This window comes from Vipera ursinii (genome assembly GCF_947247035.1).
Source record: "Vipera ursinii genome assembly, chromosome: 2".
Taxonomy (NCBI): domain Eukaryota; kingdom Metazoa; phylum Chordata; class Lepidosauria; order Squamata; family Viperidae; genus Vipera; species Vipera ursinii.
Genome location: NC_139513.1, coordinates 121,217,508 through 121,289,596, shown reverse-complemented (window position 1 = coordinate 121,289,596; position 72,089 = coordinate 121,217,508). Strand labels below are relative to the sequence as shown.

At 40.8% G+C, this 72,089-nt stretch overlaps 2 protein-coding genes and 1 long non-coding RNA gene across 3 annotated transcripts in view; 1 reads left to right on the top strand and 2 right to left on the bottom strand.

The window, feature by feature from the left end:
- Window positions 1-13,393: 13,393 nt before the first annotated feature.
- Window positions 13,394-45,780, bottom strand: FDXR (ferredoxin reductase). The gene is made up of 12 exons (XM_083352384.1): window positions 45,674-45,780; window positions 37,694-37,791; window positions 30,207-30,302; window positions 29,138-29,260; window positions 26,935-27,048; window positions 25,718-25,819; window positions 24,551-24,658; window positions 22,026-22,110; window positions 17,936-18,135; window positions 17,228-17,399; window positions 16,698-16,871; window positions 13,394-14,477 (listed from the first exon to the last, which is right to left on the bottom strand). Exons 1-12 carry the CDS (start codon window positions 45,750-45,752, stop codon window positions 14,350-14,352), a joined length of 1,479 nt encoding a protein of 492 aa, XP_083208510.1. The 5' UTR covers window positions 45,753-45,780; the 3' UTR covers window positions 13,394-14,349.
- A 186-nt stretch (window positions 45,781-45,966) lies between these two features.
- On the top strand, window positions 45,967-54,591 carry LOC310634637. The gene is made up of 3 exons (XR_014491282.1): window positions 45,967-46,013; window positions 48,394-48,515; window positions 54,372-54,591. It is a non-coding gene; the product is annotated as an uncharacterized lncRNA (long non-coding RNA).
- Window positions 54,592-61,735: 7,144 nt separating this feature from the next.
- The window catches only part of FADS6 (fatty acid desaturase 6), an 18,450-nt gene continuing 8,096 nt past the window's right edge, over window positions 61,736-72,089 (bottom strand). Inside the window, exons 2-6 of the mRNA XM_083352389.1 lie at window positions 72,027-72,089; window positions 66,417-66,597; window positions 64,710-64,897; window positions 63,153-63,332; window positions 61,736-62,311 (exon numbers count right to left, since the gene is read on the bottom strand). The exon at window positions 72,027-72,089 is cut by the window's right edge and continues 104 nt beyond it. Of these exons, the coding sequence (XP_083208515.1) occupies window positions 62,162-62,311; window positions 63,153-63,332; window positions 64,710-64,897; window positions 66,417-66,597; window positions 72,027-72,089 (762 nt within the window). The 3' untranslated portion in view covers window positions 61,736-62,161. The remainder of the gene's footprint in view (window positions 62,312-63,152; window positions 63,333-64,709; window positions 64,898-66,416; window positions 66,598-72,026) is intronic.

Here is a 72,089-nt window from a genome sequence, read left to right as displayed (position 1 = left end):
AGCTCAAGGCCATGTAGATTGAAAACATCTGGAAGAGGCCTTCATCCTGGAGTAGATAGACAATGGCTAAAATGAGGATTCTTGCATTACTGTCTGAAACCTAAACTCACCATAATAGGGTTATTTTTATTTTTATTTTATTTTAATTCCATTTATATCCCGCCCTTCTCCGAAGACTCAGGGCGGCTTACAAGCTTAGCAGTAGGGTTATAACAGCATGAACAGCTCATAGGATCACAGAATGATCTAAGAAAGCAGATCACAGGGAATCTGTCTTGAAACAGTCTGAAGCCTTTGTAAAATCATTTTCAGAACTGAGTCCATCTGCTGCTCAGCCAGTCTCTTGAGCAGATTGCTGTAGACACCAGCTGCCGGCATGAGTTTTGACAAGCTTTTAAATGGGCACACTTTCAGACTGAGAAGTACTCTCCCAAAGTGTATCTTGTGAAGTTCAAATCCTCTGACAGTAGAGTAGGAAATAACCCATAATTGAGAGATAAGCTGTTTAAATATGAAAAAAATAAAATAAACAGCCTCACGTGAACTGAGTTTCACACAGATAAATTTACTCAACAGCTATCGCAGATATGTGGTTCTGGTTGTTCTGGTCCTCTTTTAGCTTTTTAAGAACCTGTTGATATGCTCTGGCTGTGCCAAAGCAATGTACACTCAAAGAAAGGCCAAAAGACCCCCACTCTACACATATACAGTAATTTGAATTTAGAGAATGTGAGTAAGTGAAAAAAGACAAACAGAAAACAAAGAGGGAAAAGAGGATTGCAGCAAACAACTCTGAAGAATGAGAAATCTTAAAAGTCTATGGGATTTGACTAGAGCAGGGCACAAGGGTACATGGATTCTGGTCTCAGAAAACATGAGAGAGAGAGAGAGAGAGAGAGAGAGAGAGAGAGAGACAGAGAGAGAGAGACAGAGAGAGACAGAGACAGAGACAGAGACAGAGAGAGGGAGGGAGGGAGAGGAGATACACAGAGATCAATAAGGATTGGCTTGATGCTATTTGCTCAAGTCAGAGCAGAAATAAAAAGACAGCAGCAATCAACCGTGAAGAGAGAGATAAAGTATTTTGCATTCAGATACCTGCTATCATTGGTGCTTGCAGATGGTGGTGCTCCCAAACAATCCTTTAAGTTACCATGCCGTTTGCTGCAGAAGAAAGATTGGGAGATCAACCTGTATTTGTGTTGTGAACAAGAAGGAAATGAGGTTAGAAGAAAGTTCAAGGGGCTATGTATCTTAAGTCCCATTCTTATGTATCTTAAGTCCCATCTGGGTTCCATCATTATAAAAACAAAAGGGTTTCAAAAAAAGAACATGTGTAGGTTTCCAGATAGTTATTATATTTATAAGTTCTAAAGACTTAAAGCTCCAGTGATTACCCTACATCTCATCCAGTTGAGTACCACCTCTGATAAAACAGGCCACCTATTGAGAACTCTTGCCATGCCTATTAGTGGAAGCTCATTTTGTTGCTGTCAGGCACTTTGGAAGTGACATCAAAGCTAAAAACCTGCTCCTTTGTTTTATATATTTGTGCCAAGATAAAGAAATGGCTTCTTAATAGCAAGAAAAGAGAACATAATTTGCAATTTATTGTCTAGATCTCTCCAGGATATAATAGGTTTAAGCAATGTGTGTGTCCTCTGTTTTTCTCCCTGCAGAATTCCACACCTCACAGTTAAACCATTGGTAGTTTTCCCATGAATTATTCACAATTATAGCTACAGTTGGTTGGTCTGGCAACATGTCGGGCCATAAATCTGACAAACCAAATGGATCTGCCCATTACAATTTGCTAAACCTGAACCAAACAGGTTTAGCCTTGGTTTCAAATGTGAACCCAAACCATGAATTCCTTGACTTGTTAAATAGCAGAAACGAGGTCTAAGCAATGCTCTTTCTTCCAACCCTACTCGCTTTTCCAAGAGCCTTGGCAGGTCTTGCACACAGGCCAACTTGGCAGTGGAATGGCGCCTCTGGAGCCAGCAGCCTACAAAGCCATCTGCTCCTCGGATGAAGGGCCATTAAACAAAGGACCATGAAGCCATGCACCAACCGGCTGCTGGCTTGATGATTCATGGAAGTTAATGTCAGGGAACTTTTTAAGTGGGATGTCACCCCAGCAGATGAGGGTAATCTAGCAAATTTGTTTCTGCAATTTAATTAAACAGATCTCTTTTGAAAGAAAGGGCTTGCTGCTTCCCTTTTTCTGCTTACATCTAAGCCACCCTGATGCACATCCTGGTCCAAAATGGAGATTGTAACCTCCATTCTTCCAGCTCTCCTAAGCATTAAAATAGCCAAGAAGCCAAGCAGCCTGACTCCTGGGATAACACCAGGCATGCATTCATGAGGAATGCCAACAGTAAAGAGGTTAGGAGTTAAGCCGGCAGGGAGCACCAACCATTTACTGCTTCCACACGGAGCAACACGTTTAGAAACACAGTGGGAAGGAAATGGCAGACTTTGGAGTCAGCTAATAAAATGGGCATCTGCTTTGGAGAATGGGCAATTTTGGCACTAAAGGTTGCTTTGGGATCTAATGTATTTTTAATCCCTTCCCCTCTCTATTAAGCTGTATACCGTACTATAGGAAATGACCGCTACACTGTTGTTGTTGTTGTTGTTGTTGTTTAATCAGTTTCAGTTAACTGGGTGTTATTAACTGACTTAAGCATGTGCTTGGTATTACACTTGTATTATGCAATGCTTCATGCCAAATATTGTTGAACTAGACTGTCAAGTGCACTTTGGGATCTTTCTTATCCTATTTCTTTTCTCTTCTTACTGATGATAACAAAGATCGACCCTGAGACTTCCTATCCTATCCTATCCTATCCTATCCTATTCTATCCTATCCTATCCTATCCTATCCTATCCTATCCTATCCTATCCTATCCTATCCTATCCTATTCTTCCATCCTACTTTACTCCACCCAAAATACAGGTTCTTCAGCTTATCTGAGGCCTCTATAAAAGACAATGGCTGGCTAAGGACCATAAGGGAGATGAATAAATGAATGAACAGATACAACCACCCTTGTCTAGATGGGATTTCACAATTTCTGGCTAGTGCTATTCTAGTGCTTTAGCCATGAAGCCACCAAAGTCTGACTGTGATCATTGTCCTATGTACACCTTCAAGGTAACTGTAGGTTGCTGACTGTGTTGTATTAAAATAGGCTGGGGCTATCCAAACAGGATTTCCCAGCCAAAGCCTGATTAAACAAACAAACCAAGCCAGGTCTATGTTATCTTTTGAAACCATTTGACTTGTCAGCTCCTGGCTCAAAGAAAACTCTGCAATATTGAGGCAGAAACATTTGACATCTGATGGATGAAAAAGGCTGATGAAAGCAATCCTCTCTCCTCTCTCCTGGCATGGTAAAGATAAATATACATAGGAGAAGCCTTTAAGGGATCCACCAGGAAACTTCCTTTGCCCTTCTTTCCCACAAAAGAAGAGCAGGTAATTTCAGGAACTCAAGTACAGAAAAAGAAAACATGGCCAATACTTTCTATTAAAAGCTTAGAAATATTGTGTGGTAGCTGAAATGTAGTTTGGAGGGATCATGGTTGCCCATGGATTTCTACCTTAATCCCAGACTTAAGTATCTTAATCCCAAGCTTTAACTCTAGGCAAGGCTAGATTTCTCAGTTAATAACAACTGGTTGGGTTGCCTCTTCCCAAAAGAGTTGGTCAATACTTCTGATTTTTATTTTATTTTATTTGAATGCAGTAAGGCAGAGCCAATTAAATTTGGTCCACGTCTGTTTTCAGAGAACTATTCTACCGAGGAACTGAGTTCATTGGTTTGGAAAACAAAATAAGGGAGAGAAACAAAATTCCAATTCTTTCCAACATTTTTACCAGCAGTGGCTAGAGGAGACATCTCTATGAAGCAAAGATGCATATAGTAATTGTGTGTCTTTTTGTATTTCTGCTTTCCCTCAGGTTGTACCTGTGTGTATTTGTGATATTGTGGGCACTGGGAAATATAGGTTGCATATGCTCTGCTCTGGGTCACGTATGGAATTTCAAGCTGTTTAATAGTTGCTTTCTCAAAATCTTATAGGAAGACAGAATTATAGCAAAGAAATGGAACTCGTGACAACAGTCTGATATTAAAACTGAAATCTCATATGTCATATTGTTAAGGAAGGTACAGAGTGAGGCAGCAAGAAGATGAAATATTGGTTTGGGAAGATCTTGTGTAAGGATTTTGACCAACATAAATAGAAATGGTTCTGTAGCCTTAGTACAATGCTTTGATACAGTGGAATTAATCAAGAAAGAGTAACAAATATGGTCAAAGACTTAGGACCTGACTTTTTTTTTCTTCCACGCTGGATTTACAGAACAATTCATGGACAAAATCAAGGTCTTATAATTTTGCAAATTTAAAAGCCTATTTCGAAGTTCAATCTTCCTCCAGAATGGAAAAGATGTGCCCATCTCGAGGAATTTTTGAGGTTTTAAGAAATGCTAGTCAGTGGTATCTCACTGAGCCAATTCTGGCTCACTCTATGGCTGCCAAAACTCAGGTTCTTCTCCCTTGTTGCTGGAAAAATACACATTAAATGTTTGTCTTTTGCCCTTGGTTTCCAGTGGGAATAAAAGTACCGGAAGGCCAATCCTCCACCATGCCCTCTGCCTTCCAAGAAGCACCAGGGTTAAAAACAGGAGATAACCACCATGTGTTAGATTAGCAAGTAGGGTCTACTTTCTGCTGGGCGTGGTTTGCACTCACAATAGGTGGCAGAATGGTAACCCTCAGAGCTGATTGGAACTGCCTTCCATCTATCCTTGAGTCAGAAGGACAGACATGAAACGCCCTGTCACCATTGTTGATCCTCTATTATTGTCTCCATTGTCAAGCCTCTGTAGCCACCTCCCACCAAGGTAACAAAAACTAAAGAGGTTTACCTTGAAGTTGTCCTTGGGCAGTGGGGAAAAAACACTACTTTTAGCACGGCTGCAGCCAAAAATGACTCCAAGCTGTCTCAATTATGAGCTGAGAATGAGAAGAGGTCAGTATCACTGGAGGGACTGTTTACTGATTGGCGGGAGTGAGTCCCTCCTCCTGAGATGTGGCCCTTGGGCTCAGATGGGCTTGTTGCTCACATACCTGGTGCCCAGCTGTGTGGCAACAGCTCTGCCCGAGCTGCTCGACACCCTCTCAGGGTTGGCGGTGGAGTTCCCCAGGCTTATACTGTAGTGCTGGGTGACTTCAACCTACCTTCCCTGGGAGAGTCGTCGGAGTTAGCCCGGGAGTTCATGGCTTCCATGATGGCCATGGACCTGACCCAGGTAATTCAAGGCCCGACTCACACTCTCGACCTGGTGTTCCTGTCTGGACAGTGGTTGGATGATTTGGGAAGGGGTTCACCGGCCGTTGTTCCCGTCATGGTCCGACCATCATCTCCTACGGCTGGACTTCCATTATGCCACCCCCCGTTGCTGGGCTGCGGAACTGACCAGATGGTTCCACCCCAGGCGCCTAATGGACCCTGAATGGTTCCAGATGGCGCTTGGGTCTATACCCATCACCCTCACTCACAGCCCAGTTGATGCCTTGGTTGATGCCTGGAAAAAGGCGGCCACTGAGGCACTCAACTGTGTTGTACCCTTGCGACCTCTGACCCGGCGCAGATCCCGTTGGGCTCCATGGTTTTCTGAGGAGCTCTGGGAGATGAAGCGTCGGAGACGAGGTCTAGAGAGCGGTTGGAGGTCCAGCCATTCCGAATCCGACCGATTGAAGTTAAGAACCTTTATAAGGTCTTATCTTGCTGCAATGAGGATGGCGAGGGCTAATTATTTTGCTGCCCTCATCGCGTCCGCAGATAATCGCCCGGCCGCACTGTTTAGGGTGACTCGCTCCCTCCTTAATCAGGAGGTGAGGGAGGATCCCTTGCAGGGGCGGGCCGAGGAATTTAGTCATTATCTGACGGACAAAATCGCTCAGAACCGGGCCGGTTTGGACTCTGACTGGGCAGTCTGACGTGGAGGAATCGGACGATCTTGAGCATGCTATCTTCTGCTGAGTTCGATCCTGTTTCCCCTGATGATGTGGACAGGATGATGAGGAAGCTGAGCTCCACCACCTGTTTGTTGGACCCGTGCCCCTCCTGGCTGGTTTATGTGGCCCGGGAGGAGACACGAGGCTGGTTCCAGGCAGTAATAACTGCTTCCTTGAAGGAGGGTATCTTCCCCGCCACCCTCAAGGAGGCGGTGGTGAGACCCCTCCTCAAGAAGCCTGCCCTGGACCTGGCTGTTTTAAATAACTATCGTCCGGTCTCCAACCTTCGCTTTTTGGCGAAGGTTGTTGAGAGTGTGGTGGCGCATCAGCTTCCTCTGTTCCTGGAGGAAACTGATTATCTGGACCCGTACCAATCAGGCTTCAGGCCCGGGCACAGCACGGAGACGGCATTGGTCGCACTGGTGAATGATCTCTGGCGGGCTCGGGACAGGGGTTGTTCCTCTGTCCTAGTCCTATTAGATCTCTCAGCGGCTTTTGATACCATCGACCATGGTATCCTACTGCGGTGTCTCAGGGGGTTGGGAGTGGGAGGCACTGTTTTACGGTGGTTCTCCTCCTATCTCCTGGGCTGCTCTCATTCGGTGTTGACGGGAGGGCAGAGATCCGCCCCGAGGCCTCTTGTTTGTGGAGTCCCTCAGGGGTCGGTTCTCTCTCCCCTCCTGTTCAACATCTACATGAAGCCACTGGGTGAGATCATTTGTGGTTTCGGGGTGGGGTATCATCAGTACGCTGATGATACCCAACTTTTTTTCTCTACCCCGAACCAACCCAGTGATGCCCTCGCCGTGATGTCCCGTTGCCTGGAGGCGGTCCGGGTCTGGATGGGGAGAAACAGGCTTTGTCTCAATCCTGCCAAGACTGAGTGGCTGTGCATATCGGCATCTCGGGTTAACCAGACTATTCCATCTTTAACAATGGGGGGTGAGGTGTTACCCCCTGTTGATAGGGCACGCAACTTGGGCGTCCTCCTGGATTCACGGCTCAATTTTTAAGATCACATAGGAGCCGTGACCAGCGGGGCTTTTGCCCAGGTTCGCCTGGTGCGCCAGTTGCGACCCTACCTGGACCGAGATGCTCTACGCACAATCACTCATGCGCTCGTGACCTCCCGCTTAGACTACTGCAACGCTCTCTACATGGGGCTGCCCTTGAGGACCACTCGGAGGCTTCAGCTGGTGCAGAATGCGGCCGCGCGAGTTGTGATGGGGGTTTCCCAACACTCCCATGTAACACCTCTACTCCGCGAGCTGCATTGGCTTCTGGTTGCCCTCCGGATGAGATTCAAGGTGCTGGTGATGACCTATAAAGCCCTTAATGGCTTGGGTCCGGGATATCTGAGGGAACACCTGCTGCCGGCATCAAGTTCCCTTCGTCCAGTGCGCTCTCACAGGGAGGGCCTTCTCAGGGTGCCGCCGGTTAAAGATTGCCGGCGGGTAACACCCAGGGGGAGAGCCTTCTCTGTGGGTGCGCCTGCCCTCTGGAACCAGCTGCCCGTGGAACCTAGGACTGCCCCCGACCTTCGTTCATTTCGGCAGGACCTGAAGACCTGGCTCTTCAAGCTTCCCGGCCCAGGCTGAGTTTTTAGTTTTTAATTGGGGTTTTATTTTCAGGGATTAAATTTAATTGTTTTTAATTGTTTTTAATTTTTGTATCACTGTTTTAATTACCCTGTAAACCACCCTGAGTCCTTCGGGAAAGGGCGGTATATAAATCCAATAAAATAAAATAAAATAAATAAAATAAGTTCCTCCATTTATAGCTTCTCCATTCTTTTCTGCTTTCAAACTACCTGCTGAGACAGATGCGGATATTAGTTCCCTTGAGATCTACAGTATTTAACCCACCTGGGACTTTATAGAGGTGGCTAAAGCTTAGGAGAGCACAAATTTTGTAAAAGAAGACATCCGGGGCCTTTTAACTCCAGTTTTACATTATTGCATGTTTTTTTTAAAAGAGTTTTTCTTTTACACTGTTTAATACAGTAAAGGGCGAAAGGCAGCATACTGTACACTTAAATAATACATTCTTAGAGCATTCAACCAAATTTAAGAAATACAAGCATGCATTGGTGCTGATGCTTTTAAGCAGTAAAAACTTTATCTCAGTTGGGAAATGTAGACTTTTTAAAGAAGAGTATTCTAATGTCTCACACATCCATTTTTCTTAATCTCTGTTCTCAAGGCAATGTAATTCTTTATGGGGCAGCTGCGTATCACCAAAGTGCACCAAATGAGTGCAAGGAGAAATTCATAGCAGTAAATTACACTTTTAGCTGTTGCTCTTGGCCTTCATGTGTCTGAGAAAGTATCTAAAACAACATTTAAAACTTGCGTGTGCTGTTTGATCACTGTCAGATAAAAGCAGGTTTTTTTGTTTTTTTTAGGGAAGCCATCTTCATGAATGGAGATTAACAGGCTCAGCAGAGCTTGATGCTTTTACACAAGCAGAGCCAATGGCACAAATACAAGTTCCTTCTGAGCTCTTTAATGAGGTACCTCATTTTTTTAAGAGAACACATTTGCCATACTGAAAAATGTGCACATCAGTCAGGAGACTGGCTTTCATGCTTCAGAAGCTGCCTTTTGGCTGAGATCGAAGTCTACACATCTGGAAGTTGTCTGGCTTGGCAAAGACTGATGTACCCCAGTACTGTCAGGACTGACTTGATCTCCACTCTCTTGTTTCAAGCAGATTGTCCAGCTTTTCAGCTAGGGTTGTCGAGGATTGAACCTGGGCTAATGCATGCAAAGCATATCTTCTGTCACTAATTATGAGACTTCCCAACTTCTTCTCCAGCATAAAGGATATGGATCCTGTGCCCTGATGGATCCTGTCCCATTTGGTCTAGCAGTCTTTTCTCACAGTGGTCAACCATATGCATTAGGAGGGCCATCAGTCTATATCTGCAAATGGGAGCAACCTGGAACTAAGGAGAAACTTCCTGACAGTGAGGACAATTAACCAGTGGAACAGCTTGCCTCCAGACATCATGGGCACTCGATCACTGGAGGTTTTTAAGAAAAGACTAGACATTCACCTGTCTGAGATGGTATAGGTTCTCCTGCTTGAGCAGAGGGCTGGACTAGAAGACCTCCAAGGTCCCTTCCAACTGTTCTGTTCTGTTCTATTCTAATTAACAAATGCCTGATTGGGAAGTTGAACATCTTAGTGGGGAGTGTGCTACCCTGTGTATGGGTGACATGATTGTTTTTATTGCTTTTGTAATGGGCTGCCTAGGATAGCTGTACAGGTAGTTCTTGAATTTCAACCTGTTAGTGACTGAAATTACAATGGCCCTGAAAAAAATGACTTACGACCATTTTTCACAATTACGACTGTTGCAGCATCCCATGGTCACATGATCCAAATTCAGCAGCTTGGGAACTGGCATGTGTTTATGATGGTTACCGGGTCCCAGAGTCATGTGACCACATTTTGTGACCTTCTGACAAGCAAAATCAATGGGGAAGATAGACTCACTTTACAAACATGTTATTTAACAACTGCAGTGATTCACTTCACAACTGTGGCAAGAAAAGTAGTAAAATGAGGCAAAACTCACTTAACAACTGACTCGCCTAGCGACAGAAATTTGGGGCTCAATTGTGGTTGTACGTCAAGGACTATCTGTATATAAGATAAGTAGCTGTATAAGTTGTATAACTAATTATATCATAGTGACAAAACCAGCCCTCCGGCTTTGATCAGATATAAATCAGATATATCTTCTGGCAGGAACAACAACGAGAAGAATTCCTCATGGGAAAAGAATATCTACCCAATATCCATTCATTCCCCCCCCCACCCGGAAGCTTGTGAGCATACATGAAATATTATTTTGAGAAGCCCCATTAGAAAAAATAAAAAGTGCTTTATGTTTGAACTGGGGGGAGAGAGTGCAAAGACAGAGGGGGTGTGCTCTGTCACCGGCCTTGTACTGGTAATCATACCCACGTATGCATGACTAGGATAGACACAGAGAAGCCGTAAAAGCCAAGTCTTTTGCTTGCAAACCAGTTTGAGCATGGTACAAAAAGCCCACGGGTGTATAGTAAACACTCTTTTGTTGAAGATCCAGATGGAAATGGAAGCTTGTTTATTGCCACACTGAAGAGGTTCAGCCCTCACATAATGTGAGTTGTCTGATTAGGGCAGAGCATGCTGATGAACCCCACCCATTCTGGCTTCTCGACAACAAGCAACTGCCTTCTTTAGAGCCAAGTAAGAAAAATGACAAGAAGGGAGCACATACGAAACTGGGACTCACATTCGCCTTTGAAATGAATTTTCTTTTTAATAAGGTTTTTTTTTAATCGTAACAACATAATTTGGAAGGGACTTTGGAGTTCATCTAGTCCAACGCCCTGCTCAAGCAGGAAACCCTACCGTTTCAGATAGTAGATAAAATTGCTTTTCCAAAACAAATTAAGATTTAAACCCAATCTTTAATTTCAGGAATAAATACTACTTTCCCAATTCCTCAAAATAATTATCTTCCCAATGCAACCATAATTATTCAACAGTCAAATTCCAGAGATTTGGGACATAGTTTAACATTATATTAACATCTTTAATATTATAAATTTCCCCATAAATCTACTTACGATAATAATTATTCCAGAAAGGTATCAGTTGCTTACAAGACCAAATTATGCCAGGCCCCTCAAATTTTTGTCAATCAAAATCTCACATACATTTTTTCAAATACATTCTTTGCGGTACCCAGAATAGAATCTTTCAATGAATCAATTTTAATCTTAATTCCAATGAAATTGGTTTAACATTTTTAAGACATGAAACTATTGTTATCCCATTATTGGATGTTCCACTTCTTTAGACCATAATCTATAATGACATTAATATCAACTTTGGAAATATTCTTTAGTTTCTGAAATAAATACAATGTGGGTTTAGTTCTGAACATACTCCATCAGAGATGGAACCATCTCAAATTTCTCAGAAGCAGCCATAGCAAGTGGTACACATTGACCCATCAAGATGTGCTTGTGTTGATTATATTGTTTTTAAATAAGTAAATAAATCAACCAAGGTTTGAGGTACCTGGATTTAGCACACCGGAAGCCATTGCTTTCATGGCCGTTATGCATCCAGAACAAACTCAAGAAGCTTCCCAGTTCAGAGGCAACTGTTCCACAAAACCAATCCTTTATGGCCCTTTCCTTCCTACTGAGTTAAAATATTATCCAGCTTCCCTTGCATTGGCAGCAAAACATGCCCTCATAAACTTGGCTGTGCAGAACCTCAATCCTATCTTGCCCGAGTTATATTATTTGTGATTCCCTATGAAATTATATAATTCAGATTTTGGGGATTTTCACATTGCTACAGGCAGGATGATCAGCTTTATCCTCTGGTTTTATCCCCTTCAACACATAATCTGCCAGTGGGTAAATATGCATCATTTGCAGAATGAATGGGGTGAGTCTGATGTTATTGTACCGTTCTGCAATTTGGGGATTTGCCTAGGGCTCCTTAGGTTAGTTTGCTTGTCTTCATCTCACTCCCATCTCAAAATTTCAAAATAATATGAAAAAAAGATCCATATGGGAAGGCAGCTCCCAATGATAACCATGAGTATTTGAAAAATTCTAAAATTAACTGTGCAACACATCAGGTTTTGATTCAGACTGTTTAATTAAGACACACCCAAGGAGACAGCCAGGGCAGAAGGAAAGAGGAACAGACAAGAGGAAGGGAATGGTAAAGTCAGTGCTTTTTTTGTAAAAGAAAAAGGTGCCAGAACTCACACATGCCTACGCTACAAGGTTCCATCCAAAAAAGGTGCCGGAACTCCGTTCTGAGCATTCCATGAGAAAAAAAGCCCTGGGTAAAGGGATGAAAAGGAACTGAAGAAATAAAATGCCAGGAAAGAGCAATTGGGAGAGAAATTAGTGTGGTGCCACCCGGTCAATGACCCAAAGGGCCATGAAGCATCTGCGCTTTCCAAAGTACAGCCCTGGTCACACTTACAAAAGATCACCTAGCCTTTTCTTCAAAATCATGGTTGACAAAACATTACATATTTTTTGAAATCTTACACTGCAGGGAACAATTTAAAATTGAGGAGAGGCTATTTATATTTCAGTACACAAAATGGTGACTTAAGATTGTTTAAGAAGGGGATGAAATGAGGTCAGGGTCATGTAACCAAGGAAGAAGATTGAGGTCATCAGGACAATATGGTTGTTGTAAATTTCAAATGGAGAAGCGTCCGACATTACTCATCTTTACCTTTGCTTTTTCAATTTGGTACGCATGTCTTCAGGAAGCTAGAAGCACCTTTCATATGGCAGCAGGTAAGGAAAGCAGAATCCGCATTCCAGTATTACGAACTGTAATCAGAAAGCAGCTTGAAGGCCAAACTTTGTCCTTAACAGCCAGGCTGGATTTTTCAAAACTATAACAGGTCAATCAGCTCCCAAACATGTGCCCTCCTGGTTCCAAAAATCATACTAACCAGAGGTTATGGAAGTTAGAAGTCCAAGACATCTGGAGGACATCAGGTTACAGGAAGGTAGACTTTTAAGTAAACTTCACAAACTTTTTAGAAGCCATCTAACTTTCTTGTTGGCTGTTAAGTAATAGTGTGGCCTCATGGCGCCACCTAATGAACATTTCAGGACAAGAAAGTTGATGGGACCATAGGAATTTCATCTTGGAAGGAGAGGACACCCAGGTTTTTGGATGACCAGAGGGCCCCCACTAGTAATATAAGAGCAGTTCAAAGGTATTAAGTCCATATAGTGGATTTCTATGATATTCAGCTGTCTCAAATCTGCAAAGGTGATTGCCTTCAATACTGCTTTCACCATGAGCATTAATCTCAAACTTCAAATTAAATTTCCAATATGAATAAATAAAAAAAAACCTGCCAAGTTTTTCCATTTTAATCGCTGCAACTAAGAAGTAGCTGAACTATAGAATGGATGGAAATTGTTGCTTCTTGATGTGGAACCATTTTTAGACGAATAAGAAGTGGGGAAAGATGTTACACCATACTCTCTTCACTTACATTTCAAAACGTTTCCAACTTTTACGTTCATGTTTGCGGTAGTGGAACGGACTGGTTGGCTGAGTTATAGTTTAGGTGAATTTTCTCTGGTGCTATTCCTTAGGAGTCAGCTTATTAAATACACATGTATGCTACTTTATCTGTTAACAGTAGCCCGACTTCAGTTTGAACTTTGAGGGAAAAAGAAGCTATTTCCCTTGATTTCCCAGGACTTATCAAAAATTAGTATGCACCGGAATCTGGCAAGACTCAGTCAACTTTGTCAAGCCTAGCTCTGCATTTTCTAGCTCCTTAAATTGCAATAGATGTAATCAGGATATGCTGTGACTAAAAGATTTATGATTGGCAACAAACTCAAGTCTAGACTGCTGACCCACGTTCACCATTTGGGAAAGAGCTTTATTTTTTAAAAAATGATTATACGATACACAATTGGACAGAAAAGTCAGGATATGAGCAGGAAAAATATTCAGTGCTAATAGGAAAAGGGACTGACATTGCCTTTCCTCTTTGACTTATCCTCATGATTACTAAATCCAAATTTATCTCCCCCTTTCCTTGAGAGCAAAACCGATTTTACCTTTACATCCAGAATGTTCAAAGCAACCTACAAACTGTATTCATTTATTTAATTTACTTCAAGCCTTTGTAAGCCTGTGTGAATTTAATTGTGACTCTTCTGTGAAGGCTGTCATGGCATCAGATCTAATGACAGAAGTCCAGTAGAAATGCAGGGACAAGAGGGATTCTGGTGGAAATCATGTCCAGCAGTTTCTTCAACTGGTCTGTATATACGTGGAGTTGAGATCAGGATAAAACAAAATGGGACCACCACTCTCAAATCCTGACTCTACCCTACAAAACAAATCTCAGACCTTTGCAAAGGCAGATAAGGCACTTACTACACCAGTTGATAAATTCCTAAAAACGAAACTCTGACTTTATCTGCTCCCCTCCCCTTTTCTACAGGGACCAAGACTGAGAACTGCTCCTGTTGGGAGCTGCTTAGAGCATCTTCAGAGTAATGGAGAGCTCCCCAGTTGAAAAAGACAATGGATGCACCAGAGGCTGTAGATGAAATCCATCACTGAGGACAGCAACAAACTTTTGGTACCCCCAACCAATGTAGATATACAAAACCACCAGATATTGCTAGTGGCGTATCTGTAGAGCAATGAAAGGGAATTGTACAATCTGTTGCAATCTCTGAATTGTGCAGGAGTATCGTGTTGATAATCTTGGGCAAGTCCAATCTCATTATCCAATCAATTCTAGCATTTCCTCCTGATCGACTATTTTCTCCCGAGGCTTTCCGGCCAGTTTGCCTCTTGTCACTTCAACAGCATCAATCTTCTCCCAACCCGAAAAGGAAACAGGGTGGACCCCTGTTAATTGGCAGAGAAAGGGGAAGTACAGATCAAAATCCAAATTAACTACACATACACAAACCTCAGAATCCCTCACATACGCAGAGGCTTCTTCAGAATCAAATTATGAATTAAAGACATGCTCTCCAGACAAAGGACTAGGCAGACTCAAGAGTCCCAGAAAAAATCAAATTACTTTGCTGTTTCTGGGAAGTTTCTTCTAATAGCATCACTCTATCTTCAGGGACAAATTGCCTTTGGTTCATTTAAACATTTGAATCAATTTAGAGGGAACACACTAATTGAAAGCATTTAAATAAAATGGCAATAAAAAAACCAGTTGGGCTTGAAAATGCTTTTGCAGATATATTAGGAAAGGGCCACAGCAAAACTGATTCAAATTCAACCACATCATAAAAAAGAGAGTCTATTCCTTTGAGCTTTTTCCAGGTTTCATATGTCACTGTGAAATTATCAAACCCGGGGCTCTCTGGAGGACAATCTGATTACATTTCTAAGCCTATCAAAACTGCTGCTTTATATAGACCTAGTTCTCACAGTAATACACCACTTCTGTGCCCTCCTATATATACCAAAGAAAGCAAGAAAATAAAGACTTGGGTAGAAAATCTGCCATGTGCTAAAGAGTCTCTGGTGCTGCCAATTCCTTTCTGCTGTTTTTTTTTTTACCTAGGTAGCAATATCAACTGTGCGTTCTGAGGGACCCCTTGTCCCTCTAGTATTTGAATCTCTGGATATTATGCAAATCTGCAGAAATAAATAAACCCCACAGAGGTAAGGGACTTAGTCCCTAGAATGTTTATTTAAGATTGCAGCCTACAATCTCGGGGGATACTTCTGCATAAGAGGTTCAAGCAAAGATGTTCGTAAGCATAAGTACATAAATGTGTGTGTGTGGGGGGGGGGGGGCGGGGAACTGTCAAAAAGCCAAAATACCTTGTCATTAGAAAAATCTCACATGAATAGCATGCCAATCCAATATTCAGTTTATATCCCCCCCCCCCCGCTTTATCTGAACAGGCAGCTGAAGAGAATAGCAAAGCCTGGGGACCACATTTGGGAATTTTTGTCTTCAAGCAGGTATGTTTCCTTGAGACAAACAGGCAAAATCCAGAGAGATCAGTTCTAAGATTCGAGAAGCATGCAGGCTCCTCAAAACAGCTTGGAGAGAAGTCCCACTTTCAATATCAATCCCACAATAAAAAGTAAACAACCTCAAAGCATTACAGTGAGCATAGACTAAGATTGCAAAGACATTTGTCACAACACTAGGAGATTCCGGCCAAAACATTTAAGATAGGGATTTGGGTTCTAGAAAAGGTGAATTGAAGATAGCCATGCAAACGTGGTGCCACACAGTTTTACAGTTCATTAAAATACATTCCTTAGCTGGAGTAGTCCAAGTCGTCGTAAGAGTACTAATACAAAGCGGGCAACTTTTCACATTCCAGTTGTTATATAAACTCAGGAGCTTCCACCAGCAGAGACAATGGTGAGGGCTAGTTAGTGATTTATTTTAGTAGCCTTCCGCTGGCCATAGATTCCTCACCTATGCATAAAAGCAAGTTTTCCCAACCTTGGCTGGAGGATTCTGGGAGTTGACATCTACACATCTTAAAACTGACAAGATTGGAAAACAAGATTGTTTATGCTAAGCCCTGGAATGAAAAGGGGATGTTGGCTGTTAAAAGTGTGGATTTTAAAATTAAATGGATTGGCAGAGAAGGCAAAATTAAATGCTTTGTCTAGAGACAACTTTATAAGAGACTGGAAGCCGTTTGTGGACTTTCCACACGTTATATACCAGAGGTCTTCAAACTTGGCCCTTTTATGACTTGTGGACTTCAACTCCCAGAATTCCTCAGCCAGCTTGACTGGCTGAGGAATTCTGGGAGTTGAAGTCCACAAGTCATAAAAGGACCAAGTTTGAAGACCCCTGTTATATACAATAACAGAGTTAAGAGAGGGATTTGAAGAATCAAATTTGAAGAATTCAAATCCCTCTTAACTATCTGTGTGTGTATACATACACACACACATACATAGAGAGAGAGAGAATATTTGTTTTTTCCCTACAAACATGGTTTTTGTTGTTTGTTTTCTCTTTTTCTTTGTTTTGTATTTTAGCTTTGAAGATAAGAAATAAATGTGTAAAAAAAAGGATTGGAAAATGGTATATGGGAGACTAAGAGGCAATTGCAAAAATCTGTCACATACCTCGGGATTGAAGGATGCGGCTCACTAAATCAAAGCCTTCCTTGGCACTGGAGAGTTGCAAGGCACCAGACTGCAGATCTTCTAGCACAGACTGGGCTGTGTCAAAACTGTCGTTCATAGTTGTGATGATAACACCTGTGGGTCCCCTCTTTACCCAACCACTGCAATAGAGCCCTGAAAAACATAATGCCCAACCAGGCAATTGAGATCCAATGCTTTGTTTTGAACAGATCCAAGCAATGGCCACGAATCTGCAGTAACTTCTTGTGGTACATTCATTCAAAGTCTCCTGCTAATGCCAGGGAGAAGGTATACTTGCACTATCCGTTCAAGACCAATACAAGATTAGGTCTGGAAAAGCTCAATTCTTCTTTTTTTAGTGGATAGCATAGGCGTGCATATGTAATCTGAGTCCCAATAATTCACACTGTGACCATTCATTGTTCAACCTTGCAACTGAACTGTCTGTTTCCCCATTTGTCTTTATCACACCAATTTGTTCTATGTGGCACAGCACGAGTTCTACTAACCTGGTGCCCCAAGAACTCTGCCTGAATTGTTGGGAATAACACCTCGCTTGCTGTCAAAGGGTACTGCGGGATCAATTGGAAGGCTTTTGTATCCAATGCTGCTAAAAACCAGGCCAGACCTTAGTTCCTCAATCTCTCCAGTGGGAACTGCTTTCACAGCATCTCCTGCCGCCTGCACAGTCCAGAAACAGGAAAACGGAGAAGAACAATGTTAGAGTGACCGTCCTATAAACCAGTTGCACGATCAGGTATCCCCATGGTTCAAACAGCATTCGAGGAAGTGTGAATGGAATGGGAGCCCACCTTAAGATGCTATAGAGTCTGACCAAAAAAAATAAATAAATTTAAAAATAGCTGCAAATCAGTTCTTAGCCAATTCTCCTCCTAGATGTTGGTTGGGCAATCAGCTTTCCTACCAGGACAGCCTCCTATCACAGGCATCAATGCAAAACAAACAAGAGTTCTTTCCACAATGCTACACAGAACATGAATCCTCGGAGACACGTATAGTGGCTTAGTGAAAGCCTACCTTTTAAGCAGAGAGCAGGCACTTACCCTGATTCTTCGAAGTAGAGTGGGAAAATAAAGTTATATTTAACTTATTGCTAAAAGTGGGGAGGTTGTTGCCAACCTTAAAGTCATAAATTAAGGGCGGGGGTGGTGGTGTTGTTGTTGAAGGACCAGAAAGGAAAAGGTTTGAGATCGTACTTCCAACCTGTTGACAGCTAACTGGATCGCTCTTGCTCTCTTTCCATCCATGGTGGGCAACACTTCCAGCGGACTGCGCAGAAACTTCAATCTCCACTCTTTGGATGCGGAAGCCCAGCGGCCACCCACCTCCTCTGGCGGTTCTTCTAGAGCTGTTTTGATCATCAGCTCAGTCAGGCGCTTCTTTGGTCTTGGGATGTCTGAAAGTTACAAAACTATTGGGAAACAAGGGATTTACCAGGGGACGGAGTTTGCCCCTGTGCCATGCTGAAAAGAATAACCTGACCTGTCAGCTGCCACCTCACGCCTGTGCTTCACAACCATTCAGTATCAGGTGCCATGAACTCAAGGTGGGCTTCATAGGAGGCAGGGGGACGCTTTGAGGGGAAATGAAACCACTGTATCTTCACTGTGAGATGGGCTTCAGGGTCAAACCAGCTGGGAATGGAACACAGCTGCACACCAAACCTACCTCTGAAGTGGCCGTTGTAAAAACCTCTTGTCTGAATTTGATTGGACATGGGGGGGGCAGTGATGGGAGGCAAGTTAGGAAGGGGAAAATTAGATTTGGGGATTTTGGCCCATGAGTTCTGGCGATGCATTACTGTAATTGGGTTTTTTATTACTTTTAATGTGTTTTAACCTATTGTAAGAGCTGTGGGCATTTGTTTAATCTCTTTTAATTTTTGTATTTTGTATTTTGTCTTTTAACATGTATTGCCCTGTTCACCACCCTGAGTCCTTCGGGAGAAGGGCGGTATATAAATAAAATTAATAAAATTATTATTATTATTATTATTATTATTATTATTATTATTATTATTATTATTAATAATAATAATAATAATTCACTTGACTTTTAATAAACTATACCTTTCTCAACAAATGGAGTTAAGGATCGTTCCTACTTAAGAAGTTCAAGCTGAGGCAGGTCTGACACTGATTTTTATTCTCTCTCTCTCTCACACACGCACACACTCACTTTCTTTTCTTATGTTATTTTGGTGTGGTTTTTTATGTCACTTTTTAAACTTTCCCCCTTGTCCTCTTCCCACCACTTTTCCTTTTGTGTTGCAATTTTGTATTTTAACTTTTTTATTTTTGAAACTTAGTCAATTTTTTTTGTTTAAAAAGAAATGCTTGGGGTGAAGCTAGAGCTGGCTTGGCTGGCAATGTGGATGTGTGCATTTATTTGCAGAAGATTCCGCGTTGTCAGTCGAGAACCTGTTTTGATTTGGGGTACACAAATGCTAGTAGAAAGGTAGGGAACTAATCTGTGGTATGTTGTGGAAAGGAGGAAAATGGCCACGTATATCAGTTCATTATTCTCTATTTTGCAATAGGGGCATCAGGACAAGTATGAAAATTGGATTCATTAGGAAGTTAATTATTTAAGAAGACAAATGCATGCTGAATGAATGTGTCCTGAATACAAAAATAAGTGGTCACCATGAATGAAAGTCCACTGGGGTGGTATGATGAAAAAAATCCCAGATTACCATCTCTCAATCAAAGCCACGTAACTGGCAATTTATCACCAGCAGAGAATCCACGAAAAGATCCTCCCTTAGTATGTAAAGCAAAGAGAAGAAGCCTGGTTTTTGAAATTAGAAATAACGTATCAGCACAAACTCTACTGATATAAAAAGAAAGGCAATTTAGGCCAGCTCAGTGCTGAAACAGAAATTTGAGCACAGAATTTATCTAACCTTCCTGAAAAAAAGCATTCCACCTACAGTTTCTTCTAATTTACATTGTTCAGTTGCACCTTTTGTCACATACTTTTTCTTCTCTGACCTTCACCTCCCCACTCAATCCCCCCCCTGCTTTTATGGGGCTTCTTTCTGGAGAAATCTCAGCCAGGGAATGGTCCCAGCTCTCTCCCAGAGTTACAAAGCATGTTCAAAACACTGCAGTTCAACCAGGCAACACAGGTGGCAGTTTATTATTATTACACAGAGATGTTCTGATGGAAAATGAGAGAAAACTAGGAGATGCGTCTGGCTCACTGAAAACACGGAACACTAAACCATTTCGAAAGATGGCTGCTGTACAAATTTGTCCCTTCATAACAATTCACGTGGAATTTGAGGAAGGGGACAACCGGATTCAATTTCCCAGGGATTTAAAATGAGCTTTTGTCTGGCCTCAATCATTATACCTAATGATTATGACTCATAATTGCTTTCCTTTGGCCTGGATCATTTTGGCCAACTGTTACATTATAAAATATCCAACTTATTCAAGGCCCTGGCTACTGAATTACCTCAAGACATTAGTAATTGCCATTCAGATGACCCATCTAAGGTTTCTGCTGATTTGTTCAAGCACAGAAATGGGCGAGGAGGAAATCAGAACCATATTATGGTGGAGCACCCTTCCTCTCCAGTGTTGTCCAATAGTACTGTACACCTAGCAACTACATGATAAATGGTTGGAGGAGGATTCTGGGATCTGTGGTTCAGCAACATCTGAAAGCCTACAGAAACCTACCATAATTCACATAATTGCTTCATTCATGGAACCCAGCTTCTCTTTGCATCTTCACAGTATTTTGGGGTTTTGCTTCTCCTCATACTGTACCCATGGGGTGTAGGCCCAAAGACAGTAATACACTGTATGACAGGAGACTACTTTGAGGAGATTGCCAGACAATTTCCCAGTTCTGCAGGATTGGTGAATGAAGATATCTCTGTCTTAATGAATAGTGAGTAGTTCTTATTCCCCACTCCATTTAATTTTAAGCAAGGAAGATTTTCTTCCCATGCAAATCTATGGAATAAATTTCCAGTCACTTGGACAAGAGGAATTATCTCCTAATTTCTGTCTGTCTCTTTGACCCTTTCCGCAACTGAAAGTGTTAATATGCCCTGTTTGCTTTTCTTCCTGAGTCTGTCTCTGTCTCTCTGTCTCTCTCCCTCCCTCCCTCACTGGCTATTCTTTAAACCCGTGATAAGTCAGGTTAGAAGTACAAACTAGAAAACTTAACTTTTTGTAACTGATCAAAATCCTATGACGGCTAGCTTTAAAAATTGGCCACAACTTTTAAAATGCTCAGTGTCAATATTGTGCCCTTCTAATTCTATTTTAATAAACAACCTGATTCTTTAGATATGATATAATGTCACTTGTGTTCCCTAACCTGGCCTGCTCCAGATGTGTTGGGCTAAGCCATCTATCATACCAGTCTCAGTTAGAGAAGCCTAAAACTTTTATTCCCATAATTAATTTATTGCAATTATTTGTCTTTCAGTCCTTCCTGGCACTTTACAAGCAATGTAAGGATTGTGAATAAAAATATGATAAGTGTTAGTGAAACCAATCTAGATGAGAACAACCCAGTAGAAGAAAAAGGGAAAGCCCCCTAGTTTTTGAATTAAAATTCCCATTTAGAGAATATAATTAAAGGAAATGGTTTTTGGACCATTATTAACAACCACTCATTTACTGACTGTCCAAAGTTATGATGGTACTGAATGAGTGGTATTTACAACAGGTCTTTGACGTTCTAGCCCATGGTTCTGTGATCACAATCTGCGTGTTTGGCAAGTGGCTCATATTTATGACAGTTGTAGTATCTACAGTCATGTGATTGCCAGTTGCAACCTTTCCTAGTGGCTTCCCACAACTAAAGTCAACAGGGAAGGCAGAAGGGAAGGTTGCAAGTTGCTCCTGTAAATTGCTCGCACCAATGCAGCTTTTTATTTTGAGGAATCTGGCTATAGTGTATGAGGTCCTTCACTGACCTGGCATCAGTCTCACCAAGTGCCATGATGGCAGCCTGCACACCTACCCTCACACCCAGCAACCACCTAAGATTTGAAACTTCCCGCCAGCTTTCCCACTGACTTCGCTTGTGGGAAGCCAGCAGGAAGTACCCACAATCCACAGTTCACAACAGCAACAGGGCCTGTTGAGATTGTAGTCACTATAAGTCATGTGATGTTATACTTTAGAACTGCATTGCTTAGCGATGAAAATTCCAGTTCCAATTGCTGTTGTTAAGCAAGGACTGAAGATTTAGCTGAAGTCAGATATTCATCTGTTAGTTTATGCTAGTTTTATCAACAGCTATCTGGCTGATCCTCACCTTTAATGGCATCCCCAAGATCTCTGAAGTCTGCAGGATCCAGGAAAGGTCTAACACTGGGTAGGTTGATCATTTCCCGCAGTTCCTGAAGGTTTCAGACACAGAAACACAGGGAAAAAATGTAGGTGACGGTAGGAAGACTGACATTCAAACATAGACACAGTAATAGGTTTAGTTTTCAAAAATCAGCCAAAACTGGCTAGACACTGTCACCTGGGCAGGTATTATTGAGAGTAAAAAAAAAGAATCTCCTGAGAATTATAGCACGCCTGGATCTAAAGCTTTTCTAATTCTGCTTAATCCTTGCAGCTGCAACCACAACTTCAAAAGCAAAGCTGACATTTACAAGCAAATCAAGATGATACCCATAGAAAGCCTATCACATGATTTTGATCAGGTAAGCTGATGCACAGGTGCCATGAAACAACCCTGAGAAGAACAGTGCACTGCTATCACATCAACAAGTATGAGATGAACCTCGGGGATCCTTTCCTCCTTCAGAACCATGAACCGGATGCAGTTTCGTTAGATTCAGAGCAGTACATTCACTTCCTGCTTGAGCATCCAACAGGATGGGGCTACTTCAATTTCCAAACCACAGTCAGTGACCGATCTTAACAGGGACCACAATGTGGACGCTTCTTTTGCCCTTTTGACTGGTATGCTACACTTGCTCTCCCCCAAAGTGAGAGGAAATAAAACCAAAAAGAGTACCATATTTTTCGGCGTATAAGACGACTTTTTAACCCATGAAAATCATCTCAAAAGTTGGGGGGTCGTCTTATACGCCCAGTCGTCTTATACGCCGGAAAATAGTACATAAATCAATCGAGCGCCCCCGTTCTTGCAAAGCAACTTCAAGCCTCCTTAGTCCAGTCCCCCCTCCAACGTGACTCTCCCTTCCCACCCCCAAGAGCCTCTCAGCCCCTTCCCCTCGCAAACACCAGACCCCGGGAGCTCTTGCGTCTATTCCAAAGGGTGGGTGGAAGGAAAAGCCCATTTCGGCTCCGGCTTGGCTGCAAGTCAGCGAGCCCGGGAAGGCACGCCCTCCACTCTCACTGTGGAGGAAGCAGGGCAGGCTGGTGTCGGGCGGGAGCCGGCAGAGCAGTCCTGCACACGCGCGCACTCCCCGGCTGCTAAGGAATGTTCCTTAACAGCTGGGGAGCGCGCGTGTGCGCAGGACTGCCCTGCCGGCTCCCGCCTGACGCCAGACAGCTCCGCCGATGCTGCCTCAAGAGGGAAGAGCGTGAGGCGCCTGCCATGGCTCCCCGAGGACTCCTTAGGAGCCGGGGAGCGCAGGCATGCGCAGGACTGCCCTGCCGGGCCCCGCCAGACGCCAACCTGCCCTGCTTCCTCCACAGTGAGAGGGGAGGGCGTGCCTTCCCGGGCTCGCTGATTTTCCGGCATATAAGATGAAAAATCTTGAAAATCATCTCAAAAGTTGGGGGGTCGTCTTATACGCCCAGTCGTCTTATACGCCGGAAAATACGGTAGCTTTAGGCAGTGAGATGGGCGGCATATGAATTTAATAAATATTTTTTTAAAAAACAAGTGAAAATAATGAATAGTCATACATTGTAGAGGATATAGGGAATGACTATGAGTAACAGGAGGAATAACAGCTATCAATGCAACAGTCTGAGAAGAGGATCTTGAGCTCAGCCAAAAAAGTAACATGAGAAAACCTCTTCCTAGTTCACACAAAGATAAAGTGGAGGGGCGGGGGGACGGGGGAAGCACATTCAGACTTGCAGAGTCTGTCACTAGAGCTGTTAACAATAAATGTAGGTCCGAACTGTATCTAATTCTAAGGGAACACCTGCTGCCGGCATCAACTTCCCATCATCCCGTGCGCTCCCACAGGGAGGGCCTTCTTAGGGTACCGCCGGTCAAGGAATGCCGGCGGGTTATCCCCAGGGGAAGGGCGTTCTCTGTGGGTGCGTCGGCCCTTTGGAACCATCTTCCCACAGAGCTTAGGACTGCCCCCGACCTTCGCTCATTTCGCAGGGATTTGAAAACTTGGCTTTTTGAGCTGTCTGGCCCAGACTGAGGGGTTTTAATTATTTATTAATGGGGTTTTAGTTTAAATTCAGGGACTTAATTTAATTTTAGTTTTAATCGATTTTAACTTTGTATGTATTTTTAATTTTTCCCTGTAAACCGCCCTGAGTCCTACGGGAATAGGGCGGTATACAAGTTTAAATAAATAAATAAATAAATAAATAAATAAATAAATAAATAAATAAATAATTCTTAGTTTGGTCTAATTTGTTGGGCTGACATACATGCACGTGCTTATTCCCTAAGTATTTCACAATGTTTATATTGTCAATTGCAGTATCAGCCAGCAGCAGTTTTGCAGAGGGCTTCAGGGTTGCACTCAAGGCTTCAAAGTTGGGTGGGCTTTTCAGTGGCCTTCTTACACATATCCGTCTCAATGTGAACTTGTCTTGGTAGCACAAACAACCTCGCTAGAGATCAAGACCTGTTACGGATCTACCCTTCCTCCCTTTTTTTTCTTTTACCTTTATGGTGAAAGCCACCTGGAGGGGACCCCTTCTGCCAATAAGATACACCCGTTTGACTTTACTGCTGGCCAAGGCCGAGAAGGACTCTTCAGTGATGTCGGTTTTCTAACGGGGGGGGGGGGGGGAGGAAGAACACGGATTAGGGCAGGCAACCTGGAACGAGCAGCCATCTGTTCGAATAAATTGCATTCAATGGAAAGACCTTCTCTCGGGTTAATGCCATAGTAATGGAGCCGTCTGGCCATTTTTCACAATGCTGCATCTGCTGACAACACATCAACACTGCGATGGAAAGGGAAAAGGCTGAGGAGAGGAGAGCAGAAAGGGGGGAAGAGGCAACACTGATGGGAATTATTAATGTGAGAAAAAAAGGTATTAAAACACACAAATAAGAGCAAATTGAACCCCGTTGCATTTATTACCGATATTTTAATCTCATTTTCCTTAAAAAAAAAAGAATTCAAGCAGCTAGCAACGTACAAAAAGCAGACTTAATACCAGCATTTTCAGCCTCAGTAAAGAGATACTTCCAAAACTTCGAGGCAATAGCTTTCATGTGTTTTCCGCCTCCAAAGCCTAAGAAAAAGCACTCTCAAGTCTGGGGAGAAATAGACAAAGCTGGAGGATCAACCTGGCCTTAGATAGGCAGTTTTGCCCCCCCCCCTTCTACTTGAAGGTATAAGAAATCTTGGGAGATCGTGGTGGCATTTCCTAAAGCCAAAAACTGTTCACTGCCCCCAAGAATTCTAGCATCAGAGGGAGAAAGAGAAACAAAAACTGCCCCGCCACCTTAAGGCAAACGAGAGAACTGGGGAAGGTTGAGGAGAGGCAGGGAAGGAGGAAAGGGTCATGCCCCCAAAAGTAAGGATGGCAGCAGGAGGCGAAGCAAACCGGAAGCCTTCTCCTGGAGGACTCTGGAAGAACGCTTCACATGCGGCAACCCCATTCCTGCAGCAGCAGAACACTTGGAGGGGACACTTTTCTGTCCCACCCAATAAAACAGACAAGTGTTCACCTGAAATGCAAGACTCCCGGATGGCTGCAGTCAGGGATCTTGTCAACAGCCTTCATTATCTGACAGGGTATTTTCTGGCAGGTCGAGAGCAGACCTCGCTGTGTGGCTCCCCGGCACGATCAAACGAGCTAGGGCTCCTTTCAACTTACCCGAAGAATTTCAAGAGGTGACAGGAGAATCCGTGCAATGTCCAGCGCCACATTCCCATGACCTAGGATGACCGCCGTCTCGCTGTTCAAGTCTGGTTTCAGCTAGAACAACAAAGAGATGTTTCACAGTAAGCCAGAGGCTGCCAACCTTTTGGGCACCGGGGACAGGTTCCGTGGAAAGAGGTTTTTCCATGGATCGTGTGTGGGTGTGTGGTTTTCTGTGCTGCCTGCATCCCTCGGATGGGGCTTTGCTTGTTTGTGCGGACCGCCCAGTACTGGTCCACGGACCGGGGGTTGGAGACCCCTGCAGTAAGCCTTCAACTCATGCTAGCCTGGCTTCATTCTCAGTCTTTCGTCCAAGGCAGTCAGCCACCAGAATTTCTTCCTTATAATTTCAGGACCAGTTTGAGACTCTGAAAGCTCTTCCACAGCCTTTAAGATGCACAATGATACAGATTCTGTCCAATCACACAGAACACACAGGAAAACATTTCTACTTTCAAAAGACTTCTTGCAGGGAAAGACTGTTGTAAGACAAGGATAAATTACAAGAGCAAGGCTGTTTTCCCTTCATATTTATCACTTCTTCATAGGGAAAAGTATGTGGGGTGCACTATTTAATAAGGAAATACCCTTTCCCAGTAATTTCTGAGTTTATGCCAATACTATTTATTTGAAGAGCACCGAAGGGCCAAAACTGCTAAGCAGCTTCTATTTTACAATGACAACTATTCACAAATGAAGTTGCTTAGCAAAAGTGGAGGGTACATAATCATGTCCATCACAAAAGCTGCTGTTTCCATGTTCCACACCTGATGGCAAACACTCCTCCAAGCATCTCTATTTTTCTTTTTTTTCTCAAGCCCCAGAGCTTCTCTTCTAGCTTTTCCACGGAAGATGAAAGAGAGATAGTAGAGTAGAGTAGAACCGAACTGAACCGAATAGGAATAGAGCTAGAAGGGACCTTGGAGGTCTTCTAGTCCAGCCCCCTGCTCAAGCAGGAGAACCTATGCCATCTCAGACAGATAATTGTCCAGGCTCTTCTTGAAAATTTCCTGAAATCTTCCTGAAGATCTGCAAACAGGTTCACAGTTGTAAACCATTCTGAATTTAATTTGGTATCTATGTGTTCTTTCCAACTGTAGCTCTCTCCCTTGGATGCTTGAGCAGGTGGCAACCTTGGAGAGGTGGAAGAAGGGCGACATTAAAATTCTTACATTTCTGTTCTCCGGCAGGCCATTGTACCATCCTACAAAGGCTCTCGCCGTGTAGACGCCTTCAAGGTCCTCCCCAGGAATTCCAAGGGTCCGATTGTCCTCAGCGCCATAACACTGTGAAAAGAAGGGAAATAAGCTTTACAGCAAACAAAACAGTGGCTCAAATACATATTATATGGCCTATTTTCTGGGGCAACTTTCCCCCCCCCTCCGACGAATAAATAACTATGGCAGAATGAAAGGTCAGGAATGATTTCCTTTAAAGTTGAAAATCCCCACAAGTGTTGCCAGAGCACTGAAAGGCCATTTATTATGTCCCTCAATTCAAGGTCAGTCTGCTGTTTGCAAAACTCTCAGAGATCTGCCACTATTACATTGGTTATGTTATTACAGACACTGCTCTCTGAAGCAAATGGGTAAAGGAGTTATAATACTGTTCACTGTTCTTGGCTTTTTAATTCACAGGGCTGAGCCAAGATGGTATAAGACAGGGGTGTCAAACTCAATTTCATTGAGGGCCGCATCAGCATTGCAGTTGCCCTCAGGGGGCCGGGTGGGTATGGCCGGGATGGGCGTGGCCTACTGGGTGGGCGTGGCTAGAGTGTGTATGGCCTACTGGGTGGGCGTGGCCAGCTCAACGTTCGCCTCAAGGGTGCCTATGGGGGCCTGGGCAGGAGTGGGACAGATCTGAGGGTCTCTGGCAGAAGGAGATGGGACCAGGGCAAGTGCCAAGGCAGTGGGGTCTGTTCCCTCACTGTTTCTAGGATGGCTTCGTGGGCCACATGAAACCACTTCACGGGCCGCATCCGGCCCCCGGGCCTTGTGTTTGACATGTCTGGTATAAGACAATGAACTGGACAATTTTTGGCGGTGTTCAAGAGGGAGGCCTCTATGTTGCAGGAAGCAGAGTGGGGAGCAAGCAGCTAGGCCTGCCTCTTTGGCCACAACAAAGGTGGGAAACCATAAGCCCAGGCTTGTGGGGCTTTTTTTGGGGGGGAAAGATGCAATAAAGGCAATAGCAACAAAGGTAGACAATGGGCTCATTCATGCTATTAACAACTTTCTGGTCCTACATCCTACATCTTGAATAGTTTTTTTTTCAGGAGAGGAACAAGCCATACTGATTTGCAGCTACAGAATGCAGGAACTCCCATCGCCTTTTGCAGTTGGCTGCCCTTCTGGAAAGGTGTGCTTTAACTCTCCTGATGCAGATCAGAGTCCTGGCATCTCTAAGCTTTTCCCCCTTCCCTTTCCCTTGTTTAATCATTTAATTGCTCATATCACAGGAGGTATTTTCAATCACGAGGTACCCTGGATGCATTGTGTAAGATGTAGATGAAATACAGAGATAGAACTTTTTTTTCTTTCAAAAAACCTTACGCCTTTGAAACGGCAAGCTACAGCAGAGGTCATTACAACATGCTATATAGGGATTGCGCCAGGAATTTCTTTTTCATATTGCAAATTATGCACCTCTGCTAAGCCTCCAGAGGAGGTACTTTGCAACTTCTTCACAGGAAGGACACACCTGTCTTTGAACTATTAAAGCAGCCATATCTTCTGTTTCACAAGGCTGCTCTGAAAGCCATCTCCACCTGAAAGCCCAAAAACCATGAGCAAAGTATAACAAGCTAAACCTAATACAACTGATTTCTTATACTATGATAGTGGCCCCAATAGGTGGACAGAAATATATTCCAGCTGTTCCTGGAATATAGGTAGTCCTCAACTTATGTCTACAACTGAGCCCAAGATTTCCATTGCTAAGCGAGACAGTTGATAACTGAGTTTTATGACCTTTTTGCCACAGTTATTAAGTGAATCACTGCAGTTATTAAGTTAGTAACGCGGCTCCTAAGTGAATCTGTCTTCCTCACAGGCTCTGCTTGACAGGAGGTCGCTAAAGGTGATCAAGTGACTCTGGGACACCGCAACCGTCATAAATACATGCCATTTGCTAAGTGTCCTAATTTTGACCATGGAGATACTGCAAGGGCCGTAAGGGTGAAAAACGGTCATAAGTCACTTTTTTTTAGTGGCGTAACTTTGAACGGTCATTAACCAAACGGTTGCAAGTTGAGGGCTGCTGTATAACGAAAAACAACATATGCTCCAATGTATCACTCCTGACATACCTTCCTGTCCTCACAAAGGCCATTCCTTCTCTTGAGCCTGTTAAAATCACAGACAAGAAGACACTTACCAGGACCACTGCGTGATAGGCTTTCTGCAGCTCCTCCACCGTTACATCCCTCCCCACAGTCACATTCCCAGAAAAGGAGCAGCGGTCAGACTGGGCTGTCTGGGTAAATGTGTTGATCACGTTCTGGGGAGAGAGGTCAAGAGAGGTTCCATCTGAAAGCCATCTCCTTGTCCCCAGCAGCTAAGCGCCCAAGCAGGAGGCTATAGCAAAAAGAATGAGGCCAGGTCTGATGACTTTGCAGCATCTCACTTTACGATTCAGGCTGGCACCAGGCCAGTCAGCTCCATTAAAACAGCACATTTTTCTTCCAGATACAGTCACAGGAAGAAGGCAACATGGCCTAATGCCAGCGGCGGATATTCTAGTTGTAGACAAGGTCATATCTCGCTTACAGGAAAACACCGTGAATTTTCATCAGGTTTACCTGTCCAAACTCAAGTGATCTTAATTACTGGTCCATTCCATCTGACAAAAGCAAGACATCAGGCATTTTTAAAAAAAAACCCACCCACAGAATGCCATGAAATATTAGGGCTGTGCAAAGTGTTCAAAAGAGGTGCTTTGCAAAAAAAAAAAAAAAAAAACCTGTTAAAGCAGCCGTGTCTTTTGGAAGACTCTTTTGGCGTCTTCCAAAACCGTTCCTTGAGGTCTGTGTAAGCTTCTGTTGAGGCCACCCATGAAGCAAAGTAGATGTAGGCACACAAGTATATGGTACTGAGAGAAAAGAAGATAGCTTTGGAAGCAGCTGCACAAAGTATGCAAAAGGCACGTCTGCTTTCACAATTCAGAGGTGTTTCTTTCATAGTACTATGCATCATAAAAACCTCTTCTGAATGCTTTGCACACCCGTAGTACGTATTTCCAGATCTTGCTTAAATGGTATGCTGTTATCCCCCACAAGATATCTTATATTTTCTAAAGGTTATATGCAGATCAAAAGGCAAGACAAAAATGGAATGAAGATAAGGTGGTGAGAAGAAAGGAAATAATTTCAGGAGCTCCTATCCTGCCTCCACTTTAGTAGATCCCTTTTGCGACTGCTAATACGGAAAAGAAAGTTAGTACCAACCTTGACTTCTGGGTGATCAGGAGCCACTCCAAAACGAACCAAGCCAAATGGAACTGGCAACTTCTCATAAATATCCACCTGAGTCTGTTTGTGATGCTGGAGAAGAAGAATCCCAAATCATTATAATGCATTTAAGGAAAAATAAAGTGTGTGTTGAATTGAGTCATTTAACAGCAACGAAACCCTCCTTTAAATCTAATTCTCCAAGTTTCAAACAATTGAAAAGGGAATGTAAGACTATCATTTTGCCACAGCTGAATATATTCACAAATAGACTGGAAGGTATCTCCAGATCAGGCACGCTGGCTGAGGAATTCTGGGAGTTGAAGTCCACAATTCATAAAAGTTTGAAGACTCCTGCTCTACATCCTCTCCACACAGTAGATTCTCTGCAATTTTAGCATTCACAGAACCCACACAATCACTGAATTTGATGCCCTATCAAAGCAGAAACCTGTGTTGGAAATCAATATATTGTTAACACTTTCTTGAATATTTTACCAGTCAAGGATTATCTCAAATCTAGCTTTTCTGCTGAAACCAAGAGATATTTCTTACATTAAAAGACAAAGAGAAATTATTCCAGGCTTACAGATTCTAGATTTCTGGATCCAGCTTTTAGAAAAATGTAACATTTGCCGCTACTTTCCCTTCGCCTGGCTCTCTCTCTCTCTCTCTAGTTTTAAAAATTGTATTTTTTAAAAGTTGTATAAATATATTTCATATAAATGAATAAAAAGCACTCATGCACATATATTAAATCAATAAATCTGTGGCAGCCACAATTGCAGAGCAACGGAGCCCTCAAGAAGATGCAGAGCACAAGAAGAGTAATTGTTGAACTTCCTGCTAGTGGCATATGTCAGACACAATACATTCCTGACAACCCAGATTGCTAGTTCATTCCGTTTGGAACTTGCACGTCTAACCTTGATGCACTGGGGGGTGGGGATGGGCAACCTAGCTTTACACCAATTAACTAGTGCACTCAGGTTGCTGGCTCTTCCAAACTCCTCCATCAATCAGTCTCACCTCACCTTGTCTCATGTCATGATGCCTCATGTCTGGCCAGGTCCAGCGCTGGCCTCCACTCTCTGCACACACAAATGCAGCTAGGTTTTCCCCCACCAAAGTAGTACCCATTTATCTACTCGCAACATTGCATGCTTTCGAATTGCTGGGTGGGCAGGAGCTAGGGATCGAGCGACGGGAGCTCACTCCATCTCACGGAGCCGAGCTTGAACCACTGGAGTGCAAACCATTTCTGGCCAGCAGTTCCAGCGTCATTAAATCACTGCCCGGGAAATCACCCCCATTTTTAACCAAAATATGGTCCAAATCCATACTTACACAGGATTCAACAAGGCAAATGTGCGTAAAGAGAGAAACATACCCAACCTGTTGGACCTGGTGTACATGTTTGTTCAGTGCATTTTAGAAAGGTAACTGGATTTACATTAACAAAATCATAGTATTAAATAGGACAGTTGTGCAACACTGATGTGAACTATGAATTACCAAATACTTCCGACTCTACTGATCCCTATTACAAAAGCAAAATAATTGCAATCTAGTTTAGATGTTGTGGTAAATGTCCAGTATTACCTGAACAGATCTTTACCCTCCTAGCCCTTTTCAAGACCTGGCTTTTCCCCAAGTGCTGGGATAAGATTGGATGGCAGCTCATTAGAAGCTTGACTTGGCACTATGATTTTGTTGTTTTTAATGTTTTAACGTGTTTAGATTTATAGTTTTAATATGGTTTCATTTGTTGTTTAAACTGTTGATTGGGAGCCATGCAGAGTTGGTTAGAAGATGGTCGGATGAATGGCTGAATGAATGAATATCTGCGGTGTTCTCTCTACCTTCTCCCTTATCGCAGCTATGAGAAAGAAATCACAAGATTTATGCCCATTTTAACTATCAATTATTTATTGCGATGAACCTGATTGCGTGATTTGCATTAATTATAGTTCAGGAAACTAAACCAAGGCGATAAACCAAGTTTAGAATTTTAATTTGTCCCTCAGAAAATATCCATAGAAAATTTGTCCAGGTATGGAACATGCAGTAGATAGAAAATAGAAATTAAATTTTCAGATTGGGTCCTTCTGAAAGAGGAGAGGGAAATAAATGTACATTATAATCCTCAACCTATTGCCACATTTGAGACTGGAACTTCCATTGCTAAGCCAGGTGGTTAAGTGACTCACACCAGATTTTATTTCATTTTTTTTTTTGCCATGGTTATTAAGTGGCTCACATGGTTGTTAAGCTAATCCGGTTTACCCCATTGACTTTGCTTGTTGGAAGTCAGATGGGAAGGTCGCAAGTGATGGTCACGTAACCACGGAGCGCTGCAAGGGTCATTAACATATGTTGGTTGCCAAGCATCCAAGTTTTGATCTCATGACCATGGGAATGCTGCAACAATTGTTATGTGTGAGAATCAGTCGTAAGTCATTTTTTCAGTGCCACTGTGACTTCAAACCGCTGCTAAGTGAATGGTTGTAAGTCAAAGACCACCTGCATTTTGCACCACAGTAGATAAAGTTTCAGTTCTTTAAACCTTCATGATGGGGAGTCTGCTAATGTTAACACAGTAATCATTGCAGCGGTCAAAACCTGGGCAATGTTTGCTGAGGCTGAACAAGGTGACTAGTAAGGAAGAAGATAACCTAAGACTGTAAGCTAGATAAGGAAGTACAAATAAATAAATAAACCCCCAATTTGAGGGTCTCTTTGTTGTACTTCAAATGAAACAAGGTTGTTTCGTTCTGGGTATGGGTCCAAACAAGTAGCAATGAACCAAAATACCAAATGTATTCAAGAATTCAGAAAATTCAAAAAGGGGTATATTTTCCACCCCCCCCAGAATTGTAAGAACTTCGGGTGTTTACTGTTAAGCTCTTGAAATGTATAACAAAGAAAGATTTGCTTTAATGAGCTTGTGAACACAGGGAGCTTAATACAGTCCCCATCATTCTCAGATTTCCCCCCCCCCTGACTATTCAGAAGACAGGCAGGCCTTCTGCAGCAAAAAGCTGACCAAAGATATTTTTTTTTGTATTGTCAGTGTCCAGCTATGCTTAAACTATATTGGTTGTCCATATACCACTTGTTTCATGCCTTTGAGTCAGCCTCGAACCCTGGAAACTGCTTGGATGGGTCTTTGCCCAATTCTTGGCAAGATTTCAGAAGTGGTTTGCCTGCTTCCTAGGTCTGAAAAACAGTGACTGGCTCAAAATCACCCACTGCCTAAGACAAGAGTAGAACTCAACGTCTCCTGATTTCTAGACTGGTGACTGAACCCCTACACCAAACTAGCTGTCATAGTGTGTGTGTGTGTGTGTGTGTGTGTGTGTAAGACAGAAAGAGAGACAGACAGACAGAGTGAGAGAGATAAAAACACAAAATAATGCTTATCCAGCAAATCCAGCAATAGGATCTGAGGTTTGTACAGGATGGACAATATGTAGCTATTTTTTGGGGAAAAAAACTGTGAAAATACAGCTTTCATCATTATTCTCCATGCAGTTAAAAGCACTTGGCTGGAAGACAACTATGGAGAGGAAAGGCAAGCTTATTATACTCATTTAGCTGGAAGTTGGGGTGTGTTAATGAGGAGGGGGTTCATTAGTATTATTTCTTTTATTATGATTGTTTTTAGTTGTACATGTCTAAGGTTTGGCTTCTCTTTCTCTTTTCTATGTTTGTTCTGTGTTACTTTAGTGGAAGTTAACCTTTAGCATTTAAAATAGTTAGTTTTTTTCTATTATGAATAGATTTATTCCGGTTTTCAAAATGTGACCTTTTCCATGCAGATATACCCAAGTCTATTTTGAATCATTACATCTTTGAAGGATGCACCATAAAACATGAGGCCTCCAGATCCTTCCCACAAGACCGAAGCAAATATGGATTGAACAAACATGTGAGGGAAGATGATTTCAAACACCAGGGCAGGCCTTCATTATTTACATTTGTAACATATTTTGTCTTCTTTCCTCATTAAAGGCACATCCCCAGGGAAGCAGAGAACCATTAAAAGGCCATTTATGATAAACTGGAACAGATTGATTGAATAGATGGCTCAGCAACTTCAGCCTGGACAGGGATCTGGGCATTGAAAGCTGATAAAGCTCAGGGCCGGCTGAAGGAAATTCCACAGCCAAGGAGATGGAAATGAGCTTGTAGTCTCTCTTTGGCTGAGCAGAGCACCTCACTGGCAGATGTATTAGTCTCAAGGGAGCTTGTCCATTGAATCTTTAACTGATGGGCAGATGCATAAGAGTTCAGCACTCGCATCAGATATTCATATTTTAAGTCATGTATGGTTGTGCATGCAGAGAATTTTATAAATGCTCTACAAAGGGATGACAAACTAACAATAAGGGGGGGGAAAGAATGTTGCAGGGGTTGTTTTTTTTCTTCCTGAGCAAAGAACACAATGTCCTTGAAAGCTGGAGAAGAGCCACAACATCCATTTCCTTCCCTAGTATCAGCCTGTTTCTTTCAGGATTATCTGTCATGGCTCTCTACAATCAGCAACAGCAATACCATCTTAACTGCTAGAACCAAGGTCGAGCTTTGAAATTCAAACAGAGAGAGAGAGAGAGAGAGAGAGAGAGAGGGAGGGAGGGAGGGAGGGAGGGAGGGAGGGAGAGAGAGAGAGAGAGAGAGAGAGAGAGAGAGAGAGAGAGAGAGAGAGAGAGAGAGAGAGAGAGAGAGAGAGAGAGAGAGAGAGAGATCCTAATTTAACACCACCACATCCTTTGGTAAAATATAAGGAGAAAAATGTTTTCCTGCCAATAATACAACTTTCATTAATATTAACTTTTCACAGAATTGTCATTCTTGAGGGAAATTCTACTAAAGTGGCTTTTCCTAGCCTGTTACTCTCTGCTATATTAATTATAATTCCAAAGATATTTTACTCCCTGAAAGCAGACCAAATTGTTCCTCACCATTATCGAAACAAATATTTACATACTGCACCTTTCAGACACTGGCTTCTTCCTTCCTTTTCTCTTTCAGTCCTTTTGCCACAGTCTGGCTCTCTCCAAATGCACTAGAGCAGGGGTCTTCAAACTTGGCCCTTTTATGACTTGTGGACTTCAACTCCCAAAATTCCTCAGCCAGCATGCCTGGTTGAGGAATTCTGGGAGTTGAAGTCCTCAAGTCATAAAAGGGCCAAGTTTGAAGACCCCTGCACCAGAGCCATAAGTTCTATCTTGCATGGCCACTGGCTCACGAGCCCACACGAAGGAAGCAAGACACTGGATAACCATTTGTCTGAAATGGTATAGGGTTTCCTGCCTGAGCAAGGGGTTGGACTACAAGACCTCCAAGATTCCTTCCAGCTCTCCTCTCCTCTGCCATCACACAAACCTGGAGGGCAAGACCTGTACATTTCTTTATACAGGTAGTCCGTGGATTATAGCCATAATTGAGCCTAATCATAAAATGTACCACCACCACCTCCCGAACAAAAAACCTGAATGTGGCCCCTTTATTAAAAATCTCAAAGGATGCCAACCCAATTCAATTCAGCTTTTAAATCTATTGTATGTTGCAAACTTAAAACACTGTCATTTTAGACCACTATAAGCCTGCTTGGGAAAATATTGCTTTGAAAGGTTGTGGGGTATTGAACAAAATAAAGTTATGAAAATAAAGTTCAGTGAGGAATGATGAAATGATATCCTGTAAATCAAAGGAGACATTACGGTTGAAAGGCAGCTGGCTATTGGATCCAGACTGCACAGGTGGATTTAAAATTTTCAACTAACATGAAAGACAGGTAGATATTGGATTTTCAAATGGAATTGAATCATGAACTTAAAAATGTAAAAAAAAGGTATGCAAATAATAAACCAAAGAGTGTTGTGGATTTTCTTTTAAATATAACGGACTATAAGGGATTTTCTGGAGCTATACTACTTCACTAGAACTACAAAAGGACTTTGATAAAAGATGGCAAAAATTTTGAGAAAAGAGAAAGCAAATGTTAGACTGTTATTTGTGGGACTTAAAAGATTGGTGGCAGAAAAAAGAAAAAATATTGGTTCATTTGATTATAGTTAAAATAATGGCATATAGACGTGTTTTTTTAATTGGAATTACATAATGATAGTTATTTTTGGCAATGTTTAATTGGATGCAATGGATTAAATTGTAAGGCTGTTTTGTGTAATAGCAAGCTAGAAAATGGGGGGCAGTGAGTTCAAGTCCCACCTTAGCCATGAAAGCCAATTGGGTGACTTTGGGCCAGTTACTCTCTCACAACCCAACCCACCTCATAGGGTTGTTATCGTGGGGAAAATAAAAGGAAGAAGGTGTGTTGGATATGTTTGCTGCCTTGAGTTACTTGTTAAAAAAAAGGTGGAATACAAATAAATTAATAAAAAAATTTAAAAAATTGGAATTGGAATTTGATTATTTGAAGAGAGGGATCAGAGAATTTGCTTAAATGGAAATAGAGACGTAATATGAAAGTTGTTATTTCTGTTAGCCCTTACTGGATTTTTGCTGATTAATAAGGAGAGATCTGTTTGTTCTTCATTTTAAAAGGATGTGCACACACACGCTTCTTCTGGGATAAAAACAGGGAGATCCAAGGACAGGTAGGAGCAGGGTGCAAAGGCATTCTATTCTCACCAGGATCCTCTATGCTGGCACCCAAATTTAAAATGGCCGCAACGCAGAGGTGCTTTTCTGCTCTTTTGGAGGGGATGTCTTTTTTCAATTTCCCCGTCTAGTCAACAGCTCTAACATTCCCTGAAAATCTGCCATATTAATATTCATCAAGAGAAAATATTTTTTCATTTTCTTTTTCAAAGCCTATCTCTCTGGGGCACTCTGGTTCCTGGAAATATTGATTGATTGATTGATTGATTGATTGATTGATTGATTCATTCATTCATTCATTCATTCATTCAAGATGTTTCTGTGGCCACCCAACTCATTCTGGACAACTTGCAAAGGGTTTACTTTAAGAGAACAAAAAAGAACCAACAGGAGTAAAAACAGTAAATGCAGCTGAACCAAAGCATAATAATATTTTATGTTCCCAAACCATTGCAAGATGGGCTCATCCAACACCTTGGCCCAATGCCCGGGGAAGAACCAAGTCTTCAAGGCTTTTTTTTGGGGGGGGGAATCCAAATTTAAATAAGAGGTTACTATTAATATTCAGCCTTAGAACCAGTTTTTTTTAATGCCAATGATTGATTGCGGCATAATTCAAGACTCTCCAGTCATATCTAAATTCTATGAAAGCACACAAAAAGACATAAACAGGCAATGTGGATTATATCTCTGAAAATTCTTTGCACTTCTATAATGACAGGAGTGATGGAAGTCAAAAATTGCTTAGACCCACATTAAGGAAACTGTCTTCCAAAACTAATTGCAGGCTCTCAATGGCCCTAAACTAGCAGGGAAATAAGAACCCAGGTGTTTGTCCTTATAAATGTGCCCATTACCTTCAGGAGATGTTGTGCTGTGTAGAATCCAGCTGGTCCACTGCCTACAATACATATTCGAGGTCTGAACTCTGCTGTGGAATGAAGCCGCTTGATACCTGAGAACAGATTTGCAAGAAAAAGAAATCACATACAGGTAGTCCTTGACTTACATTTTGTTTAGTGACCGTTAGAAGTTGCACTGAAAAAAAAGTGACTTATAACCATTTTTCACACTTACATGACCGTTGCAGCATCCCCACAGTCACATAATCAAAATTTGGATCCTTGGCAATTTACTTCATATTGATGATGGTTGCACTGACCTCACTGCACGATCTTTTGTGACCTTCTGACAAAAAAAGTCAATGGAGGAGCCAGATTCACTTAACAACAACACTGTTACTTAACAACTGCAGTGATTCACTTAACCTCTGTGGCAAGAAAGGTCATAAAATGGGGCAAAAGTCACTTTACTATCTTGCTGAGCAACAGAAATTTTGGGCTCTATCGTGGTCGTAAGTTAAGGACTACCTGTAGTCCTCCAGGTTCAGTCTGGAAGCTGCTGGAATAATCTACCAGAAAAATAAGATAAGGTCTGAGAGAATGAGAGTAAAGAGTAAGCCAGGAAGAAGATATCTTTACAACAATGGCCCTCTGCCTCCAAATTCCAATCCAGACAGCTGGTGATCCCGATTCTCTAAGTTTCCTGAACTGAAAAAAACTAATATGGTACAAGCCAATGTGCCCACAGTAAAAAAATGGCAATAAAGATTATCTTATTCATCTTGCCATGATAAAATAACATAGTCTTTGGTCTGCTTAATTCACCAGGCATGGTTTTCTATGATTTAACTTAGTTAATATATTTTCTAGGTGAAATGGTTGCTTTGAGTATGACGCCAAAACATGAATTTCAAGGATGTTTAAAGTCTGAACCAAGCATGAAATAAAACTTTGTTGTTTCAAATGGTATTGAGTGTCTCAACAGTTCCGATTAGAATGGGGCAGATGTTGTGACTGACAAAGTTTTTTCCCCAAAAACTTTTGCCATCTTATCTGCAGGGACTACTGATATACCTGTTGTTATAATGCAAGTTTAGACTGTCTTCTGGCAGTTGTTGCACACTTGTTTGCAACTCTGTGACCTAATAGACCTTAGTTCCGCAGATTTTTCTGTCAATACTACTTCTGATTTTTCTAAAGATCACATATTATACAATAATTCTTGGTTTTGCATTATTTTTAGTGATTGCCAATACAGCCTTGAAACAATTCCTGCAATAAGTAAACGGGAGATAATAACATACTGCTGTTTTTCTCCCATCATGTAATATTTAGTTATTAGTTTTACTTTTGAAATGCATTTATATTTCTGCATAGTTTTATATTATAAACAAGAAATGAAAAAGATAAGAAACAGAAAGATAAGATAAAAATGTCAGCTGGTTCAGTTTTAAATCATTATGAAAACTGAATTATAAAATATAAATCAAAATATACAATCTCTAAAAAATGCTATCTACAGTCAAATAAAATGTTAGCACAAGTTTGGAACACCAATTGTTACTTAACTTATGAAATCCGTCTGATCATCTTACTATTTTGTATCATTGCACGACTGTACTCTGGTGTTTACATTATCCAGTGCAGTGCAAATTCCTTGGCAATGTGCTTATCCTTGACAGTAAATTCATTCATAATCATACTCCTTATGTGGTGTACTTTAACACTAATGCTACTGCTGGTATAAAATCTTTCAATCATTACAGCTAAAAAAAAATCCAGAGGCCAGAAATCATTGACTCAAATCAGAGATGTGAAGGTCTAGACATGACAGCCTTTTTTTTCCAGTGCAACAACCTTGACATTTATTTTTATTTTTTTTACTATAACATGCAAAGAAATGCCCAAGTATGTTGCTAAAAAAAGAATCTTACAAATACTCCTTCTATCGTTCATTCTCTGCCTCTGGGTATCAACAAATTGATGATGCCATGGGAGAAAAGAATAGTTCACATATAATCTTTACTTGTTACTTGAGCTTAAGTTCTTTTAGAACTTTCTTTTTTTAAAAAAAATGTTTTGATTTTTTCCATACATTCAGCAGTATTTACCGTATTCAACAAACGTGCTGTCTGAGTTTATATTCGCTAATACATATTTAGTTCCTAATCCTTTATTATTTCCTCTAGCCATCGATAAAATAAGTCCCAAGTTTGATAATATTCTGTTTCTTCTTTTTCTTTCAGTCTCAGTCTATCCATCTCCGTGCATTCTAATATATTTTTTTAATTATTTCTTCATCTGATGGTATTCCATCATTTTTTCTAATATGGTGCAAATATAATTCTTGCCGCTGTTGTAACATGCAAAGTCAAATATATGCTTTGTTTACCAGTCTTTTCTGGCATTATACCTAATTTAAAAAGTTCAGGTTAACATATGGTTGTTTATGATTGTTTCTACTTTTATACCTTGTATTTAGCTCTGAGAAGTCGGGGAGGGGGGAGGGGGGAAGGGGGGGAAGGGTTAGGGAGGGTTAGGAAGGGTTGGGTGGGGGGAGGGAGGAGGGATTGTTAAAGATAAAATGTATTGTAAAACTTTTCAATAAAAAAAAAAGTTCAGGTTTAAAATCTACATGTTCTCCCAACACTTTTTCTAGCCAAGCATGTATCTTTATCCAATAACTCTTTGCTTTGGCACATGTCCACCAAACATGGTAATAGGTGCGACTTCTGTTTGCATTTCCAACATCTGACATGTTTTTAAACATTTTTGCTAGTCTTGCTGGTGGCAAATGCCATCTATAAAACATTTTTTATAAATTTTCTTTGTAGGAAGTTGACATTGTCAGTTTATAATTTCTTTCCCATAAATTTTGCCATTTTTCTAATTCTATATTATATCCAAAAAAATTTGCCCATCTTATCATTGTTTATTTAACTTGTTCACTTTCCATTTTCAAAGTTAATAAAAAATTATAAATTTTCTTACTTTTTCATCAGAAGTTAATGTCTTATCAAACAAGGTTTGCTCCTTATAAAAACCATACAATTTAACATCTTTATCGTATCTAGTTTGCATTTGTAAATGTGCCCACCATGAAAAATGGATACCCTGATTTTCCATTTCTTGTTTAGATTTTAAACAATTCCTTTCAGAGTAAAAAAAAAATATCTCTATATGTCCAGATTTTTTCAAAGTCAATTAAATTTGGGTGTACAAATGCTTCCATTGTTGACAACCACCCAGGAATTTTCAGATATATTTTACATTTCATTTTTTCCCATTCATTTCTTATATAGTGATTTTGGAAGTAATTATGAATTTTATTTTTCCCGTACCATAAGAAAGCGTGCCACCCCAATTGTAAATCATGCCCCTTCAGATATAACAACCTTTTGTTTCTAAGAATTATCTGTTCTTTTACCCATGTTAATACAGATGCTTAGTAATATGAAACCCACTCTGGTAAACCCAAACCTCCATTTTCCTTGGCATCTTGTAACATTTTTATCTTAATTGTAGCCTTGCCAAATAAATTTCAAAATCAATGAATTTAAACCTTCAAAGAATTTTTTCTCAAGTTTTATAGGTATTGTTTGGAATAAAAATAAGATTTTCGGTAATATATTCATTTTCACTATAGAAATTCTTCCTAATAGTGACAATTGCCAGTTTTTCCATTTTTTCTAATCCACTTTTATTTGATTCAATAGTTTTGTATAGTTATCTCCTTTGATCGTTGAACATCTTGCTGTTAAGTATATTCCCAGATATTTGACCTTTTTAACTATTTGTAATTCTATTTTTTCTGACATTTGTATTTTTGTCCGAAAGATTTTTTTACTATTACTTTAGTTTTTTTCTCTGTTTATTTTCAGCCCTGCTATTTCTCCATACTGTTCTATCTTTCCCAGTAGTTTAGGAATCATCTCCAAAGGTTCTTCTAAAATAAATACCAAATCATCAGCAAATGCTTGTAAATTGTATGTTTCACCTTTTATTTCTAGTCCTTTAATTTCTGTATCTTGTCTAATATTTCTATTTAAAACTTCCAAGGTCAGAATAAATAACAATGGAGATAATGAACATCCTTGCCTTGTACGTTTTCTTATCTCAAAGTTCTCTGTATAATCTCCATTCACAATCACTTTTGCTGTTTGTTTATTGTATATTCTTTTAATCATATTTATAAAGTTTTGTCCAAAGTCCATTACTTTTAGTTGCTGAATCATAAATTGCCAGGAAACATTATCAAATGCCTTTTGGGCATCTAAAAATATTAGTGCCAATTGTTTCCCTGAATGTAATTCATAATATTCCAGTATATCCATTATTACTCTTAAATTATTTTTAATTTGTCCCTTTGGTAAAAAAAAAACCCATTTTGATCTGAATGTATAAATTCAGTTAAGTATCTTTTCAGTCTCTCTCCTTTTAGAACTTCCATTCACCTTTATGTTGGAGGGAGAAAAATATTGAGAAAAACTTGGGCTGCAAGAAAAACAAATTATTCCACGATAGACAAAAGTAAATCCAAACTGCTTGCTGGAAGCACTAGAATGAAGCTCAAGTTTAAATATTTTGGACACATGATGCAAAGGCAATACTAAAGTCATTGGAGAAGACTCCTGGTACTTCTGAAAAATGGAAGGCTGAGAGAAGATTAGATGATTAGGTACAATCAGTGAACTCACAAGCAGGAATTTAAAAGAATTTAAAAGGAAATTTTAAAAAAAGAGTTACTGATAGACTATCTTAGAGAAATGGTGTCCATTGAGTCACACATGAATTGGAAATAACAGGACAATATTAGTTTCCTTCAGATAGTTTGCACAATAACTGCTGTAATTCCCAGGAAAATAATTATTTCAGAAGAGAAAGGATTAAATACTGGCTAAATACTGGCCGGCATCAGACGCCCTTCGCCCAGTGCGCTCCCACAGGGAGGGTCTGCTCAGGGTTCCGCCGGTAAGAGATTGCCGGCGGGTGACACCCAGGGATAGGGCCTTCTCAGTGGGAGCGCCTGCCCTCTGGAACCAGCTGCCGGTGGAGCTGAGAACTGCCCCCGACCTCCGATCATTCCGCCGGGGCCTGAAGACCTGGCTCTTCGAGCTCTCGGGCCCAGGCTGAGGAGAAATTTTTAATTGGGGTTTTAAGTGTACAGGGTCAATTTAATATTTTTTAATTTGGTTTTTAACTTTTGTATGGTGGATTTTTTAATTCCCTGTAAACCGCCCTGAGTCCTCAGGGAAAGGGCGGTATATAAATGTAACTAAATAAATAAATAAATAAATACTGGCAGGAGCTAATCAAATGGGGGATTATACACCTGATATTCTCACTGCTATATTACTCACAGTCAAAGTCAGTAGGGAAGCCAAATCCATTTAACAACCATGATACCAAATTAGCAATGCAGTGATTCACTTAACATCCATGACAAGAAAGATCATAACATGGGGCAAAACTCACTTAAATGAGTTTTGTCTCACTTAGCAACAAGACAAAAATTTTGAGCTCCATTATGGTTGTATGTTATTCTGTAGCAAGGATTTACACAGAGTGCAGCCACAGAAGAGTCCTTGTTTCTTATATATTTTCCAAATATACTTCCTATAGAAGTGATACAGAAAGAAGGGCCCCTGAATTTTTGACAGGGTTTAACGCAAGTATGTGATATTTGAACATTCTTGTACTTATCCATGGTTTTGACAATCATAACCACCACTTTACACTGTGCCTGGAAACAAACCAATTCTCAGTGAACACATGCTTCTTATGCTCTTTCTTAACCTGATCTGAAAGTCACCTAGATCATGTGCAAAGGACTCCTACCAAAACTTTTGTCAACAAAATTGATCTAAATCCAACATTGCCTCTTAGGCTTTTCCTTCTTTTATCTTAAGGGCACCTATATTGATGGTTTATTAAATTAACTGCTGTTCAGAAACTAATGTGTATATGAAGAACAGTTGTTTCAATCAATCAGAATAGAGCTGGAAGGGACCTTGGAGGTCTTCTAGTCCAGCCCTCTGCTCAAGCAGGAATCCCTATATCATTTCAGATAAGTGGTTGTCCAGTGTCTTCTTAAAAACACTGAGCGCCCACAATTTCTGAAGGCAACCTGTTCCACTGGTTAATTGTTCACACTGATAGAAAGTTTCTCCTTAATTCCAGGTTGCTTCTCTTCTTGATTAATTTCCATCCATTGTTTCTTGTCTTATCTTCTGGTGCTTTCGAAAATAAATTGACCCCCTCCTCCTGGTGGCAGCCTCTCAAATACTGGAATACTGCTATCATGTCCCCCCTTGTCCTTCTTTTCTCTTGAATGGCCATTCCTAAATCCTGCAACCAATTTTCATATGTTTTAGTCTCCAGACCTTTAATCATCTTAGTTGCTCTTCTCTGCACATCGTCCAAAGTCTCAACACCTTTTTTGTAATGTGGTGACCAAAACTGGATGCAGTATTCCAGATGTGGCCTTACTAAGGCCTTATAAAGTGTTACGTACTAATATTTCATGTGATTTTGATTCTATGCCTCTTTTTATACAACCAAGGATTGTATTAGCTCTTTTGGCTTCTGACGCACACTGCTGATTCATGTTTAACTGATTGTCCACTAGGACTCCAAGGTCCCTCTCACAGTTATTGTTTTGGAGCCAGGTTTCGCCTAATCTGTACTTGTACCTTTGGCTGTATCTGCCCAGGTATAAAACCTTGCTTGTCTCCACAATAAATATTACTTTGTTAGATAGGGCCCATTGTTTAAGTCTGTCAAGATCTTTTTGGATTCTGAGTTTGTCTTCTGGGGTGTTCGCTATTCCTGCCAGCTTGGTGTCATCTGCAAATTTGATGAGATCCCCTTCTAAGATCATCTAAGTCATTTATGAAGATATTGAAGAATACTGGGCCTAAGACACAACCTTGCATACCCCACTGCTTACTTCCCTCCATGTGGATGTAGTACCATTAAGGACTACACTTTGAGTACAGTTTGTCGGCCAATTACAAATCCTTCTGGGGGTGATGCTGTCAATACCACATTTTTCTAGCTTACCAAGAAGTAGGTTGTGGTCCACTTTGCCAAATGCCTTGCTGAAGTCTAAATATACTATGTCCACAGCATTTCGCTGGTCTACTAATTTAGTCACTTTGTCAAAGAATGAATTGCATTATACCTTTGCAAGAAACCTCATGAATACTCATCAGCAGCACTGCATAACTGTGACAACACTTTCCTGGCCCAGGACTATAATACCAGAATTATGAAGAAGGCACTATAATACAGAGTCTCTGAATAGCTGGCTGCCTATTTTAATTTGCAAACAAGCATTCCGCTTAAAAAATGACATTGCAAAAATGCATATTTGCAAAAGACACAGCAGCAGCACCATGCCATGCTCCCAGTCTTCTGGTTTACAAAATGTTAATGCTCAGATGAAAATGTATATCAAGGCCTAAAGGGAGAAATGGCACTCTTTTCTTTTCATGAGAGCACCATCCTATAAAACCTTTGTCCGGTTACTGCAGCCTGTCTCATCATCATTACCTTATCTCTCTCCCCTTATCATCTGAAACGCTAAATTGGGCCTCCCCCTTTCTCTTTTTCCCGATTTGGACCAACTTCCTCGACTTGGTCTTCTTCAAATAAACTGGACTATAAATGCAACCGGTCCCAGCCAACGAGAAGTGCTTTTTCCAGCGGGAACGGGAGACACGGTGGAACTGATCTGGGCAGTCTTCCCAAAAACCAGGCTCTCCCCCCCTTCCTTCTACTGTAATTATCTTTTCTTAATATTTCTGCAGAGACAAGGAGATGGGATTACACCGATATCTTTCTCTCTTCCTCTAGCCCGCGCTCCTCCGCCCCTTTTGAATCTCACTGTTTTTAAGTCTCCCTGCCTTTCGCTTTGGACCGCCAAATCTCTTCGCAAAACCCCCAGCTACGCAACTGCATTCCCAATCTGCAGAAAAATGAGAGATCGCTCACCAGCCAGAGGACTCTTGGGCCGCAAGACACCGAGCGCAGAAAGACGGGCGCAGCCAAGGATTCCCCCGGCGCGACTCATCGTGAGAGCGGCGTGACAGCGTCCAACCCCAGCGCTTACCCCGCCACTTTACCCGGCTTTCATCAGAACGCAAGGCAACCAATCACGGAAAGCAAAGTATATATTATTAACATAGATCCGCCCAGGCGTCGCCGGAAAACTTCTTTTTGCCATGCCCCGCGATCAAGTCAAACGCCTATCTTGTCGATTGCTGTGAGATCTTATTGACCGATCCGGAATTCAAGGCTCTACGAAACAAAACGCAGGATTTGCACAAACTGGGTTTGCACGTGGGGCTAAAAAACCGTAACGATTTAATAACGTGCTTATTAGATTCCCACAATGCACTGAATTATAAACTAGCCTAGCATTTATGCTGTGAATATGTGGTCAGTTATGATACAATAAACCAAGGGTCTTCAAACTCGGCCCTTTTATGACTCATGGACTTCCAACTCACAGAATTCCTCAGCCAGCCTTCCTGGCTGAGGAATTCTGGGAGTTGAAGTCCAGGAGTCATAAAAGGGCCGAGTTTGAAGACCCCTGCAATAAACTATGGCTTTGATAGTTAACCTAGGGCAGGGGTAGGGAACCTTGGCTCTTTTATAATTTGTGGACTTCAATACCCAGAATTCCTGAACCAGCCAAGCTGACTTAGGAATTCTGGGAGTTGAAGTCCACAAGTCATAAAAGAGCTAAGGTTCCCTACCCCTGACCTAGGGTTACCAGATGTCTGAACTGGCAAAGGAGGACACAATTGGAAAGAAGAATAAATGGGGGAAAGGAGGACATGCTGTATGTTCAGCTTTCTGGGTTCTGTGTCCAAAATTACAGCAAAGCATTGCGAGAAATGTAGTTAGGTCTACATTGATATGAAATTACTTTTTAGCACTCAGAAAGTCTGGTTATTCAATTGCAGTATTTTCCAACATTTTTTTATTCTCCATAGCATGCTAACAATATAGAAGCAATGGCAACATTCTTTTCTTTCTTACATTTCAAATTTTTACTATGGAATGGAATAGAATAACGGAGTTTAGAAGAGACCTTGGAGGTCTTCTAGTCCACCCCCCTGCTTAGGCAGGAAACCCTATACCATTTCCGGCAAATGGTTGTCCAATCTCTTCTTAAAAACGTCCAGTGTTGGGGTATTCACAGCTTCTGGAGGCAAATTGTTCCACTGATTATTTGTTCTGTCAGGAAATTTCTCCTTGATTATAGGTTGCTTCTCTCCTTGATTAGTTTCCATTCAATCTAGGCTGTCAAATCTGTCAATGAACAAGGAAAGAAAGAACAGATAATTTATAAGGTCACAGTACATGAAACAGACCAATTTAAAACAAAACCAGGACACTCAAAAAGCAGAGTATTTGATTTTAAGGCTATGCCTCCCAGACTGAAGACATGAGGACAAAAAAGAAGACATGTCAGACATCTAGTAAGCTTTGGTGAACTTAATGAAAGGGAGTAGTGGACAATAAGTGGGAGTTTCCCGATACTCCCGTGTAACACCTCTTCTCCGTGAGCTGCATTGGCTTCCGGTTGCCCTCCGGGTGAGATTCAAGGTGCTGGTAATGACCTATAAAGCTCTGAATGGCTTGGGTCCGGATTATCTAAGGGAACACCTGCTGCCGGCATCAACTTCCCATCGTCCTGTGCGCTCCCACAGGGAGGGCCTTCTCAGGGTGCCGACAGTTAAGGAGTGCCGGCGGGTGATCCCCAGGGGGAGGGCATTCTCTGTGGGCGCACCTGCCCTTTGGAATGATTTACCGGTGGAACTTTGGACCGCCCCCGATCTGCGTACATTTCGCCGGGATCTGAAAACCTGGTTTTTTTTAATCTATCAGGCCTGGACTGAAGTGGTTTTAGCTTTTAATATTGTTTTAATTGTTGGGCTTATGTAATTTAATCTATTTTAATTTATACTATTTTTATATTATATTTTATGCTGCCCTGTAAACCGCCCTGAGTCCTTCGGGAATAGGGCGGTATAAAAATTAAATAAATAAATAAATAAATAATACAGAAGAAAAAAGTGACCTGGAAAATTATGCAATTTTCCAGAACATGGTTACATTTTGTCAGATGCAACATACTACCCTCTCATAACTTTACATACAATTTGTACATTATTTTTTTCCTTTTTTCCTTTGCTATTTCTACCTTAGCTAAACATGGAAAGCATGCCCAGATAAGAAACCTATCTTAGGCTATGTTTAATATAAATGTGCAAATAAAAAAATGTTTCTGAGAATCTATTCAAAAGAAAAACAGCTGTATTTTATCTAACTATGTCAAAAGCTTTTTGTTTGACAGTCCCCTGAGGCTGAATAAAAAACATAGATCTGCTTTGTTTAAATCCCATCTGGATCTAGTCACTTCTGAGCATTAAACTGTAGTGTAAGGTTCAGATGAACTGAAATAAATTCAGAGAACAGGGAGAAAGACTAGATGACTAGGGAAAAAAGGCTTGTGAAAAAAGATTGAGCTGAGCAAGTTTAGCCTTGAGAAGAGAAGGTTGGAATGGGGTGAGATGATAGCTGTCTTCAAATACTTGAAAGGATGTCATGGAAAAAAGATCATAACCTAAGTGCCAGATGTGGGATAATGGATTTAGTTTACAGAAAGGCAAATCTGATTGAATGTTAAATGTTATTCCTAGCAATAAACACTGTTTAGCAGTGGATCCAGTTGCCTGGAGAAGTGATGGACTCACTTTCATGTGATGTGTTCAAGTAGAACTAGACAACCATCTTCAGTTTGGATTTTTGCACTTAGTGGCAGGTTGGCTTTGTCCAAACAAATGGCTTCTTTGAACTTTATGATTCTATAATTCTTGCGATTTCAGTGAATTCTTCATGATTTTAATGAGATTAGTTTGGTTTACTTTAAGTATACAGTGGTACCTCAGTACTCATTGTTAATTGGTTCCAAGAGGTGCGATGAGTACCAAAAACAATAAGTACCAAACATATTTTTCCCATAAGGAATAATGTAGTGAGTCACAAGGCAGTTGACACTGACAAGTTCTAGCTTGCATGTTGAATACCAAATTAATGAGTACTAGGACAAAATTTTCACATCAAAATGCATTGAATACCAAATTAGATGAGTTTCAAAGCAGTTGAGTATCAGGGCACCACTGTACTTGGAATTGTACAAAACGTGCCAAAAGTAACTTGCATTAAATCCATAAAAATGTCCAGTCTGATATTTACCTGGGAGTTCCCTTAAGAACTGTCATTTTATTTTCAAGTTAACTACAATAAGGATTGAAGCCTCTATGTTCTGCTTTGTACAGAATGCTAAATCATAATGCAATTTGTTTTTGCTTAACTTTATTTGTAAACCTGATCATTATGGTTTGTTTGTTCAACAAATCAAGTGCTCAACTTACAATAATTCGACTTACAGTTGATCATTCAAAGTTACAGCGTCACTGAAAAAGTGACTTTTAACCATTTTTCACACAACCGTTGCAGCATCCCCATGGTCATGAGATCAAAATTCAGAAGCTTGGCAACTGGTTCATATTTATGATGGTTGCAATGTCTCGAGGTCATGTGATCCCCTTTTATGACCTTCTGACAAGCAAAGTCAATGGAGAAGCCAGATTCACTTAACCATGTTACTAACGCAGCAACTACAGTGATTAACTTAATAACTGTGGCAAGGAAGGTTACAAAGTGGGGCAAAACTCACTTAACAAATGTCTCACTTAGCAACAGAAATGATAGGCTCAATTGTCATAAGTCGAGGACTAGCTGTAGTTTAAAATCTTGGCTTAATGTTATATCAGAATTTACCTATCTGTGAATTTTGTCAGCACACAAATGGATTTCTGCTCTTTTCTTACTTCTCTCCCCCATTTCCCTCCCAGTTCTATTCTGGAAATTCAGTTCAGAGCACATCAGGAAGAATCATGGGAATCCTATGTGACTATTATCAGTGCTATTGTACAAACAAATGACTAAGTCAAGGGCTACCTGTAATAATGTAGTGGGAATTTTGGCATGAAGCTCGAACCTTTATGTGTACTTATTTTTCCAAATTATGAAAACAATGTATTCTGCTTCAATTCTTTTGCTGATGTTCTAAAGGTAAAGGTAAAGGTAAAGGTAAAGGTTCCCCTGCACATGCGTGCTAGTTGTTTCTGACTAGGGGCCGGTGCTCATCTCCATTTCAAAGCCGAAGAGCCAGCGCTTGTCCGAGGACGTCTCCGTGGTCATGTGGCCGACATGACTAGATGCCAAAGGCGCAGGGAACGCTGTTACCTTCCCACTGTAGTGGTCCCTATTTTTCTACTTGCATTTTTACGTGCTTTTGAACTGCTAGGTTGGCAGAAGCTGGGACGAGTAACAGGCGGTCACTGTTACGCGGCACTTGGGATTCGACCCACCAAACTGCCGACCTTCTGATCAACAAGCTCAGCGTCCTAACCCACTGAGCCACCACGTCCCTTTGCTGATGTTCTAGTGAACATTAATTATATAGTTTCAGTAATTACCTGTTCATTTATAGGTATTATATTTTTTGAAAATACATCTGATTTTAAATTAAAAATATAAAATAACGCAACAGCACAACACCATGGCAATCAACTGTTATATCAATCTTTACAAGCATGATGCCCTGCGGAGGTTATGAGGTTGCAGTTCCAATCATTCCTTTAGCCATGTTTCAGGGAGTTGTAGTTGAAGATTTCTGAGGCATCCCAGTTTGGGGAAGGCTCCTATGTTGAAGGATATTGTACCCATCTCAGAACTATTCTTTTTTCTAGACTATGCCTTTTTCTAAAAGCCCTAACCCTAACCCTAACCCTAAAAGATATTTATTAAAGGCCTTGAAGCCAAAAATATCTGCTTCCTAAAAGGTCCATTAGATAAGCCATCCATGGAAAAATAAAGCAAGGCTACGTAAACTATCTTTTTAAAATATATCGCATAGTTGCCACATCATATTTCAATAGCTGGTCTTTGATCTGCAGAATTATGCATATTTATAACTTCTATAGGAATAATTGAAAATGTACCAGAGTTTGTGGTGCCCTGACATTGTCAGCTTTATGCTTAATTAAGTAGCTGGGAAAACTGAAGACTTTTATTTAAAAACAATCTGTTTTATGCTGCAAACTACAAATATCCTGTATGATTAAACTTGGATTTCAACTGACATTTAATCTTAAGGTGATTTGTGCACATATTTGTTTTCATTGCTCACCAAATTGACAGTATTGATATATGTGATAGATGCAGGCTGAGTATAGTAGAAAGTCAAGAAACTAGTTATAATTACATTTCCCATCAAAATTCATAGGAATCAAAGGTTGGCAGAGATTTCGTATTTTAAAATGGCTGTTGGGTCATTGCTTCATTATGTGCATAAGTAGCAAAACAATCTGCTTCCTAAACCACCTTGACTCTATTCTTTCAACAATAATGTGACAATTCTGGAGGCTAACGTACGTTGGTGTCACCAAATAACTACTGAGCACTAATTTTAATTATAGGTAGTCCTCAACATAAGACCACAATTGAGCCCAAAATTACCATTGTTAAGCAAGACAGTTTTAACTGAGTTTTGCCCCATTTTATCAACTTTCTTGCCACAGTTGTTAAGTGAATCATTTGTTCATTGAGCAAATCTGGCTTCCCCCATTGACCTCGCTTGTCAGAAGCTGGCTGGAGAAGTTACAAAGGGTGATCACATGATCCTAGGACAGTTGTTAGCTGTGAAGTCGTGTCCGACCCATCGCAACCCTATGGACAATGTTCCTCCAGGCCTTCCTGTCCTCTACCATCTTCTGGAGTCCATTTAAGCTCACACCTACTGCTTCAGTGACTCCATCCAGCCACCTCATTCTCTGTCGTCCCTTTCTTCTCTTGGCCTCAATCTTTCCCAGCATTAGGCTCTTCTCCAGTGAGTTCTTCCTTCTCATTAGGTGGCCAAAGTATTTGAGTTTCAACTTCAGGTTCTGGCCTTCTAAAGAGCAGTCAGGGTTAATCTCCTCTAGGACTGACCGGTTTGATCGCCTTGCAGTCCAAGGGACTCGCAGGAGTCTTCTCCAGCACTATAGCTCAAAGGCCTCAATTCTTTGGCGCTTGGCCTTTCTTATGGTCCAACTTTCACTGCCATACATTGCAACTGGGAAGACCGTAGCCTGACTATACGCACTTTTGTTGACAGAACAGTAAAACTGTCATAAACACATGCCCTTTTGCCAAGCGTCCAATTTTGATCACATGACCATGGAGATGCTACAATGGTTGCAAGTATGAAAACTGGTCATAAGTCACTTTTTTCAGTGCTGTCATTTTGAATGGTCATTAAATTGTTGTAAGTCAAGGACTAGTTGTATATGGGTGTACCAAGCATCCAATTTTGATCACATGACCATGGAGATGCTGCAATGGTTGCAAGTATGAAAACTGGACATAAGTCAGTTTTTTCAGTGCTGTTGTCATTTTGAATGGTCATTAAATTGTTGTACGTCAAGGACTAGTTGTATATGGATGTACCTTAAAATGATGGAAGAAGAGTTCTCCACAAACTGACTGCACCTTGGCATTCTTAAGGACTGCTGGCATAGCAAGGTTAGATGAATCCAAATACTAGTTGATATAACATGCAGGCCACCAAGCTGTTTGTGGGAATCCCATAATCAGGATTTGGTGAAATAACTATATGCCAGAGTTTCTCAACCTTAGCCACTTTAAGAGATATGGACTTCAACTCCCAGAATTCTCCAGACCGCATAGGGAATTCTGGGAGTTGAAGTCCACACCTCTTAAAACAGCTAAGGTTGAGAAACATTGAGATTGCTTTTTGTTCTCCTTTGATTCCTTTGTGACAGCAATAGCTTTATACAATGCTGCATAATGAATTGGTTGCTGATATATTCTCTGGAAATAGATTATGTACCAGAGAAAGAAATATTGCATCTGCCCTCATTTCCCCACAGTTTAGTTTCCTGAAGTCCTCCTTGTGTGGTCTATATATGTGAGGGTTCACGCTCAAGATAGGGCACTGTGTTCCGGGGTGTTGGCCTTGACCATGTGGTGTTAAACAGTACAATCTTCAAGGGAATTCTATGAATGTCTACTTGAGCAATAGTAAAATTAGCGTCTCTGCTTTAGCAGCAGTTACTGTTGTTCAGGCAAAATGAAGGCCAGGCAAAAGGATTTGGCCTCTATCAAATAGGGTTGTACACTCTTTGAAAAATCAGATCCATGAATTGAGTATGTTTCTCCTCTCAAAAAATTTCCCTAGAGCAGGGGTCGGCAACCTAAAAAAGAAAAAGAGCCACTGGGAACCGGTTCCATCACAAATTAAAAAAAGAGGGAGCCGCGTGCGTGTGTCCATGCACGCGCATGCGCAAAAAGGTTTTTTGCGCATGCGCGGACGCACGCAGCTGCCATTTTTAAAAAAATGAGATGGAACCGGTTCCCGGTTGCCCGATGGCGACGGCCCGTCTGCAAAGCTGCCGCTTTCGGCAGCTTTGCAGACGGGCCGTGGCAGCTTCCGCAAAGAGCGGCGCCCCTGCCCATTCCGAGAGGTGCGCGCGCACCTCTCCGAACGACCGGAGGTGCGCGCGTACCTCCGCGCGAATGGGCAGCGGTGCCGCTCTTTCAGGAAGCCCGCCGCGGCCCGTCTGTGAAGCTGCCGAAAGCGGCAGCTTAGCAAACGGGCCGCGGCAGCTTCCGCAAAGAGCGGCACCCCTGCCCATTCCGAGAGGTGCGCGCGCACCTCTCCGAACGACCGGAGTTGCGCGCGCACCTCCCCAAACCTTTGGGGAGGTGCGCGCGTACCTCCGTGCGAAGGGGCAGCAGCGCCGCTCTTTCAGGAAGCTGCCGAAAGCGAAGGGGCAGCGGCGCCGCTCTTTCAGGAAGCTGCCGAAAGCGGCAGCTTCCTGAAAGAGCGGCACCGCTGCCCGTTCGCGCGGAGGTACGCGCGCACCTCCCCAAAGGTTTGGGGAGGTGCGCGCGCACCTCCGGTCGTTCAGAGAGGTGCGCGCGCACCTCTCGGAATGGGCAGGGGCGCCGCTCTTTGCGGAAGCTGCCGCGGCCCGTCTGCTAAGCTGCCGCTTTCGGCAGCTTCACAGACGGGCCGAGGCGGGCTTCCTGAAAGAGCGGCACCGCTGCCCATTCGCGCGGAGGTACGCGCGCACCTCTCCAAAGGTTTGGGGAGGTGCGCGCGCACCTCCGCCCATTCGGGGAGGTGCGCGTGCACCTCTCCAAACGGGCGGTGCCACTCTCCATTTGGAGAGGTGCGCGCGCACCACTGCCCGTTGGAAGAGGTGCGCGCGCACCGGGCGGCTGGGAGCCGCAAGAGACGGCTCAAAGAGCCGCATGCGGCTTCGGAGCCGCAGGTTGCCGACCTGTGCCCTAGAGGAATGTATTCATACAAACAAAGTTCCTGTCTCTACCTCAGCTAGGCCTGTTCCTGAAGTTCTAGCCATTTTATCACATACCGGTACTTAAAACTGTTTGGATTTTTAGTAACACACAGTTTGTGGGTTAATTGTCTTTGAAAAGTGTTTGGAATATCCAGAATGTCAAGATAAGGTTGCTGATAAGAAGCATTTGATTACCTTTGATTACTACTGTTTGTAATAAAGTAATCAAATTTTGTCTGCTTCAGGGAAACATTCAAAGTGCCAGCTATAACCTACAAGGCCCTACACAACTTGGAAAGACTGTTTGAAAAAGCGCCTTCTCCCATATGACTCTGCCCAGATTTTTAGGCCTGAAGACAAAAATGTCTCTGTTTTTTTGTTTTTCCTGTTTGACTGCCTGCCAAGAAAAGCTACCTTAGCTCCATCTCAGTCAGCAAGGAAAAGACATGATAATTTATCATCATCATTTTTTTTAATGCAGGTAAGTTTTGGTCTTCAAGGCAGTAGCAGTATTAGTCTGTTGCAGCAAAAGTATTTTAATGAGTGTTAGCTTGTAATAGTAAAATTTTATCAGATTTTTTTATTGTTATCTATGTGCGGTGTGGTGGCCTAGTGGTGAAGATGCTCGCCTCCTGTGTTTTGTTATAAATGGCATAACAAAACAAGAGCAAGTAAATGTCTATGCCTTGGCAATATATTTAGTAAAAGTAGGAAACTGGATGGAGACATTTTAGGACATGGAAATGCTGGTAGAAGGAATTGGTAAAGTTCCTGTTGTGCAGAAGGAATGTTTACTGAAAAAATAAAAACAAAAATGGCTGTGTATAACAATAGGCTTCTGCCAGTTTGTTACGTTAGAAATTAGAGTTGGGTTTCTCAAAAGAAAAAAGATTAACATTTGCTGAATCAATGTGAATGAAAGTGAAATACATGGAAAAGTAAGAGATCCTCAGCATGAAATAAGAATTTTGAGGTGGCTTGATCATGAAGAGAGGGAGGGCACTGTACAACGATTATATGAAGAGTGAAAGATTGAGAGGTAAGGGAAGACTGAAAATGTCATAGGGAAATTAATGAGAATCTTAAAAAGATAGGAAAAAACCCAATGTGTGAAGCAGAATTTAGACACAAAGCTTATTTTCAAGGTCCAAAAGATATGGCAAGATATACTGAAAGGTACTGATGTAAAATAGTTTTATCTATTCCCCCTCCTTTATCTCATGCTATTAATTTCTTTGGCTTAACTTTTCCAACTCCTTTTTGTGCTCTGCATAATGCTGTTGCTGAAGCATTACACAGAGCACAGAATAGTGTGACTCGTACACATATATGTCAGTGGATATATCTGTTATGTTAAACTAGGACTACCATTATATGGACTGCAAAAATACAAGCAACCACTAAATGGCAGAAAGAATTAGTTTTCTACCTCTCTGCCATTCCTCCAAATTTGAGTCTTTTTAAAGTATAGGTATCATTTGAAACAAGAATAAGAATTTAGGTAAAACATTCATTTTCACAGCTGCAATTCTTCCCAATAAGGGCAATTGTAATTTTTTCCAACTATCTAATTCTTTTTGTATTTTTAACCATAACAATTCATAATTATTTTTATATAATTTCGCATTTGAAGCTGAAAGATATACCCCCAAGTATTTAATCTTCTTAACTATTTCAAATCCCGTTAAGTTTTCCTAAAACTTCCTTTTGTTCTTTAGTCATATTTTTAGACTATTAATAAATTTATTTGGGCAGGGAAGAGACCGAGAGTTAAACTTAAGATAATGCAAGATGTACGTGAAAGAGGTGGTCTTAAAATGCCCAATTTTAAATTATACTATGAGGCTGCGGCATTATCATCAATTAGTAATTGGTTTAATTTAACACAAGGGACGCGGTGGCTCAGTGGGTTAGGACGCTGAGCTTGTCGATCAGAAGATCGGCAGTTTGGCGGGTCGAATCCCGAGTGCCGCGTAGCAGAGTGAGCGCCTGTTACTCGTCCCAGCTTCTGCCAACCTAGCAGTTCGAAAGCACGTAAAAAAATGCAAGTAGAAAAATAGGGACCACTACGGTGGGAAGGTAACAGCGTTCCGTGCGCCTTTGGCGTCTAGTCATGCCGGCCACATGACCACGGAGACGTCCTCGGACAAACGCTGGCTCTTCGGCTTTGAAACGGAGATGAGCCCCTAGATGAGCCCCTAGAGTCAGAAATGACTAGCACGCATGTGCAGGGGAACCTTTACCTTTACCTTAATTTAACACAAGGGAGATTACTGAATATTGAAGGATATGATTTGTTATATGGTTGGCATGCTTATTTATTGTATGACAAAAAAATGGATAATGTTTTTAAGACACATATATTAAGATATGCCTTGTTGCGAGTTTGGAAAAAATATCGTTATAATTTGAATTTTAAAATTCCAATTTGGGCAATACCTAAACATGCGATAGAAAATATAAATGTGGGATTTAAGCATGATGTGATTACATATAAAGAAAATTCTTAGATTGGAAAGAAATGTATGGCAATTAAAGCCATTTAATATTTTAAAAGAAGAAAAGATAGTACAAACTTGGTTTCAGTATGGGCAGTTACAAGGTAGATGGAAACAGGATCAGAAAATTGGTATTTCCATAGTAGATGAAAATTTGGTTAAACAAATTAGAGATCAAAGTCCTGGACATATAAGAAGGATATATAATGCATTGATAGAAATAGATTCAGAAACGGAACTTGTTAAAGATTGTATGATAAAATGGGCCCAGAATATTCAAGAACCCATAATGAGGATACTTGGAAAACAATCTGGGTCAGAAATGTAAAATTTACACAGGCACAAAATTTAAGAGAGAATTTTTATTAGATGTTTTATAGATGGCATTTGGCATGTATGTATCCAAATTATCAGCCTAAATGCTGGAGGTGTGGTTGTGATGAAGCAACCTTTATCATATATGGTGGACTTGTAAAAAAGTTAAAGCTTTTTGGATTAAAATTTGGTGGAATATGCAGAAGATATTTAAGAAAAAGATAAAGTTTTCTCCACAATTATTTTTGCTGGGTATTACTATAGAGTAGACTGTACTGCTATAGAAACTAAATTGATGTTGTATTTAATAACGGCAGCAAGACTTTTGGTAGCGCAATATTGGAAGAAGGAGAATTTGCCTACTATAGAAGAATGGACTTTAAAAATTTCGAACCTGGCAGAGATGGCAAAAATTTCAGCATATTTGAAAGACCATTCGCAACAAAGATATATCTTGGAATGGAGAAGATGGATTGATTATATTCAGAATAAATATGGGACCAAAAAGTTTCATTTAGCATTTGAATAAGTATTAGATTTATAAGACTTATTATTATTTAGTTACTTTTAAGGAGAGTTAAAGTTCGATAGGATTTAAAGTGTTATTATAGTTAGTTAGCATATTATAGTTTAAGATTGTTAGGGTTAATACCCTGTATTACGCTCTGGGAAGTCGGAGGGGGAGGGAGGGGAAATTGGGTGGGGGTGGGGGAGGGGTGGGTCTTATGTTTATAATGTATCTGTAAAACTTTTTAATAAAAAAGAATTAGTTTTCTACATCTCTTTGCTACCATCTTGTGGCAGTCTAGATTTTTGCAGCTCTGTATAGTAGTCTTAGTTAAGACTCCATTTATTTTACTATGATTTATTAAATAATGCACAGCTGGCTTCAAGTAAAACCCATTTTAGCTTAGGATGACTTCTGAACCCAACCACAGAGTATACTTTATTCCATTTCAGAATTTGTTAAGGGTATAACTATGCTATGTTATAATTATTTAGCTATGAATAAACCCATTGGCCCTAAAGGCATTTGCTTCTAGCTAAATCAAATAAATATGCACATACTTATGCTTTATTCTAGAGAGGATAGAGCTGGTCAAACTTAATGTTTCCAGACTGAACTGTAATTATGTTAGCAGCATGTGGCAGTGGAATTAATTTTTCACACAAATAAAATCCGAGTAAAGCTGGGTTGAATAATGTTCCCCTTTGTGCTGCTAGACTGGGAAGCCTCTAGAGCCTTGCAAATCACAGAAAATATTCATGTTGATAATCATGTTGACAATGAAATTAGTAAATGTAGATGGATAGGAAATTAAACCAACCAACCTCACTCTGCCAACTCAGGATTATTCCCTATGTGGTGTTCACTTCCAATCTGAAATTGTAAAGCTTTAATTTCACTCAGTGTCCATCAAATCAAAAGTTTCAATTAAAAAAAAGTATGTGCTTTTACAGGTCAGACTGGTTTCCAGACATGTATCTGAATGTTTAGAGAGAGATTCTTCTTTGAGGACTAAAATGGCGGCGCCTGGAATGGCTGCGGCTGCATTGGCTCTTGAAGGTGAATAGTTTTGGGAGGGATAGTAAGGGCTATAGGCCACATGATCAGGAAGATTTTAATGTGTTTGAGCAACATGGTGGAACTAAGGTAACATACGACATACGACCAACAATCTTTGCTGGCCTGGCGAGTTGTTTTGGAACTGTTGGTGAGACCGTTAAAAGTCGTTGGCGCTGTTTGAATTTGTTCTACCAGCAGCAAGATCTGACTGCTGGCCCAGTGATGGATTCTACTGCAAATCAGGGCTGTTTCCAGAGGAGGCAGAGGAGGAGAGGACCTGGAGCTTATGGAGCGAAGGAACTGGATGAGGCTGTCGGCAGGCCCAGAGGAAGGAAGAGAGACTTTTGGAGGAGTTTGTGGCGGCGGCGGCAGCGTGCTCTAGGGGTGAAAAGAAGCAAGGCCTCTTAAAGGAAAAGGTGGAAGAGTCAGGATCAGAAAAAGGAAAGAAGGCGAGGTTGTCAGAATACAAGCGAATTTGAGGGCTAGTCCACATGGAGCCCCATTTCCATCTGTCCTGTTTGCCATCGTTCACTCCCTAGAGACTAAAATGGACAATGTGAAATTTGAGCGGGCCCCGAACAAGGAGTATATATCGGAGGTGGTGACCCTTTGAGAGCTGTATGCAACGAAATTTCATTTTGATGTATGCCGATTGGTGTACATTCAAAGTGACAATAAAGTTATCATGTCTAAAGTTATGTTAATGCCTGTCATTTCATTTGTCATGAACTAGACACATCAGTTATGATTTATGTTCATTTTCTATCTACTCAGCTGGGTTCAGACATCACACTTATACCAGATTTAAGCATGTTTTGTTCAATAAACCATAATTGTCTAGATACACCTATGCTAAACTTGCCTGATTCACCCAATACGCTGACTAAATTCATCTAACACCCTAAGTCACCATTTCTCAACTTCAGCAATGTTAAGACCTATGTAATTCAAGTTCAGGAATTAAAGCAAACACACGTACTGTTCTAGTCAGTCAAGTAGGGCAAGGCACTTTCAGCATTAGGGTAGGATTCTTCTGGCATACAGCTGGTTGTAGGCTAAGCTGAAAAATCAGAAAGAGCGTTCAGCAAAAAGATACTGGAAAATCACTTCCATATTGTTGCCAACAAAGCTACAGAGATGTCTGCGTGAAGCCACCTGGGAGTTAAAACTTAACTTAAAGGAGACTTATTCTTCTTGTACAGTATGAGAACTGTTCAAAAGATACATACTGTGTATTCACACACTAAGTATCCACTCACAGGGACATGTTTTCAGAATTGTCAAGTGATCTCTCTTTGTTCCCCATAGCTCACCTTGTAAGTTATTCTTCTTGCTGCACAATTACCCTTCTGTTCTTAGTAATATTCCAGATTTTCCTAAACTAGATTTGAGAAATTAATTATGTAAAGGATAGAAACACATATTTGAAAAGAAGGTTCTCCTGATAGACGTATTTCAGCAATGTTAGGAATATATCTCAAGTGAAACTACCACCGTAACAAGTTGGAGAAAGCTAATACTACGCACCTTCGTTCCAGAAATAATAACAGTGGACACTTCTCCAGAAGTGGAAAAATGGGCCCTTAGACAGAAACAAGCAGAATATGGAGGTTTCCATTGCACATGCTGGGATATGTTGTCTCATAAATGTGTAGACATAAACATTTTTACCTTGAGAACAGATGAGAGCTGGTTTTGTCCAGCTAAAGAATATGGTGGCCATGCCAGCTCATCAAGTCAGTTAAAAGTTTTTTCAAAATATTTTTTCAAATATATCTACTTTTTGCTATTGCCTGCCTAATCTGCTTGCTTTTACATTGTTCCTTTTATTAAACCACACTCCCTCCGCACCAGTGGATCGGATAATAATTTATTCTCTCTTTGCATACATATCACCATATTCATCAGCAGGACCTTTTATACAGTCTTTCTTTGCATTATTTTTGTTAATAAAAGGTCCACTGGTAATGACAATTATATTTCCTTCCACCATTCAGCATCATATTTGAATAAACTTTTTTTTTTCTTCTTGCAGGAGGAGAAATTTTAGTAAAGTCTTCTTCAGGTCAAGCTCAAATCTTGGCAACTGCAATAATGCCTCCATGTATGGAGAATGGGGAGTTAGCATCAGTATGAATGAATGAATGAACCTTTATTGTCAAAGTACAACCATGTATACATTGAGATTGGCTGAGCCTCCCTTCGTGCCCCCACCCACAACTTACAGTAACACAAACCCTCCATCCTATTACACCATGTGAACTAATTGCACAATGCACCGGCCTCGCAAGTCAATCATGCATAAAGTTTATAAAATTATTTCCCGTTCAAAAACCTAACAGCCCATGGATAAAAGCTGTTCTTCAGCCTGTTGGTACAGCTGGCTATACTCCTAAATCTCCTACCCGATGGTAGGAGAGTAAAGAGATACCGTCTAAAGTGTGAGTCATCCCTGAGAATTTTTCTCACTCTTCCAAGGCAGCGAGCCCTGGTGATGTCATCCAGTGGTGTCAGGGGACAGCCCACAATGTCTTGTGCTGTGCTCACCACCCTCTGTAATGCTTTCCTATCCACAGCTGTCAGACCAGCATACCAAACCACAATACCATACAAGAAGACGCTCTCTATAGTAGACAGGTAAAAGAGGGTCATAAGCTGTTGTTCTACCCTGTTCTTCCGCAAGACCCTGAGAAAGTGAAGTCTCTGTTGGGCCTTTCTGGCCACCTGGGTTGTATTAACTTTCCAGGTCAGATCTTCGCAGAGGTAGACTCCCAGAAATTTAAAGGAGGAAACTCCACACAGTCCTCTCCGATGTAAAGTGGGGCAGGTTCCTCCTTTTTCCTCCGGAAGTCTAGCACCATCTGTTTTGTCTTGCCGATGTCCAGGTGCAAGTTGTTGTTACAACACCATATGGATAGTTTTTGTACCTCCACCTTGTATGCTGTTTCATCCCCAGTAAGCCAGTACAGAAGTGGCTTACTGCTGCCATCTTCCAGGGTGGTTTTTGACTTCCCAGCTTGGACCTCAGATATTCTGTGGAGGTCTGCTAAGCGCAGGCTAGGCCTGACATTCTTTATCTTCTCAAAACAGTGAAAGTAGGATGAGGATTGCTACCTGCTGAGGGTGTGCTAAAAATGAAAATCTGTGAAGCATCTGGCAAGAAGTATCTCTTTACCATATAAATTCTCATGTAATTAGAGTTATGTGAATATCAATCCAACAGATGTCTTTGCTGTCATATGTCCAAGATGAGGAAAAGAAATTGTTACATAGAACTTGTCAAAGTTTGCACTGTGGAAATGTCTTTTAACTTTTAAATTATTTTAATTTAAGAGGAAGAACATTAAATAGCCCTTAGATTTCCCTCCCTCAGGTTGCAGAATAGCAGAATCTGAAATGATCCATTAAATGTATTAGTGTGCAAAGATTATTACAGCAGAGAAGAAAATCAAAGATAGTACAATTGAATTAATTGGAACTTTTGATTTTCCCCTATGACCCATTACTGGGCAGTTGCATCCGGTATCTAAAGATAATTTTTGCTGATTTTCCTAAAACTTAAACTTAAAAGGTCTAACTTAGACTTTAAAGGCATTTATCTTGGAAAAAGAAACCACGCTGCCTTAAGGCCCTAGCTCTAGCCATAAAAGTACCATTACTGAATCCCTACAAGTTCAGAAATAGGAGGTGCATGGACCATCAGTTCTTCATATTTGTCCAGGAATAGCTTCAAGCGTGACCAGTAAGAATCCTCATTGTATTGTAATTTCTTCTTTTTCAAATACTGAGAAACCACAGGTTTTATCTGAAATATAAAGGAAAGATAAGGTTAGTATTATAGTAAATACTAATGTTTATTTTTGATTAGGGTAGGCCCAGAGCCAAATGTAAAGAACACTGCTGATCACTAAAAATGGCAAAAAATCTTGTCAGGTGCAAACAAGACTAACCACTTTATTATATTCTGCCTATAATACAGGAATCTCCCCAGCCTGGCAACTTTCTCTGGGGAACAAATAGGCTCAAAAGTGTTTGGAGAGTGGGTAATTGGTTGTAGCCTTTTTGTGGTTATGTAATGACTCCAGGCTAACTCTGCATTTGAGCCCTCCTTGCCAGATTGCGTGCTTCCCAATATATATATACAACTGAAATAAGAATTAAACGGTATAGACAGAATGCTTTAGCAGCCTCTGAGATGCCATTTTAGCTCCCTTAAGAGAACTTGAAGAATTCTTGAAGAGAAACCAACAATTTTGTTATGTAAAGTACTATAAAGTAAAATGAAATTATCTGTATATATGATCCATGGAAGGAAGAATTAGAATGTGCAATGTAAAACATCTTTCTTATCATTCAGAAATGAAACTTATTCTTTAGAAAATATGATTTCAAGTCTATAGGATGTGTAGTTTTGGACCAGTGTCCCCTTTCAATCTCAAAGAAGCCTGAACTGTATAAAAACTAATTTCTGATCAAGAACATACCTTTTTTCCCCCTGTTGTTGAGGGATAGGATTTTGGCCTACATGAAACTCATCACCTTTTAAATACATACTCTTCTCTTTACAAGTAAACATTCAGCAGGTATTTATTTTGCCCCACCCTACCCTTCCAAATGCCCATTCCATCTGCCATTCAACCTCGCACCTTCAGGCACATGTTATCAGAAAAAGTTGGGAAAAGATGATGTTCCACATGACAACTAATGATCGAGTGTCCAAAAACCCAGTCCAACAGAGGATTTCGAGGCAAATTGAGAACTCCACAGCTCATCATGTGGATTCGTTTTGGCTTCTTATCAGGTGAAAACATGGGTAGACCAATATGCTATAAGATAAACCACAAATGTTAATTTATTAGGATATTAGGAAACTAAAACTCTTGGGATAGCAATGCGGTCAGCCAAGAAGCATTTTTTATCTGTGAAATAGCAATAAAACTTAGACTTATATACCACGCCATAGTGCTTTACAGCACACTCTGAGTGGTTTACAAATGTCAGCCTATTTCCCCCAACAATCTGGATCCTCATTTTACCAACCTCAGAAGGATGGAAGGCTGAGTCAACCTTGAGCCAGTCAGAATAATGACTACAGTATACAATACTGCATTCTAACCACTGCACCACCACAGCTCATCTGAGTGATTTGTTCAATTTCTTTGCAGTGTTATAGATTCCATTCTGTGGAATATTTGGAGAAAAACTCATACATAAAGTAAAGAAGTATGAACAAGCGATGGGAAACCTATAGCCCTCTACATGTTACTGATCTCAGCCAGCACAGCCAGTAAAGACATGCTGGGAATTCAGCAATATTTGAAGATCCAAGTTCCCCAAATGCAAATTAGACTCTTTCTGAGAAATACTCAGTATACACCATTTAATAAAAAGAAAAATACAATCAAATACTTGGAAGCAAATCCCACCAAGTTTATGTAAGACTATATCTCATTAAGTTTCTGTAGGACAATCTGAAACACTTCCATGTTTTCCCAGTGTTTTTTAATCAAAAAATACCTCTTACACAATGAATTATGAAATTATTGCCTAATATTATGTTACTTCTAAGAAGCCTACAGGTAGAAACACCCTTATTTTTACATGACTATACACAAGACCATAGCCTCAGTGCAATCTTTAGTGAATCCACCTAGCTAAAATTAGTATAAACATTGAAAATACAATTATCTTTTCAGACTCTCTAAACTCCCCTTTCTCAACCTCTTTAATTTCCCACTCATTTGTTCAATTAGATTTAGTGCGATCGAAGACCAGTACTGATAACTTGACAAATAAAATTTAGTACAGAGTTAAAATACATTTGTAAAATAACCTCACTAGCATCTGACATATAAAATCTAAAATCCAGGACGCAGCGTATATTAAAATATAAATACTCTTTTATATTAAATATATCTAAAATTACACCAAAATAAAAATTATCTATTAATATCAGCAAAGTGGTCATATTTAAAATTTAAATAAATCATGGTTCCTGGGGATGCATTGTGGGATAATGGCAAAACATAGCTACATGCACTGTAACAAGGCGTACTTCATTTATAAGCAGCATTCGGACATACGGTAGGGCAAATCTGGGCAAGCAAAGGGAAAACGTGGGCATTTTCGCAATGCAGGATTCTTATGCCAAGAGAGGCTAAGCTAATAGGTTTCTTCACACAACATAGGGATGATAGCCTCACCTGGAAGATATTGACATGGATGTATGCGTGGGCGAGGAGAGCACGGGTAATCAACATACAGCTGAGTGCAGACCAGCTAGACTGGAATCCTGAGATATTAAGCAGCAGCCAATAGTGGGCATACAGACCAGTGAATATACAACACAAAGTCCGAATGGCAGTTTTCAGTTCTACCTCTCTGAGTAAACCTATGGAAACGACAGTAAGTGAACAGGGAAGCTATTATTTCTTCTTGCTGTTTTTGTAGGGAAAAAAAGGTACAAGAAATTGCTCTGAGGCTGAGAAAGGGAAAGGCGTATTTATGGAGACACACAACCAGGAGATGGGAACTTGTCATTACAAACTTGTCAAAGAAATGGATAGTTCGTGCACACAGCACTGGAAAAGGAGACTCAGAGACCTTACCTAAAGAACTCACTAGTAAGAAATGGCTAGATGTTTGCTCTAATTTGTTCTCGATATCTTGGCTTAAAACTAATTTTAAAAAGTCTACACTCTGCAATTAAGGGGCTTGACCATTCCCATTATGGGAAATCACACTGCTATGAAATATGGAAAGGTAGCACAGGCATGGTTTAAACTACTGTTTCACTATTTCTCCCTTGAACATTTTATATCTTCTAAACTGCAACCACATTTTTTGGGGGTGGGGGGGAGCAATCTTGCAACATTTAGGAGATAGAGATAATCCTTGACTTATTTAGTAATTGTATGAAGTTACCCCGGCACTGAAAATAGCCGTGTGGTATTCACACTTAAGACAATCACAGCATCCCTATGTGATCAAAATTTGAATGTTTGGTATGTATTTACAGCGGTCGCAGTGTCCCGGGGTCATGTGAACGCCATTCGCGACTTTCCCAGCCAGCTTCCGACAAGCAAAGTCAATGGGGGAAGCTGGATTTGTTTAATGACCATGTGACTCAGTTAACTGCAATGAACTACAGCTTGGCAGCTGTGGCAAAAAAGGGGGGTGGGTTGTAAAAGCAAGCAGGACACACTTAACAACCACTTTACTTAATGCAGATTCTGGCTTTAATTGTGGTCTTACGTTGAAGACTTCCTCTGCTCTTTTAGATTTAGATCAGCGCTACAAAGTTTTAAATATTCAAGAAAAGGTGCTTTGAAAGAAGGAGTTTAGAATTGTCCTTTAGGCTACTTTTTTTTTATGGATGGAACTCCCAAGAGAGAAAAAGAAAGGATTTCCCTTCTAAGACACACACTGTAGTTTGGGGGAGGGAAGAATTTAATTTTTCAGGGGAAAGGATCAGATGCCCCTTTCCCCAGTGCTCATTCTCTGATGAAATTTGAAATTTGTGTGTGTATGTGTGTGTGTAAAATATATAAATCCAGAGGCCTGATTGTAATCTTTCAAAATCTACCCTTTTTTAAAGTGCTTTTTTGTTTTAATTAAACCAGAGCAGAGGGATTTGAGGGAGGCACATATCCAATAACACATCACATAATCTGTGTTGCAAGCTGCTGGGTGAATAGCTTTATCTCATGGAAGAAGGTTTAGGCTCCTGGCCTTATCTCTGTTCGTTCTGCTTCTCTGATTCTTTCAAAGGCAGAATTCCACACAGAGTGAGCTATAACGACAGTCAGTCTTAACGAAGAGATGTAATTGCATTCAACGTTAACACTTTAAAACTAATGGAAGAGAAAGGTATGCTGATTAGTAGGAGGATTTGGAGGACGGTAACATACCAATGGCTGTTAAAGGAGTTATGATAGGTACAGCAATAGGTGCAATGAACATATAAACATAACGGTTCAGGAAAGGAACCTTCCAGGTACTGGAATCCCCGAGGCCAATGACGTTTGTATAAGCGTGGTGCATTTTTACATGGTGGTAGGACCCTTGTTCTGCTGTGAAAGCGGAGCAAACCTGGGACAGAAAGAAATGGCAAATAAAGAACACTGCAATTACCTCCGTATGTATATGGTACTTTATATCTATGATATTCAGTAGATGTGCTAGACCAGAGGTCCCCAACCTTTTGGGCACCAGGGACCGATTCCGTGGAGAAAGGATTTTCCACGGACCTGAGTGTGTGGTTTTGTGTGCTGCCTGCATCCCGTGGATGGGGCTTTGCTTGTTTGTGCAGACTGGTTGCTGGCATGCTGTGGCCCAGTACCGGTCCACGGACCAGGGGTTGGGGACCCCTGTGTTAGAATACAGCTCCCATCACCCAAGAAATGATGAATTCCTGCATAACACTCAACAGTCATTCCAGAATATGGTAGCTGGAAGAAAGCAAGTTGAGGAAGTCTGTAGCAGACCATAGAAATGAAGATCTTTAAAGTTGCACTCCTAAATTTGATTGCTGTTTGTTAGAGTGTGATGGTTTTAAAGCAATGTTGATAACAGCATAAATCTTCAGATCAGTTAATTTGATTTAAAGGGGACATTTGATTTAAACAGGTGTATGATGGGATAAGCGGTTTCACTATAGTCACTTTCAGGAGTCCATAATATACCCAGTGGAGAAATTTACTCAGCTTATGTCATCCAATTATACATAAAAACATATATACATCGCAGAAGAGTTTAACTTGTTACTCTCTAGATATTCTGATACAGTTTTCACCCAGACTAATGCCACTGGCCATGCTAGATGGATCTGAAGGGAAATAAAATTAGATCTCACTGCATGATATATAATTGTTCCACCTTATTTTGGTTATGGACAGATCTCATCTGGATTTCTGTATCCAGTTCTGAGCACCACACTTTAAAAGCATTCAAAGAAGGTTTAGAGCAGGGGTAGGCAACCTTGGCTCTATTATGACTCGTGGACTTCAACTCCTAGAATTCCTTAGCCAACAGCTGGCTCAGGAATTCTGGGAGTTGGAGGAGTCATAAAAGAGCCAAGGTTGCCTACCCCTGGTTTAGAGAATGTGTGGATAATGAGAGGACTCAAACATCGCTTTATGAAGAGAGAGATTGCTGTGGTTGCTTTTTCTTGAGAAAAGGCAAACGCAAGATAATGCTTTTCAGATATCCACAAGAATGTCCGATCAAAGTAGGTCAAGGCTTGTTCTCTCTCATCCCAGATTCAAAGACACAGAATAATAAAGTTACAGTACAGATTATGATTAAATGTTACAGAAGCAGTAAGAGCAAATAAAAAATGGAACCAATCATGTAGAAAGGTGTTGGCTGCCCTCACTATATCTGTTCAAGTGGGGACTCACTATATCTGTTCAAGCCATTTGTCCAGGATGGTTTAATTTGAATTCTGGCATTAAGTAGGAGATTGGACCTGAGGACCAAAACAGCCACTCCCAGCTCTACAATTCTATGAATTTCACACATAAAATCACTACCAGAATGCCTACCTTGCTATAAGACAGGGGTGTCAAACTGCCGGCCTGCAGGTCAGTTGCATCATATGGAGGCCGCACCCACCCCAGCTCCGGCAAGGCAAAAAAAGTCATGATACGTCATGTGATGTGGCGAGTTTGACACCCGTGCTATAAGATAATCCTTGATTTACAATCACAATTGAGACCAGAATTTCTGCTGCTAAGTAAGGAGATTAAGTGGGCCACACTGATTTCACAACCTTTTTGTTACAGTTAACTAATCACTGCAGTTGTTAAGCGAATGGTGTTGTTTAGCAAATCATGTGCTTGCTAATCCAGTTTCTCCTGTTGACTTTGCTTGCCAGAAACAGGTTGGAAACGCCACAAAGGGTGATCGCAAGGACCCCAGAATGCTGCAGTTGTTGTAAATACTACATGCCAGTTGCCAAGCACCCAAATTTTGATCATGTGCTTCTGGGAATGCTGCGATGGTTGTAACTGTGTGGACTGGTGGTGAGTCGCTTTTTTTTAGTGCTATTGTAAGTTCAAACGGTTGCTAAACAAATTGTTGTAAGTTAAGGACTTACCTGTGGTTTCTCAGCCATTTCTGACAAACCTGCCTCAGTGCAAGAAAAGCATCAACGGAAAGCCACAGAAATAGATTCAGAAGTTTTTTGCCAATTGCAGCTCCCCAAGGTTGCTCTCTTCTACTGCAGAATCTGACATGTTTGTGTATGTAGGCATGTAGACCTGAAAACCTGGTTTTTTGATCTATCAGGCCTGGACTGAAGCGGTTTTAGCTTTTAATATTGTTTTAATTGTTGGGCTTAATTAATTTAATCTATTTTAATTTTATACTATTTTTATATTGTATTTTATGCTGCCCTGTAAACCGCCCTGAGTCCTTCGGGAATAGGGCGGTATAAAAATTTAATTAATTAAATAAATAAATAAATAAATTTAATACCCCCATATTACTCCAAAACAAAGAAGTTTGGAAATATAAAATAAGCATTGAAGTATTTTTGGTCCTCTGAAGGATATTCAGTTATACCAGGGGTCTTCAAACTTGGCCCTTTTATGACTTGTGGACTTCAGCTCCCAGAATTCCTCAGTCAGCATGCATGGCTGAGGAATTATGGGAGTTGAAGTCCACAAGTCATAAAAGGGCCAAGTTTGAAGACCCCTGAGTTATACTAATCATGACCAGAAATATCTTCTCTGTGATACAGAATCAAAAGCACTTGTCAATAAAAAAGCTTCCTAAAATGAATCAGAATCATTTATAAATACTCTCCATTCAGTCTCTTGCAGTACACTCATTTCAGGTGCAATACATTACTGGCTCAATTCATTTTTTGTTTCCTTCAAGAATTGGCTTTTCTTGGGGTATGTATGCTGGCTATTTCCCACGCATCCTTTTCAGACAAAGAATAAAAATATAATTACCCCCTATGATCTACATGCAAAAAATTATTCTTGACGTCCTTGAGATGCTGCTGAGAAGAAAATAGATTATTGATTGTTGACTAGAGACATTACTTTAGTAGTTCAAGCTGTTCCAACTATTTGTCCTTCAGAAATCCCCTAATCAGCACAATGCTAGTTTTAGTTCCATTTTACTGTGATGTGCAATTCTGCTTCTTACATATAATTGAAAATAACATATAAAGCTATTAAATATTCCCAATTCTACTAGCTTGCAAAAACACAACAAAGCTAGCTTTTGCCAATTGTGGTACTAATTTTATTACTTTCTATGACCTAACAAGAGAAAGGAAGAAAGGATTTTGAAATATATTAATGCAATTATCTATCCAATGAAGATCCAATAAAGAGGGAACAATAAAATATGGCATATTTAATTATTTAATGTGAAAGGAACTTCTATGTTCCTAAGGCATTATGTCCAAATAACAACCGTGTATTTATGGAATATCAACAATATCAACATCAGGTGCCAATTATTAATATTCTTCACAATATAAATAGGATGCCTTTTGTCCTAGATTGTAGATTAATCAACTTGGTAACTTCTATTATCTCTTTGATTTTAAGTAGTCCCAATTAATTTGATTGCTAGCATTATTACTTTATCATTACTGCATTCACACAAGCAATGAACCAATGTAACATTAAGCTAGTTGTTCTTTCCCACAGTATCTAAGAAAAAAACAAATCTGAAAAGCATTGCACTTTGGGTTGTATGGATCTGGCAATATCCCCAAACATTTCCAAATAATTTTGCAGTGAAACATTGATAGTGAACTATATTAAAACTTGAAAACCAGGATGGGCATGTTTCGAAATGGCCATGTCCACTTTCTTGTTCAATATGATCATAAAAAAGGTAAAAGGTAAAGGTTCCCCCGCACATGCATGCTAGTTGTTTCCAACTCTAGGGGCCAGTGCTCATCTCTGTTTCAAAGCCGAAGAGCCAGCGCTTGTCCGAGGACATCTCCGTGGTCATGTGGCCGACATGACTAGACGCCAAAGGCGCACGGAACGCTGTTACCTTCCCACCGGAGTGGTCCCTATTTTTGTACTTGCATTTTTACGTGCTTTCGAACTGCTAGGTTGGCAGAAGCTGGGACGAGTAACAGGCGCTCGCTCTGCTATGCGACACTTGGGATTCGACCTGCCAAACTGCCGACCTTCTGATCGACAAGCTCAGCATCCTAACCCACTGAGACACTGCGTCCCTTTTAAAATATGATCATACACTATCATAAATTTTATAATTTCAGCTCTATATACAGTAAATTAATTAAATAGATGTAACCACATTTTGGGGGGGCAATTTTGCAACATTTAGGAGATACAGATAATCCTTGATTTATTTACTGATTGTATGAAGTTACCATGGCACTGAAAATAGCTGTGTGGTATTCACACTTAAGACAATTACAGCATCCCTATGTGATCAAAATTTGAATGCTTGGCATGTATTTACAGTGGTCGCAGTGTCCCAGGGTCATGTGAATACCATTCGCGACTTTCCCAGCCAGCTTCCGACAAGCAAAGTCAATGGGGGAAGCTGGATTTATTTAATGACCATGTGATTCAGTTAACTGCAATGAACTACAGCTTGATTGTTTGGTTTAGCTATTGTAAGTTATGCAGGTTTGGATGCTACTTATTTTCATATCTGGTGGACTTGTAGAAATATAAAAGCTTTTTGGATTAAGATTTGGTGTAACATTCAAAAGATTTTCAAGAGAAAGATAAAGTTTACTCCACAATTATTTTTATTGGGTGTTATTACAGATTGTGATACTAAAGAAATTAACTTGATGTTGAATTTGATAACAGCTGCAAGGTTATTGGTAAGGCAATATTGGAAGAAGGATTGCTTACCTACTATAGAAGAATGGACGCTTAAAGTGTCAAATTTAGCAGAAATGGCTAAGATTTCTGCTTATTTGAAGGATCATTCACAAGAAAGATATATTTCGGTCTGGAGAAGATGGATAGATTATATTCAGAATAAATATGGGACTAAAATGTTCCATTTAGCCTATGAGTAAATTTTAGAGTATTATTATTATTAATAGTTTATTATAGTGGAATTTTTATTAGTTTTAATTATATGATATTAGTATTAGTATTAGTATTGTTTAGTAACTTGGATATTGTATTGTTTAATAATTAGGATATTAATTTGTTTATGTTTTTATTATTATTATGTTTACTTTTAATCTGTTTATATTTATGCTAAAGGGGAGTTAAAGCGCATTATGGACTTGGTTATTTATATAGTTGGTTAATGTTAGATTATGATTATTATATTTGTAACCCTGTGCTCATCTCTGGGAAGTGGGGGAGGGAGAGGGGGGGTTTAGGGTGGGTTGGTTTTGGGGTTTATATTCTAACTTTTATAAAACTTTTCAATAAAAAAGTAAGTTATGCAGGTTATGTCAATTTTTCACTTTGGATGAATATCACATACCCACAGAAGTCTTGTCGTGCTTTCTATCTTTCAGAGAATGGGATTAGCTAAAAACAAACCTCAATGAAGAATATGCTCCATAATTTCCCCCATGATTTGGATTCCACCAGAGCATTGTGGGT

Coding starts and splice junctions, on each gene's coding strand:
- FDXR (XM_083352384.1), bottom strand. CDS start 45,752: ATGAGTCGCGCCGGGGGAATCCTTGGCTGCGCCCGTCTTTCTGCGCTC. Junction 30,303..37,693: donor CAGCACAACATCTCCTGAAG/GTAATGGGCACA, acceptor CTTCTTCTCCAG/CATCACAAACAGACTCAGGT. Junction 17,400..17,935: donor TAGCTGTCAACAGGTTGGAA/GTACGATCTCAA, acceptor TGGACTGTGCAG/GCGGCAGGAGATGCTGTGAA.